We start from the raw sequence: 72,089 nt of genomic DNA, 5'->3' as shown, positions 1-72,089 counted from the left end.
AGTTAGGAGATGATGTAGTGAAATTCCTGAAAATATGGTGTAAGAACTGGTTTTAGACAGAAGGAGGAACATGTATTTCCACTGGGTAGTGGGATGGAGGTAAACCTTGACCCATAGTCAGGTGAGGTTGTTGGGGCGAGTGGTAGTGTAGGAAAGGAAGAGAGTTGAGGTGGCATCCGTCTGATAAATTTTATTTTATCTGTGAAGTATAAAGCTAGCTTATTCTTTAAATTTTTTTTCAGGTCTATTGATGTATAATTGGCAAATTAAAAAATTAAATTGTATATATTTAAAGTGTATAATGTGACTTTTTGATATACATATACATTGTAAAATGATCACCACAATCAAGCTAACATATTTATCATCTCATACAGTCACTGCTGTGTGTACGTGTGTGTGTGTGTGTGCCTGTGTGTGATGAGAATACTTAAGGTCTACTCTCTTACCAGATTTTGAGTACACAACACACTATTATTACCTATAGTCATCATTTTTAAACTGAAAGTTTGTACCCTTTGACTAATATCTCTCTCCATTACCCCCAACCTTCCTATCCCCCAGTAACCACCCTCCTATTCTCTGTTACTGTGAGTTTAATTTTTTTAGATTCCTCATATAAATGAGATCATTCAGTATCCGTCTTTCTTCATTTAGCTTATTGAACTTAACATAATGTTCTCCAAGTTCATCTATGTTGTTATTGTCACAAATGGCAGGATTTCCTTCTTTTTTAAGGTTGAATAATATTACATTGTGTGTGTGTATGTGTGTGTGTGATATGTATATATATATCACATTTTCTTTACCCATTCATCTATGAATGAACACTTAAAATGTTTCCATATTTTGACTATTTGAATAACGCTGCAGTAGTGAACATGGGAGTGCAGATATCTTTTTGGTATAGTGACTTCATTTCCTTTGGATATATACCCAGAAGTGGGATTGTTGGATCACATCGCAGTTCTATTTTTAATTTTTTGAGGAACCTCCATACTATTTTCCATAATGGCTATACCAATTTACATTGCCACCAATAGTGTAATAGGGTTCCTTTTTCTTCACATTCTTAACAACTGATAATGAAGATAAATGAAGTAATAAAAGGACTTAAGAATAGTGGAAAAGATTTTAAACAGACTAAAAATAGGTTGGGACACGATTTTCAAGTGTTATGAGTAACAGTATAAAGACTTTGAATTTCTATAACTGAAAATGAGTCATTTCCTTTGGGGTCTGAATATTAACTGTGGGATTTGCAATTAATAAATCACTGATGATCTTGACAACGATTTCAGTTTGGATAAAAGTCAAATTGTAATAGATTGAGGTAAAAATGAGGTGAATTCAGGAAGTGAGCCTAAAACTATGCAAACTGCTTGATCCAGAATTTCTACTCCTGGGATGTATCCTGAAGTCTTTGAGAATTTGGTGTGCCTCTCATTCAATCTCCCCTTCAAGTCCGGAGTATACTCACGAAGATCATTAGCCAAATGGAAGAAGAAAACTAATTTTATGATTATCTGTGCAAGCACAATATGATGGACAACGTGGAGCTGTCTGGTAAAGGCCCAGCAGGAGAATGTGACTTGACCTCAGGCCAAAAGTGAGGCCTCCTATCCTTACACTGAATGTGTGTTTTAGGACCTGTGTGCTTAGCAGTGCATTGGGGGTTGGGAGAAGGGATGGGGGGGAGGGTTAATAAGAGTAAGTGAGCATATGATGAAGTGAGAACCAGCCAGACACCTGAAGACCGAGAGACAGCACCTGGATCTCCAAAGCAGCCTCTTACCAGATAGGCTGACAGAAAGACTTAAAGAACAGTCAGGCTGGCTCCTAGAAGGCAGGGAGTCATGGTAGCTTTGCTAGAGGACTGTAAGCTCCAGGGAGACAAGAATTACACATGGCTTTGTTTACCATTGTAACCCTAGCACAATATCTGACACAATGAATATTCATGGAATGAATGAATTAAAAATACAATAATGTCGAAATATTTCAAGATGCCCTACTTTGAGGAGATAGGAAATAATCGGGGCTGGTAATCAACAAAGATGTATGGGTACAGTTGAAGCAATTATTTTCAGTTGCCTTTCATTATGGGTATGACAGCATCTGTTCTGATTGGCCAGTGCCTATAGTCTGGAGGTTAGTAAATATTTTAAATTTTTCCCCTGGGTAAGGGTTTAAGTGGGAAGTTAAACTTAGAGAGGAAAAAATGTCACATTTTCATCATCAATACCTCGATTTTTTTATTAATATGAATTGTCAAGTTTGCTATACATTGATTTCTATGGTGATGTTTAATGTTTTTGAACACTATTGTAACTTGCTCATTTCCAGTCTTCTGAAAACATTACTTTTTTATAATTTTGAATTATAAAATTTAAATAAAACATTATATATACATAAATCGGAGAGGCATTTACATTTGGAAATATTCAAGATACACGTTATTCAAGATGTATATTATCATAGACAATTCATCCCTTTTACTACATTTTCAGTTAAATTCTTCAAAGAATGCCTTGATACAGTCTCCATAAATCCTAGAGGAGGAGACCTAAATTCATATAATACTGTCATTTATTCAACATATTTACTGAGCACTTACTCTGTCCTACATTGCTAGGTATTGAGGAGACAAGGGTGGCAAATGCCAACATGTTCTCATGAGTCCAATACGAAAGAATGATGCTAAAGATGATTACATTACCAGTTCCATAATTTTGTACTGGAGGAGAGGAACCTGTCCTAAACTTATGCCTTAAGGAAGGTTGACATCAGAAAATGACAAGTGAACTGGGATCTTTGGGGTGAGCAGGAGTAGAGGGGACAACAATATATGCAAAGGAAACAATCTTTGCAAAGGTTTTTTGATAGAAGGAATCATGGTGCTTACCTTGACTGATGCACCCCACTCCTTTAGACTGTATGAATGGTGCTCCTGGAGTTCCTCACTGGCTGCCTTTCATGGCTGAAAGCAATGGTCCTGCAAGTATGACCGAAAAGAACGACAGTAGTGCAAGGAAGGGGTGGAATGATAGACAAGAGTTAAACTATATTGGGTTTAAAAATCATTTTAAGTATTACTGTCCATTTCAGAACTTTAACTTGTAAAGTCACACAGATTTAGAAAGACGGTTCTAACTGCAGTGGGGGAGAATAGAGCGGAGGTAGAGCAGAGTGAAATCAGAGACAGCACGGAAGCAGTGAATGCAGTTGTCCGGTTGAAAGAATACGGTGAGATGAAGGTAGAGACAGACTCGTGGAATTACAAGGAGAGAATCATCCTTACACTTTGTTAAATCCCACTTCCAATCTAATGTTTAATCTCTTTTATGCAATCACTACCTGGTTGCTATGGACTTCTCCTCTTGAACACCCTCCAATGTTGATCTAAAATAAAATTATATGTAGGCTAGTATAACTGAGCAATAAAGTACACAGACTGGATTCAGACTATTTGGTTTCAAATCCACGACTACTTTGCTTGACCATGGGAAAGTTTTCATCATCGGTCTCAGTTTCCTTGTTGGTAACATAGGGATGACGGTACCTCCTTCAGAGAATTGTGATGATTAAGTAAAATAATATATTTTAGGATCCAGCACGGTTCTTTGTAGTAAAAGCTCAAGAATTAGATTCTTATATCAATAGATGATGAAGTTTGATTTATAAAGCTATAAAACAAACATCTGAATCATCTTAGTATCATTGTCTTTCATGATCATTTCAAGACAAAGTGAATATTTCACAGTGTACTATATTGGAACATTTCTTCTCAGACATTAAAACCAAGGTACTTTCTTTCATTAAAAATTCCTATTGTTCATGTTTTTATTCTAGTGTCCTTGGCATAAACCGTTGATACTGGAATATATATTTGAATGCCAAAGAATCTGTCTTAACTCTGGATAATTCAAACATTGACATATCCTTAAAAGTTAATTGTATTAATTATATTTAAAATTCTGACTTACACCTCTAAAGTAGAATGTGAAATGAATATAAATTTAGCTACGATAGAGAAAAAAAGTTATATTAACTTGATGATAGATTCATGGAGCTTATTAATTCTCTAAAATACTTGAGTGTTTCTGGTCTATAATGTGGGAGCCCTAGACAGATGTTGCCCAATTCAACTGTTGTGGTATAAAATATATTCACTTTTTAATGAAGTATAATGCTTATTATTATGTTATAGTTTTTGCTAAGGGCTTAAGAACTTGTGTGTCATCCTAGGAACAGACATTCCTTCATCCTTTCTCTTTAACTTATATAGATTTTAAGGGCATTGGCATGACAAAAATGGTGATAATCATTATTGACAAAGCGAACTCAATTATCCTCATCATTGAAAATGGACGAATAGGTGTTTCAGGGTGTCACATTTAGAAAGTATAGAATGTAGTATCAATATATATGTGTTTTTTAATTTTATGAAACTATAAATTTAAGCATAATATAGTATACTATGTGTAGTGTTGGTTACTCATTTTACTTTCTATTACTAAAGGAAATTAAAATTCTGGTTATATTATTATTGATTCATGTTATAATTTTTATCCATGGCTAGCCCTTTGCAATGAACACAGATTATGCCTAATGCTCCTTTTACACCCAAAAAAAGATGATTTGACAATTACTGACAATGCAATATATAAATTAAAATTTAAGAAATATGGAGGTTCCCTTTTCCATAATTTATGTTTATTTACCAATTTTTTTCACAAGAATTTATCATGTGTGAGATGACTGTGTGAATGACTGTGTGAAATATGTTCCACTAGATTCTTAAGGTACATGTTTAAAAAATTAAATCTGTGTCTCCAAGGAGTCTAATGGCAAAGTAGACGAACACGACATGACTGCTTTAATGGAATAGGCACAACACATATAATGTAAACACAGAGGAAGGAATAGCTAAGATTGCTGAAGGAATTCAGGAAAGGTTTCACAAAGAAGCTTAAAGCTGCAGGTTATATAGGCGTTTTTCTGGTGAACTGAAGATGTGAGAAGGAAGTGTTCTACATGGAATGCTTCCAAAGGTCTGGAAGTGTAAAGAGCACAAGTAATTTAGAATGTACCAAGTGCGTATGGGGAAAAAAGCTAAGAAGTAATTAGGAATACTAGGGAGGTGCCATATCATGAAGAGCTGTACAGAGGAGCTCAGCTCTTACATAATTTAAAGGCAACCAATGGGGAAGAAAAAAATTTTAACAAAAGCACCTGATGATCAGATTTTTTGTATTCAAGAGATTACTTTTTCAGTAGTTTTAGAAGATGGATTGATGAAGTTTGAGACTAGAAGTAGGAAGACCAGAAGAGAGAGAAAAAATCTGAACTAATGAGTAATAACAAAGAGAAATAAGGACAGATATAAAAGATAAGTAGGAGAAAAAATGGAATTTAACGTGAAGAGTAAAAAAAAATGAAGATGGGTGGGGTGATTCCTGTTTCTGACTTGGGCGACGAAGTGGATCATGTAGCCAAACAGTAAGAGGAAATCCAGGAGGAGGAACAGATTTGTGTGGGATGGGAAGATATGTTCATTTGAATTAAGATGAAAATATCATGTTGTGGGTATACTAAATGAGGTTGTTTTTTGTAAAAGTAGCTCCATGGCTCTCTGTATTAGTCATAGTACATTTATTTATTCAACATCCTTGCAGAGGAATAACAATGTCAAGACAGGGTGATGGGTAGGGGTGGACAGTGCAATAATAAATATGCATGGTCCCCGCCCTTCAGAAGCTTACACTTGAGCTGGAGAGTGGCAATAAATTACACAAATGATCAGTTTGTATCTTCAGAGATATTCAAAAGGATTACTATGAGAATTCGGGTAAGAAAGAGATAATATTTAGTGGCAAGTTCCAGTAAGTATCCTTGAAAAAATGGGATTTAAATTATATCTAAAAAAAGAAAAGGATTTTGATAGAAAATTTGGGGAGGGCATTCCAAGTAGAGAAAAGAGAATGGGCAGGGAAGGCAAACCACGTAGAAACATCTTGTGGTTAGCCAGTTTGATTGATGTGGGAATTATATTTAAAGTAGTAATGAGCAGTAGTTTTGGAAAACTACAATTTGCTCTTGAAAGAGGCCGGGGAATCAGGACTTAACTTAGTAACAGTGGGAATCCACTGAGAGTTTCTGAGAAAGGGAATGAATGACCTACCAGAGCTGCTTTTACTGAGATTAATTTTGAAGCTGGTTTAGTAGGGAGGCTTTTAAATGGTTATCAGGGCTTAACTAAAAAATGATTAGCTATTACAAACAAAAGAAGACAAAGGGTCTGATTTGTTGGAGTTGGCAGAACTGAAATAAATGATGACACTAAGGTATCAAACCAACATTACTGGATGTATCATAGTGACATTAACTAACATTGAGAAAGACTTTTGTTTTAGGAGAAAACAGTGAAAGGCCAAGGATGAATGCCCTGAAGCATTCAAATGATGTTGTCTAGCAGCCTTTTGCAAACAAAAAAAAGTCAAGAAAGAGTTTAAGCCTGGATTTACAGACTTGCAGGGTGATAAAAATCAGTAATATATGATCTCCATTGTAAAAATAATGATTCTTTCTTTCTGAAATATTTTGAATCACCTATTTATGTTCGTCCTACTTCAGGTGACTGAATCCTGTATGTGCAGAGGTATCTTTACATTTCAAGAGCCTAGAACACAGTAGGTGTCATTGCTGAATGTTCAGTCAGACTCTTTCGGTTGCAATGAACAAAGTCATTTAAACATGCTCCAGGAATAGAGGTCTAATATAAGGCTCAGTAAGAGAGATGAGGCTTACACTGAAATATATGAGAAGGACCCAGAATAGAATTAGGACATGTGGGGATTGGAACTAGATTCAAGGTAGCAATAGGGACCTCAGAAGCAAGAACTTATGGCTCTTCCCTTTAGAGATAGGAGATGAATATGAGACCCCTACCTTCCTTCCCATTCCTCCTTTTTGAGTCGGTTTTGTTTCTACTACAAACTAATGTTATAGTTCTCTTTACTTTATGCTTACTGATAATTTCTGCATTCTTATACATCTGCGCTAACATCATGCCTTACGGTCCTTATTTGAATTCCCAGGCTCCCTGCATTCTTTCATTTCTAGTTCCTGTTGTTACCTGCCTGATGTTCTCTGTAGATCTTACTATCTGATCTAGAATATACAGTGTTATTGGCCCACATCATCCCAGTTTTTGCAGAGCTTTTCAGGCTTATTTGCCTTTTAGGCTTCCTGGCTAATCTCTAAATTTCCTGACTTGGGTTAGCTGCTCATTCTTGGCCCCATCAACTAAGACCATGCGGGAGATGGGTGTCTCATGATGGAAAATGTGGCCACCTCGTGCTCTCTGCTCATTACAAGTTCTGAGTGTCATTGAGGTGTCTAGTACAAACACAATTTTTTTCCCATTAGACGTCAATTGTTAGCAGTGCATATATTTAATTCAAAATGCCTTGACTTATGTAAATATTATGTCTGTAAAAGCAATATAGAAACATCAAACCATAATTATATTAAATACTATGGAAGATAAATGAATTTATTTAAGTAAAAACATTCCCCATTGTATACATTGAAACTTTTAGGAAATTAACATAATCAACTGTTTATTGTTAATAAACTGCTATGATCATATTGAACTTATAAAGTTAAATCGTATGCAACCGGTGGTAAAGCATTTTGTTTGATTTCAACTTGTAAATCATAGAGTCTTAAATGTGGAGGTGACTTTATTTCATGTTATATTTTAGAGATTTTCTTTTGTTATTTTATTAGTATGTTTTCTTTTCCCATTTACCAGATAAACTACTTCAAGTCAAGCAGTGTTTTCAATTAATATTGTATTCTCCCAAAAAGCTTAACAGAATTGTGAGTAGACAGTTAAAGTTGTCGGATGGTTGATTGATTTCAGGTTTTATGAATTCACAGTTTTAAATTTAAAGTTTAAGAGGTGTGATATTTATGTGCATATGTATATGGGCATGTACGTGCACGCACACACACACGTTATTAAATGCCTATACATTATAACTAATTAATGTCTCTTACCCCCAATCCCACATAAATGATAAAGAAATTGCTGTAGGGAAATCTCATAAGCAAGTGCATGTATGTGATCACTCTTCCCTGTCTTGTACTATTTGGCATTTGACTTTTTTTATACTTATTAAAAATGTGAAGCTATATAAATAATACAAGTGAGAGCAAGCTCCTTTAGGCTTTTCTGCTCACTCACTCTTATAGCATGAAGGGATCTAACTATATTTATCATTATCTTTTTTCCTTTTTCATTATGTGGAATTAATTTATGTACCTATTAATTAACTCTCAAAGGCTAGTAGCACCCTCAAAAAAAAGGAGCCAGGGAGTCACTCTCTACTTTCAATATGTATATATGAATACTGAAGACTAGAATCAAATTTTTTTATCATTAAAACACAACTGTGGGAATTCCCTGGTGGTCCAGTGGTTAGGACTCTGCACTTTCACTGTCTTAAGGACCAGGTTCGATCCCTGGTAGGGAAACTAAGATCCTACATGCTGCACAATGCAGTTAAAAAAACCCAAAAAGCAAAACATAACTGCTTCGTCTTGTTCTTTCACTTTCCTTTTCTTCATGTTAACAGTACAGTCAAAAAGGGAGAGAAATGAATGAATAAAGGAGATAAACATTATATTTTTAAAACATTACGGTGACCACTCCGAAATAGCTCCTTTTATTCATGAAAGAATCAAAGATTAAAGATCTTGTATTAAGTCCACACACATTTAAGAACCATTGTGGGCAAGTATTGTGCAGGTACTGGTAATAAATAAATAAAACTGATTTCCTGCCTTTCAAATGTTTATATTATAGGTGGGGAAGACAGACTTGCAAACAAATAAATGGAATAAAGTGTTATAAAACCTATATTAGAAGTTCAGCATGGAAAAAAATCTTACTCTTCAAATTCAAGGCGCATGAAATGTGATTTTGTTTTTTTCTGGAATTCAACCTATTTCTATTTTGACTCCCGTTCTGCTGGATAACAGAAGTTTAATCTCAGAATCTCAGTGAATTTAAGATAGCCTCAGGAAACCTTTTGAGTTCCCTCAGTCATTTCAGAATTTTCTTGGTCAAATTCAGAGTCTACCCTCCCACTAATCCTTAGAATTATATCTATGTTCTAAGGGATTTCTCAGGGCCCAGACACAGTGCAGGAATAGAAAAGGGACACTCCGATGAATAGTTGTAATCCTCTATTCATACTTGTCTCCGCTAACATGTTCATATTCTCATTGGCTGCCTAGTTATCAGTCCATGCACGTTTCTGCTTCTCCTTCTTTAATCTTACTTAAACCCTAATCCAGAAGAACAGATCTCTTAGGTATTTATGAGCCCTTACGGAGCATATAACAAACAACTGGTTTTTCCTTACACCACCCTGGGTACAAGCAAACTCTGGAGTCTGTCTCAGGCTTTTCTGTTCTCACCCCTAAGAACTCCATGCTGGCAGCCAAGCACATGTTCTCTCTGCTCTCATGCTCCATCTTCCCCAAGCCCTCTAGGCTTTCCATTGTATTTTCCTATGAAATGAGGCCAGAAAGATAGGGCTCAGGGTCCACTCTCAGGATGCACCCAGCAACTCATTCTTCCCACCTCCATTCTGACTCTCCCATTTCTCCCCAGCCCATGGAATATTTCTTTCCTCTAGAATGGGAAACTTTTGCTTTTAGATGATCATACAGTTTTCAGAGTCTATGATTTATCAGCATAAAATTTATGATCTGTATCTTACAAGGGTTAGTTTTGGAAGCTCGGATACCTAAGATATTATATACATCAAAAGCTTTTGCTTCAGAAATGAAAACAACTTTTTTTCTCATTTTTGGTGGAATCATTTCTCCTTTGAGGCAATGGACACTCACTGTCTACTTTGAATGGAAAATAGGCTATATGGATAAAAGAAATTACTAGAACAAAAGACACATCTGTTGATAATCTGTCTGGACTCCACCCTTGCCCTCTGGTTTCATACTGAGTTAGGCAAGTAGGAGGGAGGGAAAGGAGATGGGAGAAGGGAGGAATGGGAGGTCAGGATATCCTTCCAGCTCATTTCCTCTGGGTTCACCATAGGCTGGCTCTGCCCTCTAACTAAAAGCCAGCTTGAGGCATCCATCTTCCTACGCTGCTCCCTCCAGGTTTCAGTAACTACTCTCTCTACCTGTCCCTTCCGGCCCAGGGAGATGACACTTTCCGCCATTGTTAACCTCAGGGTACTGCACTGTCCTTTCTTTGTTTCCGTAAATCTTGCCTACACCTTTCTGGTTAGCCTCTTTATTATGATCTTTAGATCACCCAGTTTGATATGTCATCCTTTTTCCTGCCAGGACCTTAATTGATCAATGGTACCACGAAATAAGACAGGGATTATGGGCAGAGGAGCCAGTTTAGAGAAAAATATAATGAATACAATCTCTATACCTATCTTCTAGTATCATCCAATCTCTGAGGACACAAGAGTGGTATAGTTCAGCCATTCTCAAATATGGTCTTTGGACTGCTAAGGGTCCCTAAGACCCTTGCACGGGATTGTCTTGGTCAAAATTACTTTCATAGAAATACTAAGACTCTCTTGACTTTTTCACTTTGTTGACATTTGCACTGGCAGGTCCAAAAGTAATGGTGAGTAAACTGCTGGCACCTTAATGGGATTCAAAGGCAATGGCACCAAATGGTTCTAGTAATCATTGCATTTTCACGGCCACAACTCATAGTTTAAAAAAAAGAAGAAAAGAAAAGAAAAAACAGCCGGTTTCACCTAAGAATATTTGTGATTGAGCAGTAAAAAGTATTATTTTTCATTAAATCTCATGGGTGAGTACACATTCTACCGCATACCACATTATGACGGTGAACTCAATGGAAAACACTTGTGTGTGGTAAGAGTTGCAAATTGAACTGGCCACTCTTTTTCATGGAATACCATTTTTAATTGAAAGAACAACTGACAGACAAACTAGGGTGATTTAGATTTGGATATCTGGCCGATATTTTTTCAAAAATGAATGAAGTGAGCCTGTTGCTTTAAGGAAACTAGGTGACCGTATTTATTGCCAAGGACAAAATTTAAGCTTTCAAACCAAAATTAGAATTTTGGACTACTAGTCTCCACCTCTGTGAACTTGACCAACTTTTCTGATGTGACTTGTGGTGACATTAACAAATGTGGGTTTTTTGATGTTGTATAATGAAATGTGTTTGCATAACTGAGTTACTATTTTCAAAATGATCAGTGCATGATGTTATAATATCACGTATGAATAAAAGATCAATTCAAAGTTCAAGATAGACCAATTGCTATAGACTGAATGTTTGTGTCCCCCAAATTGACATGTTGAAACCTAATCCCCAGTGTGACAATAGCAGAAGTTGAAGGTTTGAATGGGAATATGTAAAGAGAGAAGAGAACAATGAATAGAGCCCTGGGGAATGTCCCTGTTTAAAGGAAACACAAATGAAAATATACAAGCAAAAGAAGACTGGAAGAGACAGCCAAAGGTTTATGAGAAAAAACAACAGAGCCTTGACTTAGAAATAAGGGAATGTTCAACTGTGTTGTCCTGACACAGTAAGATTGATTAAATGAAGAGTGGGGAGTGGCTCAGTAGAAGGTCATTAATGACATAGCCAGAAACAGTTTGGGCAGGGTTGTGAAAGTCAAAGCTAGATGACTAGAAGTTTCAGAGAAAATGGAAGGCTAGAAACTGGAAACATGGAATCTGTCCTAACATTTCCCGAAGTTTGAAATTAAGGACACAAGTCAAACATTCCACCTAGTTGTGCTTACAAGTGGGTATTGTTGCTGTTGTTTAGTTTTGGTTTTGCTACTGGGAAAAAAAACTGATAAGCTATGCACAGGAAGCTACACAGTCTGTATCAGTCTGCTAGGGCTACTGTAACGGACTACCGCAGAATAGGGCTTAAACAACATTAATATATTTGCTCACCGTTGTGGAGGCTGGAAGTCCAAGATCAAGGTGCTGGCAGGCGGGGTTGGTTCCTGGTGACATCTCCCTCCTTGCCTCGCTGACAGATGGCTGCCTTCTTGCTGTGTTCTCACATGGCCTTTCTTCTGTTCTTAGACATCCCTGGTGTCTCCTCCTCTTATAAGGACACTAGTCTTACCAGATTAAGGCTTCACCCGTATGACCTCATTTAACCTTAATTACCTCCTTAAAGGCCCTATTTTCAAATAAAGCCACATTGGGGATGAAAACTCCAGCATATGAATTTGGGGAGGGGAGGAGACACAGTTAGCCTATAAAAAGCACAGAGAAGGGCACCTAATATTAAGTGAAGTGTCAGAGATTTAGTGATCTGATATCCAAAGGCTGAAAAGTGCAGATGAAAAAAAGATGATATTGTAGGTTAGGGCAGAGTAAAAAGGTCAGGAGGCATGAGAGCAAACGGCCTGTTGAGGGAATTTCAGGTAGTGTATATTCAGTACATAACAGGTGAGACAGAGAATACCAGTGGGGTCATCATGAAAGAGATCTTTTAAAAATGTGGAAACGACTTTTATATCAAAAAAGGCTACAGTGGCAGTGTTACAGAAATAATAATTAGTAATAATACATTGCTTTGCCTTTATTTAGTAATAATTTTTTCTAAGGCTTTTACTATGAAAAAAGAATCCTACGATGAAAAATGAATCCAATAACTAATTTGATTTGCCCAAGATTAGAAGTAGAAACCTGCTCTCTGGGTTTCTAGTTGACTCTTCTGATAGGTCTTGCTCTCTCAGAGAATCCAACAGTTGTATCTGAGTGGCCAATAAAAGAGACTACAACTTAACTCTGCCATTTTATTTCATCAATTCTCTTCAAATTACATTCAGTAAAGTAAAGAAGGTGTGTCTGTGGGAAAGGACACACAAAATCAAAGGGTGGTTCCTGCAGAGATATTGGCTTGTGCTCCGGACTTCAACTGAGGGGGCAGACTTTACATGTATCATTGAGGTATTGAGAGCTTCTGATTGTCTACAATTAAAATGGGCTCATACACTCAAATAACAGGACAAAATTTGCAATCAAGAAGAGGCAGGCACAGAGATTCAAAGCACAAGGAGGACTTGATGTGTCTTTGCTGGCTCTGAAGCAAGAGCGGGTCATATACAAAGGAATGTGGGTGGTCTTTGGGAGATAAGACAAGGCCCCAGCTGACAGCTAGCAAGGAAATGAGGGCCTGCAAGGAACTGAAGTCAGCCCACCATCTGAAGGAGCTTGAAAGTAGATTCTTCCTCAGAGCTCTACATGAGCAAGCCTGGCTGACGTCTTGATTTTGTCTTTGTGAGACTCTAAGAAGACCAGAATAGCCATACCAAACTTCTGACCTAGAGAATTGGGAGACAATAGATTTGAGTTTTTAAGGTTACTACATTAGAGGTAATTTGTTACATGGCTATAGAAAACGAATACAGTTATAAAGATTCTGCCCCCCAATTAGGGAAAACGGAATCAGTCTTGCTTGGAAGTCTTGCTTGGAAGGCTCCATTAGGTTTCAAGGCCCGGGAATATCCTCAGTGGCTTTCCTCCCTGCCTTCTGAGATCTTAGCTGTGAGTCATCCTTCCTTTATCATGAAAGATAGATCCTATTTGTAGCTGAGTAGTAACCCTGCTTCGTGCCAGGAGAATTTGGGGATGCTGAGAGTCTCCTTTTATTTCACGCTCTTTCTGTCCCTTACAGTCTCAGTTGGCAGCATCCCTGCTGATAAAATATTCCCAAGTACCTTATGGCTTTCTGTGGCTTTCTGGGGGATCACTCCGTTAGACAAAAGGCTCATCCACAGATTTCTTTCCTGAGATAATTCTTTTCTATTTTTGGCTTCAGCTGAATTGCTAAAGCACACTGCCCATAAAGCTTCTTAGAGGTCTTCTGGTTTGATTGAGATCTATGAAGCACACCTTTAACCTCGGGTGATTGAACACCCTGAACTTTTGATCTTTTCAGGGTTGCAGCGAAATATAGCCACACCTACAGTTTTTACTCTGTACACACTTTCAGGAGTAACCTCTTAATTTTAGCATCTTTTGCCATCTCTATAGGCTTAGAATGTCCTAAATCAGCATGTCCTGGTTCCTTTTTGCTTAACAATCTCAATTCAATATCCAAGTTTATTATTTATGAGTTCTGCTTTCTATATAACTGCAGGAAACAATTTTCCTAAACTTCCCACTACTACATAACGAGGATCTCTTTTCCTCCAGTTTCCAGTAACGCGTTCCTCATTCTCTGCTGAGCGCTCACCAGCTGCGTTTTTAGTGTCCATATTTCTATGAACAGTCTTTTCAAGCAGTCTAGGCTTTTTCTATCATGCCCCTCGCAATTCTAACAGCCTCAGTTCACTGCCTGCTTTCAAAATCCCTTCCACACTTTTGGGCATTTGTTATGGTGGCACCCTTGGTACCAAAATCTGTATTAGTTTTCTATTGCTCCAAAATAAATGATCACAAACTTAGGAGCTTAAAACAACATACGCTTATTACCTCACAATTTCTGTACATGAGAAGTCCAGGCAGGCTCAAGTTGGTTCCAAGAATTCAAGGCTAAACTCAAGATGTCGAGTGGCTGTGTTTTCATCTGGAATTCAAAGTTCTCCTCCAGCCTCATTGTTATTGGCAGAATGCAGTTCCTTGCACTTATAGGACTAAGTTTCTTTGTTGGCAGTTGGCCAGGAGTCACTCTCAGCTTCTTGCAGCCACTCTCTAAATCCTTGAGCATGGCCCTGTCCATCTCCAAAGGCAACAATGGTGTATTAAACCCTTTTCTACTTCAATCTTTTTGTATCAAAGAAAAAAAAAGATTCTACCTTAAAATAATCACCTATGGTTGGGTTTAGTTCTACTGTGAGGCTTCAACTGTGATGTTTCATTTTTATTTAGTGTATAATTTGTGGACTTTAGTTCTAATGTAACCTCGCCACGTGAACTTTTCAATAATCATTTCTGCCTTGGCCTGAGCACATACCTTGATTAAAATATGTTCTTCTCTCCAACCTCTTACTCTTGTTATCAAATAGCCAGCACCTTGTTCCTCTTGAATTTCAGGAACTGTGTGAGAATTTCCTTTATGTAACCTGTGTACCTATCTGAAAGTCTTGCTTTTATCTTATCAATTACAGATTATAGACTGAAAGCCAGGTACTTACTTATGTAACATTTCTAAATTATTCTGGAAGCAAATAATGAATGTATACAAACAAATACAAGTAAAAAATAAAATATTCTTTATTCACTTTAATTGGAAGTTAGCCAAATTAAACTACCATGTATTATAATACTTAACATTACAAAGGTTATGTTAAATAAGAAATATTTCTCAATATCTTGAGAAGATATGGCTGATGTCAGTTATTTAGTGTGAAGTTATTTTTGAAAAATGTTCACATTGATGTATCTTTTAACACACACCAGTTAATTTTTTAATAATTAACTAAAACGAAGCAAAGACTGATACTAAGCAAAAATTCTACTTCACTTTCCTGTTTGAGGGAACTTCAACCACCAATGACTAAAGAAGATAAAATTAAGTTGCTTTTAACATTTTTAGAGTAAAATAATTTAGAGATAGAATGACAAATTGATTAAAATAAGAACATCTTTATAGAACTAGAAAAGAGCATATTGTCTTTTGTTATGTATTAATTTATATAAGTGACATTCCATTTGAAATCAAACAAATTATCAGTCTCTGTTCAACTATGATATTCACGTTTTCTGCGCCTTAACTCCCCAAAGTCCTATTGAGTAAAAACATAAATTTTTATAAATACAAACCCTAACACTGAGAAAAATGTCAGTGCAGATGGACATACTTTAAAAAATTGTTTTGACTGTATTCCTGTTTATTCCTGTTAGGTGGCACACTGAATTTAGGGGAAGCTCTTTAAATCAGAATTTCTTAGTTTCTTAATCTGGAGTCCTAGGACATACAAGGGTATCATTCCTTTAAAATTAACACAGACTTTGTGTATGTGTACATTTTTTTTTCTTCTGGTGGAGAGTTTATGTCATTTGTCAAATTCTTAAAGATTTCTATTTGTCATACTTAAAGAAACAGGACCATCCCAGCAACAGGTAGAGTCTTTCCCCCCTCTTGAATCAGTCCTTGTGAATTTCTTTGACCTATAAAATTTGGCACAAGGGTTGCTGGGTGAGTTCCAGAGCAAGGCCTCAGAGGCTTTCCAGATTCTGCCTTAGCTCTCACTGTACTCCAAGGCCACCTTGCTATGAAGAAGCCTGGCGAGAAAGCCACCTCATTCTTTGCAGCCAAAGAATGATGACCGAAACATGGGAGTGAAATCAGCTGAATGTACCTAAATGAGGGAGCCCAGGGGACACCAGCAGAGGAACCACTCAGCTGATCCAGAGAATTGTGAGAAATAATAAATTAGTGTGGTTTTAAGCCACTTTTTAGGTTAGGGTATGTGATGTAGCAACAGATAACTGTTAGGTCAAAATCTAACACTCCACAAAAAACTGGTTTGGAGACAAAAAGCGAGTTCACGTTGAAATACTTTTCCCTTTACTACAGAGCCTTTTGGACAAATGTATTAAAAAAGGAGACTATTTATCAACATTTGATGATATCTCTCTTCTGCTCTCGAGGTCAAAAGGACTTAACATTGAGTTTCAGAAAAATGTATTATTTTACAATATTTTGTAATAAAAATATATTTAATGGGAAATGGAAACCACCCTACTGCCCATATTGGAAACAAATAATGGAGTAGATTATGGTCAGAAATCACTTGTTCTCAGCAATGGCCCTCTTTTTTCCTTCTTTCCTTCCTTCCTTCCTTTGCAAAATATACATAGATATATTTTAAAAATAAATTTTATTAAGTAAAAATTATATATAGATTTTGTTTCCTTTGAAGAAGTCAAAGTTTCCAGGATTATTTTATCAATACAAGAGTTCACAGGCCTAAACTCATATTCAGCTTCTCAGGGTTAGGTAGCTACTTTTGCAGGTAACATTTGCTCTGCCCTATTATTCCCTGATTTCTCTTTTTTCTTGATTTTTCCTCCTTGGCACAGAGAAGTAAGAAGTCCTGTGGGGGTAAAATTGATCTATGCCAATGTAGGAAATAGAGCCCAAATCTAGGAAATCTTGTTCTCTAGATTGAGAAGCAAAAGGGTTACCTGCCTCAGCAGACTGCAAACCAGGATTACACGTATTACATTGACGGGCAATTGCTTTCTTTAAGGGGCCTAGTAAGCTTACCTTGTTATTTTTCTTCAGCCCAAACTCTTACAACACTGTCAGTGGAATTTCTTGACCTTCTTTATGCAAACATATAGAATCTCCAATTTGAACTTTTAAAAGCTCTCTTAGGGGAGAATTCTCCCTCTGAGAAATTGATCACTTTACATTCACTGTGTCTTGACTCAAAAATAATTATATATTTAGATCATTTATTCTATATCTCCTTTGACCTGTTTATTCCCTGTCTGAATGAGTGCATAGAATATGAATTTAAATGTGGTCTAACTTAAATAGAAGGTGATCTCAATTCACTTGTCACTGATGGTTTACAGATAAATGGTGCTGCTCTTCAATCCATGATTTATTCAGTTGTCACGTGACATTTAAATGCTTAGCTGGGGCTTCCCTGGTGGCGCAGTGGTTGAGAGTCCGCCTGCCGATGCAGGGGACACGGGTTCGTGCCCCGGTCCGGGAGGATCCCACGTGCCGCGGAGCGGCTGGGCCCCTGAGGCATGGCCGCTGAGCCTGCGCATCCGGAGCCTGTGCTCCGCAACGGGAGAGGCCACGACAGTGAGAGGCCCGCGTACCGCAAAAAAAAAAAAAAAAAAATGCTTAGCTTTCCTCACGCATTTTCATTAAAATAAAATTTTAAAAAATCTTTCAGTTATCAACTCACCACCTGTTTTTATATTAGATTTTCATTGTTAATGTCTTTATTGATTTATTATCAGTGTAACAGAAATATCATAATTTTAAGACAAATTCAAGTAAAATTTCCTCCCTAAGGTTCAGAATGTTAAAATAAATAAAATAGAACTACTCGGTGAATATTAAGTTGAAGGGAAATAATCTGATGCCAATAAAATGAAAGAAATTATTGACTTTCTCATGTCAATTTTTTTCCGAGGATTTAAAAAGATCTTGATATTTTATTATAAACTTCTAGTCTTCTATCATTTTTCTTAATAGGTGACGTCCCTCCTAGCTTTATTGAACTTCTTCCCCAGTATGCACTGCACAATGGGCCATTTCAATAATGACATGCATTTACCAGAATAATGCGTTTCCTTAGCCTTCTGCTATTTTTCTTTGACAATCCCCAGCCCTGGTTTGCCCCTTCTTGTCTACTTTCTTCATTCTTGCTCCAAGGATGCTGAGCAGTCCTAGAGAAAGTCACAAAGCTATTCAGATATTGCTAAGTGTCTTCACAATGAACTGTCTCTACTTCTTACAATAGAAACCTGATTTTTTTTCAGGGCAGCAATGTGTCTAGCTAATACAATCTATTTCCCAGCCTACTTTCTGTAGTTCTGGTAAATTAGATGTGTGCTGAGAATTACTGGGAAAGTTTTACTTTCCTGATAAAGGTGCCACCCATTTCTTATTCCCTAATTCTTCCCTCATCTTCTTCCTGGCCCCAATGGATATGAGAAGCTGGAGGTAAAATGTCATCTTGAGACTATGTAGGGTCACCAACTGTCCTGGTTTACCAGGGACTAAGGAGGTTTCTCAGTGTGTTACTTTCAGTTTTAAAACTAGGACAGGTTGGTCATCCTACCATGAGCTGACAAGGAAGTGAAAGATACTTAGGATGGCAGAGAGAAAGATGAAGGGGGCTTCCCGAGTTCTGTTGAGCTACTACGTAAGCCATGCCATCAGGCTTTTTATTACACAAGAGAAACAAGCCCTTATGTATTAAGCCATTGGGTGTGGGTTCTGTTACACTTGCTCAGACACAATCTCTAACCGCACTCACTACCTTGATACAATCTGGTCTCTTTGAAGTGGATCATAGTCCATTTGAATGGTGTAACCTGCAGTTGTGCAGTGAACAGCCTATGCAGCTGTATCTGGTGACCCTTACCCAAACTATACTTCCCTAAAGCCATGAACCTCCTAATGTTTCAACCACGATTTGACCTTACAGACAATCCTCTTTTTCAGATACACTCCTTCTCAAAATATCTCCAAACCATTTCCCTTTCTTTCTTCCATGTGAACTCTTAGAAAAAAGGATTACTTCTCCTTCTCAAAGTGTACCTCTCTCAGGATAAAGTTGGTCATTTCTCTTCCCACCTCCTCTGGGCTCTCAGTTCACCTGATTTGATTGAAAAATATTCAGTTTTATTATCCTTTTTTGATTATAACAACCAATTTGATGAGATTCTCACATAAAGGTATGATCCTTGGGTAAACCAGTTTGTCCCCATGTTAGATATTCTAATATTAAAAGTAAAATTTTGATTTTTAATGAGTTTGTTCACCCAAAATTTAGATCTATCTTTTATCTGCATAAGTTTCTTAATTATGTGTTCTTAGCAAAATATAGAATCCCCTAAGAAAAAAGAAACAGAAATGAAACAAAACCTTTTTATTACTTAAGGCTAATGCTAAACCAAAATGTTTTATTCTTTTTAAATTTTGAAGTAGTCAATCTCTAGGCATTCAGAAATTAAATCAACATTATTGAGATTATGTGCTTCTGATTTAGATTACCCCCGACACACCATCCCAGTTATATATAAAACTATGTTGGCAAATTGAGAGGGCAGCTTCTGATTCTCATTTATTTTAAGGCACTTTGCTAGAACCAGATGTTTTTTGTTTGAAAATATCATATGGCTGTCTGACAGGCTAGAATCAGAGATGTTCTTGTTGAGTAAAGGTTTCTAATATGATAAGAAATATGCAGTGGGGAGAAAAGAAACTTGGAAATAAATATAAATTCTCATTCAGTCTATAAAATTTTAAAAAGTTCACTTCTGTCTCATTTCTCTAGTTCTCAAATGGATAGAAAACTAGGATGGTATAAATAATGTTTCAGTTCTTCAGAACTACTTCAATTGCCCAAAAGACTAGATGAAGAGAGAGACAGAGAAATAACGTAATAATTGCAGAACACTAGGATATTTCTTATTTCCATCAGGTAGTGTTTTAGTTATTTATTACTGTATAACAAATGACTCCACAACTTAGAGGCTTAAAATAGCAATCATTTTGATATTTCTTATGGTTCTGTGGTTCGACTGGACTCAGCTGGACAATGCTGCCAGTGGGCTCACCTGGGGTTCTTCGTGAGGTTGCACTTAATGGTAGCTGGGGCTGGAGTCATCAGGAGGCCCAACTAAGATGTTGGGCTGGCTGGACCTCTCCACATCTCCATCTGACCTCAAGTCCTCTCCATGTGGCCTTCTTGTGTGGTCTCTCCACATGGTCTCTTCAGCAGGGTAGCCAGACTTCTTCAACAGTGATTCCCAAAGTTGAGCATTCCAAGACGGGACACAGAAGCTGCCCGTCCTCTTCAGATCTAGGTCTGGAGTGAATATAACATCACTTCTGCCACATTCCATTGGTTAATGCAAGTCACAGGTCAGACCAGGTACAGTGGTGAGACAACTGCTTAAGCGTGTAAATTTCATCAGGTATGGTTCCTTGGGGGTGTCTCTGTCCTACCTACTCTGGACTGGTAGCATTAACAGTTGGAAGAAAGGCATAAAAACATTGCTTCCTTTTTCAGGAGCATGGGGATCTATACATGTGCCTTTCGGAAAATAATTTGGGATGGTATTTTCAGTATGGTTCTAGAATAGCGATCATCTCTGATAGGGTGCTTGCTGTGTTTCATGGTTAAAAGACTTGGCAGATGGCAGACCTCAAACAATTCAGTTCCAGACTTGGGATTTTAGTCACATTTTTCAGTCAGAAGAATTTTTAAAAACAGAGAGGGCTTACTCAAAATTAAATGAACACGTAAGGGATGAGCTAAAGGAATGATCACATTTTAGGGTAACTGAAGAGTGCTAATAAGAAATATAGGCACCCAGATAAAACTGACTATTAAGGAAATTATCAATTACCTTTCGGGGGTCATTTGACATCTAGCCTAATAAAACAAATGAGCTTTCTGAGAAGTTAACTGCCTGCCATGGGCCTCTTGGCGCTGCACTTCTATATTGTACAACTGTCTCTGCCTGCACCATCACCATTAATATAAACGAGTTCCGTGGTAACGTGTGTGGGATAGGAAGCGTGGGATTCCCAGGAGCCTCTGTGACCTTAGAAAAATGCCTTCCAAGATGAGTTACTCCCACAGACACTTCGTTCAGCTTATTTTTATGCTTTCTAGTATATAATACTTATCTTCCAAATTAATACAAACCTATCTCTCAGAGGTTGCTAATACCAAGGTATGTTGGCCTAGTGAGTAACAGACCTGGAAAAAGGCAAAATAAGGAATGATTCTAGAAGAGCAGAGGACAATAATATCTCTCATTTATCTGGGAACCTATCAAGTTAATAACTATGTACAGTAAATTGAGATTAATTATATTAATATTTCACTGTAATTCGGTCAAAGAATGCATAGTGGACGTAATAAAGTTATGCAAGTCTACTTTGATCAATGACATTTAGCATTAGTTTCAAGTTACTATAATTATTGCTATTTTTACATATAACCACGTGACATAGGAGTCAGGAAGGTAATATTGCTAAATCAGTTTCGATTGTCCTCATATGTTTAAAATGAGGTTCAGAGACTACTTCATGAATGACTTTTTTTAGGATGAAAGATTTGATAAAAGAATGATGGCGAGTCTGTGGTTGGGTATGGGCTTATAGAATAAAACGTAGGAAAATGCAATTATAAGAATCCATTGGAGGGACACATTTTAGAGGATCCTAATTTGCTTCTTTAAATTCCTTGCTGTATTTGAGAGGTAGACCAGAAGATGAATTCCGGATTCATTCTGTCATGTGTACCGTAGGTGTAATTTTGGAGTCTATTGAGAGTTTTTGTTCTAAAAGATTGTAGATAAGGTGGAGCCTTGTAAGCAGCTACTCAGTAACCACAGCTAGTGTGTCTGAATTCCCCTTGGCTGGTAATTCTGCAAAATAGATCTTATTTTGGAGTTTGTTTAATTCTTTGAAAGAAAGGCCTATACCTTACACATTTTGTAAGTAAAAAACTCTTTTTAGGCTTGTCTTCAAGAAAAGGAACAAATACAGCTGGCAACAGTAATTTTAACATGTAAGGCTTAAATAAGCATTCTTTTAAAAAGGGTATTTAAGAGGGCAGCCACAGCTGGATGTTCCTATCATTATGCTTACTTTGTCAATCAAAGGCTTTCTATAGTCTAGGACCACATCAAGTCCAATTAACATAACTAACATAACTTGTGCATGTTTGTGTAAACCAAGCACTGTTACTATTAGTAGTATTAAAATAATCTGGAATAGGTTTAGTAGACCTTCCTTCATATTTATTTCCAGCTTCTACCATGGTCGTGTTTCATAGTGTGTGAGATACATTAGCAATGAACAGAGTTCTTTAAATTTGCAGGGAAATCTGAAAGACTGCCAGCAATAACTCTTTTCCGGACTCTTTCCAGATGCAAAGTAACTAACCCCTTCCTCTCAAGGATAGTGTGCAGGATACTAGCTGAAGAAACAAAATTCAGCTTGATATGAGAGGCTAGGTATAGCCAACTCCTGGTCTTGGTAGTAGTCAGTGAAACTTTCAAGCTTGCTGATCCTACCAGGTCCTTGGTGTGCTAGTCAGGTGTGACCTGGCCTGCTGCTGCTGCCTTTGACATGCATGAACTCACCAGGCTGCCACTTCTGAGAATCAGTGGCAAACGTGGAAAGTTAAAGGTAAAGTATATCTGAAATACATGAAACAGAGGCTGAGTCACCCTGTAATAGAGCATATATCAAGTAGGCTGAATGATTTTACAATGAACAGCGTTCTGTAAATTTGTGACATAATCTGAAAGACTGCCAGTGATAACTACTTAAAGAATTACTTTGTCACAAACTACCATGGAAAAAATAGATAAGTAACAAGGATATACTGTACAGCACAGGGAAATATAGCCATTGTTCTGTAATAACTTTAAATGAAGTATAATCTATAAAAATATTGAATGTTGTACACTTAAACTAATATAATATTGTAAATCAACTCTACTTCAATTAAAAGAGATGAATTACTCTGTAAATAAACCTGAGTGACCTACACTAGTTAAACTAGAGGACTAAAATGAGTCCTCTAAATTTTCACAGCATTTCATTGAGAATCACTGAAACTCCAAAATCAAAGTGTTCGTCTTCTGCAGATTTTTTAAAGTATCGTAATTACTGAAAACAAAGGCTTCAAAGAGAAGACACTGAAATTTATCTCAATCAAAGAAGGAATTAAATGTATTACTTGATGAGAGTACAAATGTTATAAAAGACCCCGTTTTCAAATTTATAATTGGGCTTTGGATTATCTCAACTTGTGGGGAGAATCTTGATGGAGCTGCTGTTTTTAATTGGATAAAATTATATTTTGTATCCAAATGGGTTAAAAATCAGAAGACATATAATTTTGCAGTATCTAAATTTAATTGAAACCATCAACATAAACATACATAAAGAAAATTTATATGAGGAGCTTTGTTTTATAAAAATTTTTGTTGAAAGATGTTACTCTGTTTTAAAAAACACACACCTCAAAAAAGATTTCAGCTGAAAAAATTGTACATTTGAGCTGAAAAACAGAAATTAGAATGTATTTTACAAGAATATATTTTCTTTATCAGAGTTTGCTTTGAACTTACTACGTACCCTAGTACTTACAGGAAAATTTTTCAATTAGAATTATTATGGTCCACCGAGAAGCATTAGTTGAAGGCATCAATAATTTCAAATTTATGCAACCGTGAAGAAGATTTCAGGCAATTTTATGAACAAATTAAAAATAAGGAAAATCATATTTAAGAAAATGCATTCTTTAGAAAAATACCAGTACTTGATGGTGGAGAAAATATGCTAAGAAATTGATTAAAGTATGTGAAAATACACTGAGAGTAAATATGTAAATACTCTGCCTATGTCATTTTTAGCATTCAGGTAATTGGTAAAAAGATGTTTTGTAAAATTTGGTATGTAAATATATATTTATGTTTTAATATATATTTTGTTATTTTTTGAAAAATAATGTTTAAATAGAATACCTCTGTCAAATACAATAGAACCAAGTTTTCAGTCAATAAATATCTAAGAATTATACAATTTTAATTGTTTTTATTGTCTCCTTTTTGTTCTCAAAAATGCCCTGGTTTGGTCAATAAATAGGCCCACTAAGCCAGACTTTTTTTGTTTTTTAAACAGTGGAGATTTCAGACTTTTGGTGAGAGAGACAGTAATTTGGCTGAGAGGAGTTGAAAAGAGCTTAAAAAATATCATTGCTTCATATCAAAAACTGGTGAGATAAATGGATATTCTGAAAAGGAAGAATGGCTATAGCAGTCCCAAGTTTCCTTTGCCATCTGTGTCCATCCATCTTTATAACCTAGCACTATGCCCAGCATAATACCATACCTATAGTAAGTCTCTATAGGTAAGTAAGTGAGTGAGTGTGACAAAAAGGAACAGACATGCTTTACATGCAAGGAAACTTGCTACATATCTACAGGGGTGTGAAGGGCACAGTCCCTGCTTTTCAGAAGTTTTTCTGTTAGGGAAAGCAAAAAGCCATAAAAATGAAACGTGAAATAAACTTTAAAGTAAAAAAAATTCTAAATGGGTCTGAAGATTAATTACAGCTTAGTTATTGCTGAAGTTATTTAGAACAGCTTTCCATGATGGTTAGTTACCTTTAAAAAAATAGGCTCACTAAATCAAAAGTTTCTGTAACTTCTCTCCCTATTGGGCAGAAATTATTTTAATTATTGTATTAGCAAATAGTTTAATGGAAATGATTAAACGATGTACATATCTCTTATTTAAAATTTTCTCTAAGCATATAATTTTACAACCATGAAACTGAAGGAGTCAACTTTTCCAATGACAATAATGTATGGCAAACAAGTTAAGTGGTAATTAAAATTGCTTAAGCAAACTAATATCAAAATTGTATCTTTTTAAAAATCAATTTTCATCACTCTAATTCTTGAGGATTTATATTCTTCTGCCTTTTTTGCTTGTGTTTTGGAAAAGAACCTCAGAATTTGCAACAAATGTGTTAAAGTTAAAGATTAAGATCAACAAACCTCAAATGCCATGGATAGCCAGGGAATAAACAGAATGGAAGAGTAAGCACAAGCACAATCCATTTTTCTAGTTAAGAGTGAGAGCTAAACTTTGGAATTCCTAAAAACAGATGGGAGACTGGCTCAACATTTGAGAAATAAGCACATTTAAATTAATGGAGAATGGGAGGAACGCTCATGGTTTTAGCATAAATAATAAAATAATAAAGATACATTTCCTCCTCCATCAGTTGACAGTACTTTCCCAGCAGAAATTTGGAATCTAATCCAGGTCCACGTGAATGCAAACAACTGGCTTGTCTAGTTCAAAAGTAACTGCCCCGTGGTCAGGTCCTCTAGGGCAGTTCATGTTATTCTGCATTCTGACCTCGACCATGGTCTTTTTCTCATATAGTGGCCTCGTGTGGGTAATCAATCGGTCCAGAAGGGCAGGGGCCTGAGACCCAATCGTGATTGCTTTCAACCTCCATCTGGCCATGTCCTTCACATGAGGCAGGTGGGAACATCGCCCCACACCCCTACGATTTTTAGTTTTACAACCTTCTACCCGGTCTTTACTTGCTTCTCTTAGCCCCAGACTGAGAAAGTTAAAGCATCACCGGAATTTAATAGATTGAAAGGGGACCCGGATGACAGGAATACAACGGGCCTGTTGTGGCCTTTGGGGACAAGAGGGTTAAGGGAGTGGCAAGGGGCAACTCTCCCAGCTCAACTGCCCCTCCTAGCATCGGACACGGCCCCCAAAGCCAGCGGAGTCCCTCAGCCTGGAAGACAAAGGAAGGCTCGGGGCCGAGTGGTGAAGAGGGGGGGCAGCGACTCGCGTGAGCTCGGGGACGCGAGAACGCAGCCCCCGCCCCCTTCTCCGCCCTGTCCCCGAGAAAGGCGGAGCCCCGAGGCGGCCCCCAGAAAGGTCTCCCCGCGGCGCAGGCAGCGGGTCCCAGGCGGCTGCACACGCCCAGGCACGGGCGGCGACTGGACGGCGCGGTGGGGGGAGGGGCGAGGCAAGGGGGCGGAGCCGGCGGCCGAAGAAAGGCCTGGCGGCCGGGAGGGGCGGGGCTTGTGCCGAAGGGGCGGGGCTGATGGGCGGGGCGGAGCCGGCCGGTCCGGGGCTGCCTGAGACAGTCACTGCCCTGACGACGACGGCGGCGGCGGCGGCGGCGGTTGGCCATTGGGGGCTGGGAGGAGCACAGCCAAGGCTGCTGGGGCAGCTGGAACTGGCAGTTCCCGGGGGCCAAGAGGAGGATCTGGATCCCGGAGCGTGCTCCGGGCCGGGCGGAGGAAGCGGCTGCAGCTGGAGTCTGGGGAGCGCTGGCGGCGGCGGCGGCTTCTCAGCGAAGCAAGTGTCTGAAGCTGAGAGTCCTCTGCGGCTGCGGCGGCGGCGGTGGCGGCGGCCGGGACCGAGGTAACCGAGGGGCGGCGGCGGCGGCGGCGGCGGCGGCGGTGGAAGCGAGGCCCCACGCTCAGGTCGGATTCTTGGGGGCATGTGCCTGGGGCTACGACCTGACCCACCCACCGAGCCACCCTGTCCAGCCTCCGGCCCCAGACCCGACTTCTCCAGTCGTTCCGCCGCGGGCCGGGCGGGGGCGGGAGCGGCGCCCGGGGTAGGGGCGAGGAGCTGGACGCCGACCGGAGGCGACCCCTCCTCAAGGATTGGCAAGGACGTCGGGCACCCCCTCCCCCTTCAAAAGACACACCCCGATCTCGGGGCGGGGCGGGGTGTCGAGGCGTTCCCAGCCTTCTGGAAGGAAGACCTCGGTGTGGAGGCTGCACCTCCGTCCGTGGCCTCTCCAAGGTGGCCCCCCTGTGGCTCCTTGGGGCTGTTGAAACCAAAGGTGGTTCCCGTCGCTGGGAATCCCGGAGTTCCTTTTGTCTATCAGCTGAAACTAGAGGCCGGAACTGTAGGCGAACACCCACCAGTCCTGAAGCCCTCTGCTTCTTATCCCTTTCCTGCCTGGAGGGCATGCAGCCTTTTCTCCTGCCACAGTAGTAGATTTCATTCCTAACCCCCCTCCGAAACGTTCCCCCCTTCGGCTCAGAGGAAGGAAGGATTCCCATAGTATACGTGTGTTTGGATTTATCTTTCATGTAAGCTCACCCGCCTTTTTTTCTTTCCAATCCATTCCCATCTAGCCACAACCCTGATAATCATCCCCTAGGTTTTTTGCAAACTATCAACAAAGAAGTGTGGCTAGTCGCGTAAACAGAGTCCTTGACTGGCTGGGCTGTGCAAGTTAATGGAGCTTCCTGAACTGGCGCTGTTCTACCAAGCTGGTTGGAAAGACCTTGTTGGCTAGAGTTAAGGATGTTACTGCATGTGCCTAAAGTCTTTTTTTTTTTTCTCCTTTCTACAGTGAGGTTTTAAAAATCCAGGGTAACTTGATTAAAATGTAGCAGTTTGGGAAGCCTAACTATAGAGGCAGAAAAATACAGAAAGGAAAATGTAGTTATGATTTTGGGGTAGTTGTCCAACTTTTTGAAACTGCCAAAGATGAGGTGAATGGATTTTTGAGATTACTGTAACTGGTAAATTGTATTTTTTGATAAGTAAGCTTTTAGCATGTGATATTTTGCACTGAGATATTTTTGTTTTATTTTAGTTACTGGTGGGAATTATTGATTACCTGGACATCTTAAACCGAGAAGCCTGTGAACAGGTTCATTAAGAATCTATCTCGAAAAATGCATTTTATGAATGCTTTGAATTAAGGAGGTGTTAACAGTGGTTTGCCATTTTTGCCACATAAGAGACAGTAATCTGAAACAGTTCCCTCCCTGGCAGTTGCCCATATACTTAAAACTGGCAGGGTCTAGTACTTTGAGTGACTACCTTTCAACAAGGAGAGCACTAACAATCTACTGTATAAATGTAATCTCTTTGGTAGCATTTACTATAATGGACACCTTTTCTGCATCTAATTTTCAGATACAGACTTAACGCTTGCGATCTGGAAAAGCATTTTGTACAAATTGAAAGATTGGGCTTTCTCTTCAGTTTTCCAGATGTATTGTCTCATCTGCATACTTGAAACATCCACAATCACATAAACTCCAGATGTAACCATGGAGTTTTGCGACCCATCAAGATATAGGAAAAGTGTTGGCCAAGGTTCGGAACCAGGCAGTTTTCCATCAGTTCAACAATTCATATAAACTAATATATTCTCTGCTGATGATCAGGAATAAAGAGCCAGATAAAGTCATGCACATTCTGTTGGCAGATGGACTATGTGGCTGTTGAATTTTACTGTAACTGGTTACTCTGTCATTCAAAGTCAACTTAATATGCAAGTTACGTCCTAATGGATGTAAAGACCTGTGTTGATGTACCCAAATTCTAGCAAATGTTGACGCTAAGAAACCTATTATGACTAATCCTTGGGAAGAAAAAGTCTGCAAAATGGCTCAAACGAGTTTACTGCAGGGGAAGCAGTTTTACTGTAGGGAGTGGGTTTTCCACAAGCTTCAGCATTGCCTCCAGGAGAAAACTAACTGCTGCAACAGTGCTGTCAACACGCCACCCCTTGTAGTGAATTCTGGGAATAATGCTAGTGTTGTCTCTGGAAAAGGAGCTGCCTGGGGTGTGTTATTGGTAGGAGGGCCTGGCAGTGGCAAGACAGCCTTATGCACTGAGCTCTTGTGGCCAAGTTCACCTACAAGCTTGCAGAGAGGTTTACATCGCCAGGCTTTGGCCTTTCATTTCTGCAAAGCCCAGGACTCTGATACTTTGTGTGTTGGAGGGTTTATTAGAGGTCTGGTTGCCCAGATCTGCCGCAGTGGACTTCTCCAAGGATATGAGGACAAGCTAAGGGATCCAGCAGTTCAAAGCCTCCTACAGCCCGGGGAATGTGAGAGAAACCCAGCTGAAGCATTTAAAAGGTAACAATAAGTATGTCATGGTGTTCTGGTTTCTGTGCAAAAATTAAAGTTTTTTTTTAGTTTTTTTGTGTTTGTTTCTTAACTTTGCCAGTGCTTTTACTACCGCTGTATATTTGGGGATAATCTGTGGTTATGAATACACCTGTTTACTTTGTTGAAGGAAATAAAATTTAAACTTTGTATTGTAAGGATATGGATTAAAAGTATATCTTTTACTTGTTTAATAACAGAATGTGAAGCACTGAAGAAACTTAATTTGAGAGGTGTGGTATTCTTGCAGACTTTTTAATGTGTAAGTGCCGTCCAGTAAAACTCAGGGCAAATCTGTTATCTTTTGCTGTGAGTCATCAAAATCAGCGTTAGAATTGTTATGTCATTCTTAAATTAATGAGGAAATAGGTTAGGCAATACCTGTATCACAAGTATGAGATGCCAGGTTTGATGGACAGTGTTCAATATGGAATCACTGTGTATGGAATCAATAATGCAGTCTTTAATATTAAACTTAACTTTTAAGAGACTTAAGTCTCTGTACATAAACAGCTCTTTTCCTCTTACTGCTTTTTCTGGAGATACTATCACTAGTTGAAGAGCTGAGTTTTCATTTCTTATAAGTACTTTCATAAACTGCATTTATTGACACCTTAGAAAATGTTTCAAAGAGCTTATAGTCTAAGTTGAACTTAGTCTAACTAAATTATGTAATTATGCAATTTGTCTTATTGGAATTAGCTATGTAAATTTCTAATACCTTTAAATATTTAAAATCAAGTCTGATAACTATATTTTTGATATATTCTGATTCTAAGCAAATCTTTCTCTATAGTATCAGATTTTCTTGAAAAAGATCCTTCTACTCAGATGGATTTTCTGTAATTTTTTTTCCTGTGTGAATTTTAGTTACTCATTGAAGGGGAATAAGAAGCAAATAGAGCTGTGTGTAAATTGATTTTTATTAATTTTGATTTTCTGATTGACAGAAGGAGCTAATCACTTTGTATTCCCAGTCTGTACTTGGTTAGGGAAAGCCTAGTCTTTCCACTTGGACCATTTTGGTACTCTTATTAATCTTCCACTGGATCTTTCAAAAACTTGGGTCACTTTCTTTTTCATTAAAGTAATGAATCATTAAATAAATTAGGTAACTTTGATATTGGAAAAGCTGTTTCTGATAATTCACAGAGCTACATTTCCTTCAAGACTGCGAAGCAGTAAGATAACCATAGTCGAATGCGGTCATGAGATCACAATTAAAAGTTAAAAAGAAATATTTTTACATAGTCTATGGCATTAGATGATCTAGGCCTCTGCTTTTGGACAAATAGTTAATATTTCATTGTGGGTTTTATTAGTGACTGATTGACTTGTTAGATAAGTCCTTTAGAGAGTTTTATAGGAATGTATTATTATTTTTTTTTTTTTATAAATTTATTTATTTATTTTTGGCTGTGTTGGGTCTTCGTTTCTGTGCGAGGGCTTTCTCCAATTGCGGCGAGTGGGGGCCACTCTTCATTGCGGTGCGCGGGCCTCTCACTGTCGCGGCCTCTCTTGTTGAGGAGCACAGGCTCCAGATGCGCAGGCTCAGTAGTTGTGGCTCACGGGCCTAGTTGCTCCGCGGCATGTGGGATCTTCCCAGACCAGGGCTCGAACCCGTGTCCCCTGCATCAGCAGGCAGATTCTCAACCACTGTGCCACCAGGGAAGCCCAGGAATGTATTTTTGATAGGAATTTTATTTAGGCAGGGTTAGATGTAATTCAACAAGTAGACAATGGAGCAAAAGATAATTATTTTCAAAGAGTTGCAATATTTTGAGGGAGACAGAGCTGGAGGTAATTATAACATGATGGGAGATGAAATATAAACAAAGAAGAGTATTTTTTTTTCATTTTTGACAAAAACAACCGCCCAAACCAGTTTGTGTATTGTTACTTTCTTAACATCTAACACTTGATAATATTGATGGCTTCATATATTCATGTGTGAAACAATTTAATAAAAATAGAAAATTGATAAAGGTAAATCTTAGTTCTTCACAGATCCACAAAGTTGGGGAAATTTCAGAGTGATTCAGTAATTAATGCTTTTTATCTGCTTTTCTTCAGTTTTACTTCCTAATTTTTTATCCCTATTTTTTTTACCCTTAATGATACTAGATACAGTATGTAGTGCTGCAAGCTAACTTCTTACATGAAGTCACATAGCTAAGTGGTAACTTGTTAATTACCAGTTTTTTGAAATCATATTTTCTTCACGATAATTAAAGGCTGAAAGGAACTTTATGTTAATCTTAAACTTCATGTTAAATATTGCTACTTCTTTTTCTTCTGACATGGTAGAGTATAGTCTGTTGATTCTGAGATTTAGTTGTCAAGAAATTTCTTCTGACATCTATCCATTCATTCTTACAGCAAATGTTTATTGAGAGCCTTTTGTGTTTTAAGCACAGTTCAGCTGGAGATATTTATTGAGAACTGTCTGTGTGTTACGTGGAATTCAAATGTGGATAAATCAGTGAACCGAACAGACAAAATATCCTGTCTTCATGGAGCTTTAAGTTCTTACGCTAATATTTATCTTATTTCTATAAAAAGAAATAATATTGATACTTCGGGTATCAGTATATAGATACTTGCTGTAGATGCAGCACATGAACATTTTAACACGAATGGAATTAGATCATCTGTTGAAGAGAATGATGAATGAAGACACATTAATTTCTTATTTTTGTTCTTTTCCATTTTTCTTCGCTGGTTAAAGTGAAAAGCCATTGTTACTACATTTAGAATATATATATTTTCTCTGTTTCTGTTGGTGGAACTAAGTTGATGACAATTACATTTTTACTTGTTTTGAGAACCAAATGCTGATTTCTTTCATTCTGCCTCCCACTTCAGGCTTTTATTGCAAAACTTTGCCTTTTGTGTTGAATTGTCTTTTCTAGAGTTAATGTTAGAGGTAGAGTTTCCTAGTAGGCCTCTAACTGTAAAACAAATTCCAGTTGTTTTTGACAGAAGGATCAAGGCACCTAAGTTATGGAATGAGGGAGGGGCTAGTGGTTTTAGATCCTGTGATTGGTTTAGAAGCACAACTGAAGATGGTTATTTTTTCAACCAGAAACTTCTTTCTGAACTTTACTATCATGGTCCTTGAACCCCCAAGGGTCTTTTTTGGAGAGTTAGATGGATGTGGAATGGAAGTACAAAGCTTTGTTCCTAGTGGATATCATTCTCTTTTATTTCTGGTTCACAATCTGCAAGGCCAGGTGTGAGTCAGTTCTGTGTGTGATGTCAATTTTTCTGAGTCGAGTAAAAAGATTTTGTTCTGTGTAATGTTGATAGGAATTAATTAAACATCTTCAGTGGTACCACAAATTAAGTGTAAATGGAATAAAATCATGATGAAGAATTAAGGATGAATGACTCTAAACTTTGAGAGTTTAGTAGAAAAGTCGTGTGAGAAGTGGTGAAAGACAACAATGGCTTGTTAGAAAAGGATTGGGAGTTGGAAGACTGGACTGTGACCTTTGTTTTTATGTTGAATAAGAATCCTTGGGCTTCCCTGGTGGCGCAGTGGTTGAGAGTCCGCCTACCGATGCAGGGGACACGGGTTCATTACCCGGTCCGGGAAGATCCCACATGTCGAGGAGCGGCTGGGCCCGTGAGCCATGGCCGCTGAGCCTGCGCGTCCGGAGCCTGTGCTCCGCAACGGGAGAGAGGCCACAACAGTGAGAGGCCCGCGTACTGCAAAAAAAAAAGAAAAAGAATCCTTGAATGGCGAAATTTTCTTTCTAATCTTTTTATCTCCCTCTTGAACATTTTATAGTTCTTCACTGGTATCTCTTTAGATTTTTAACTTCTTTTGTAATTATTTATGCGTACATGTTCTGTAATCTCCTCTATTAGGCATATGTTTCTTCGTGACATTATTCATGACTGATTAATATTTTATGCTTACCATAGTGCTTTGAACAGCACTTTGCATGTCGTAAGTGCTAAATGATTATCATTTGAAGGAGTGAATAATACTACTTACCTATCTAGAATGTGCTTGAACCTGATTGAAAGACAGCTGAAGTGCTTGCATAAGAAAGGAAATTGAAATGTTATATCATTTAGGTCAGTTTTAAATGCAGACCAGACTGGTACAGTGATTATTAATTTATTAACCTGCTGTCTGCTCTTCAGCATGTATGAATGTGGATTGGTCCAGATAGTTTTACGTGGCCAGATGTCTGTCTTCTGTCTTAACTGTAGTATTAAGAGTATACTCCAAGTATTTTTGGCAAACTCAACAAAGGGGCAAAGAACAGAATGGGACTGGAACATGTGCTTCCTTCTTACCCTCAGTTGTGGGGTATTTTCAAGGCAAAATATTTCCTTTCCATTATCTGTCTTGAATATCTAAGACTATTTAAGATAACCATCATTATCTATTCTTAAACATTGTCGGATTAAAAGGTCTTGTAAAGGTGTCTTTACAGTTCACATTTTGAATAAAATAAATGAAAATATAATTTTCATAATCAAAATTCTACATTTCTTTTAGTGTAATAGTGTCAGTTTCCACTGAGTTGTCTGTTGCTTCCAGCTCTTATGTTATTTTGACTTTGATATGGACTTCCATGCATTCAAACCCTTGCACTTTCCCTTCCTAAAATCTTTTCCTTTTACCCTAGCCTTTCTCTCTCTTTTATACTTCATGTCTAAGTGCCGCTTCCTTTGGTTCCTGGTACCTTTATCATTTGCTGAACTAGTCCTCAACATTTAATCAGTTCTGTAGTGGCATAACATATTGCTCCGTATTTATACTGTTTAACATCAGCCACGTTCTTAATTCTGCTTGGCCATTTTTTTATTTACTTCTTGATAACTCAGACTTTATTTTGGATCAGAAAGAGTAAAGTAGTGCCCTATAGGTTGAATATATTTTTTATCCACTTCAGGAAATTTCACACATCTATCCAGATTTGGGGGTTTTCTTGAAAAAAAATTGGAAATTTTGACGGTATTAGATTTTCATTTTTTTTGAAGCAATAATCTGGTGGCACTGTGTCAGCTGCTGTCTTTATGTGGGGCCTACACATTCTAATTTGATTCCGTCTCCTCCACTCTCTATTATTCTATCCCAAGACTACTTCGTTTGTTTATATATGCCAGCCTGGCTCCTGTGGGCATTTGCAAACGTGAACATGTTTTCTATTTCTCTGAGTAGAGAAACACTATAATTTTTATCTCCCCCCAAATTTGCTATTATATTATCTTGAATTTGTACATGCAAGTACTACTACTTCTTCCCTATCACCTCGTTTTATCTTAGCGTACTAAAATCTGACTTCTACGTCTACATGTTCACAGAAAGATGTTTAAGCATAATAGCTTCTGAATCCACTACTCAGTTGATCTTTAGCCTTAGATGATATATGTTAGGACTTTCTTCATTATTTGTGCTTTCTTGCATTCAGAATCTCCTGTCTGACTGTATTCTTTGGTGGCCCTTCCTCTAGGTTCTCTCTGGCCGTTTGTCCAACAAAGCTTCCTTAGATCTTCTCTCTTTGTATATACACTCCTTCAGTAATTTTATTTACTTACAAATTTACTTACAAATTATTTACTTACAAATAAATGTAAGTAAATTTTATTTACTTACATTTATTTACTTACAATGCTCATGTCTAATGTGATAGCAATCAGATCTACATCAACAGCCTTTGTCTTCATTCTGATCAACATATATCTTTTCACTGGAGTGTCTGTCACCTTCCTCTGTTCAATCCAGCGTCTCTTTTAGCATTTCTCTTTGTTGACTCATTCATTCATTTCTTTTTTTATATATAAATTCATTTATTATTTTATTTATTTATTTTCGGCTACTTTGGTTCCTTGTTGCTGTGCGCGGCTTTCTCTAGTTGCAGTGAGCGGGGGGTACTCTTCGTTGCGGTGCGCGGGCTTCTCGTTGCTGTGGCTTCTCTTATTACGGAGCACGGGCTCTAGGCATGTGGGCTTCAGGAGCTGTGGCACGCGGGCTCAGTAGTTGTGCCTCGCAGGCTCTAGAGCACAGGCTCAGTAGTTGTAGCACACGGGCTTAGTTGCCCTGCAGCATGTGGGATCTTCCTGGATCAGGGCTCGAACCCGTGTCCTCTGCATTGGCAGGCAGATTCTTAACCACTGCGCCACCAGGGAAGCCACATTCATTTCTTAAACAAATAATCAGCACCTGCTATGCGCCAGATGTGTGCTAATGTCCAGATAACAGGACTAAAGTGGTGAGCCAAACAGGACACTGAGCTCAGTGGGGGGAAATACATTGAACAAACAATCACAAAAATAAATGTAAAAATGGAGCTTTGGTAAGTGCTAAGAAGGAGGGACACAGGCTGATAAGAAAGCATGTAATATGAGGCTTGATCGTTGTCTTGGGGTCTGGGAAAACTGACTCTCTTATCTAAGTTGTTCCATAATTACTCTTATTTCCTAGACCCTTTCTACTTAAAAGTATGATCTTAAGATCAACAATAGTGGCACCACCTGGGAGGTTATTATAAATGCAGAATCTTGAATCCACTGAACTGAATCTGCCTTTTAACAAGATTCCTAAGTGAATTCTGTGCACATTGAAGTTTGAGAAGCACTGCCCAGGCTAGATTCTAGAGTTTTCTTTGATTATTTTCTATTATATTTCTCTATTCTATGGTATTTAATCTTTTTCTTGGAATGGTTCTTGAATTCTTTTCCCCTAATCTAGAATTTTTGTTCAACACCTCCTGGGTGCTTTACTTAACCTTAGCCTCTCTATATGTAATTCATTTTGGTAACAGTTGGCCAATTAACCGTAGTAAAACAGTGCTTTCTTTAGGTAATTCCTCTGAGCCTGTGATAACCTCTACAACAAATTTAAATTTCTCTGCTTGGCTTTAAAAGCTCTTCATAATTTGGTTCTCTTCCATCTAAAGTATGTATCATGTTTCCAAACTTCACCAGAACACATTAAGCTCATTTATTCTTTCAAGAAATATTTTTAAGCATATGAGACAATGTTAAAGTCGACAAGAGATATGGATAAGAATAGTCTTATTTTTCTTAGTGTTTAGTAAGAACTTGATATACATAGTAAGGATATGGACCTTTTGTTTGTTATATATTTTGTAGATTTTTTTTTAGTTTGTTTTTTAGCCCTTAACTTTGTTTTTAGCAATTTTGCTTTTAGCAGTTTTGCTTTTTAGGAAATATCTATAAAGTATAATGGCTTCTATACAATGAAATGGTTTGATTTTATAAAGTAAAATAAGTAAATACTTATTTTTCTCCCCTTAAAAAAAATCTTTGAAGTGTATTCTGATTGGTTGCCTGTCTTTACTGTCTAGTTGTTCTAGTGATGTCTTTGACCATACTATACAATTGTTTTAAATTTCAAAACAGTTTCTTTCTTTCATGTTATCTTAATCTCAGAAATATGCCTAATGTCATTTTTTTTTCTATAACACATGTAGTGTAGCTAAATATAGTCTTTGGTAATAAAGTAGAATTTGAAAATGTTCATGTAATTACTTAATAAAAATAGGTATTAATTAAGAGAACTAATTATATCTTACTTGTGGTTATCTTGAGAAATGATTTGGAACATTCCAAAAACTGGTGACCTTTTACAGTTGTGACTCATGATTTGAATATATAGACACTGGTGTGGATTGAATTATTTGCTTTTGTTCTTCTTCTCTCCATGTATCCTTGGTCTTTGCCATGTGACATTGCAGTCCTTCTGCTAGAGGAGAAGCGTACTTCTCTGCCTTTTGATTTCGGCTCAGCCATGTGATTTGCTTTGGCCAGTGGGATGTTAGTAGACATTACCCAAACAGAGGCTTTTAACATGTGCGTGAGTGATTGGGCTTGTCCTTTTTGTGTCTCATTACCTTCAGAAGAACATGTTCTGGCGAGCTTGTTGGTCCAAAGAGGATGAGGGAGATGTGGAGTAAACCAGACCCAACCGGAAGCTTGACTCCACGCCTGGAGTACAACGAACTCATAGACACAGAAGTATAAATGATTGTTATTTCAAGCCACTGCGTTTTGGGGTGGTTGTGGTATATCACTGTTGTGGAAATAGCTAACAATACAAAAATTAAGGAAATAACATTTCAAATAGGAAATTGTTAATTTTCATCAAAAATCTAGGAGTCCTCATTGATTCTTCAATTTCACTCACCCCCTACACTCAATCCATCAGGTACTTTTGTTCTGTTTCCAAGATAAAACAAATACCTCAACTTTTCTTCATCTCCATTGCTACAACTCCCATTATCCCTTTCAGTGGTGTCCTAACTGGTCGTCTTCTTGCTATTGTTGTCCCTCTTATCTTCACAAAGCAGTTAAGGATAATCAGATCTTGTTAACTCTCTGCTTAAAACCTGCAGATAGCTTCTCACTACCTTCAGAATAAAATCTAAGCTTTACATGGTCTAGCCCTTACCTAGCCTTTGACTTCAGCCTGTACTGTTTTCAGCCTTGTTCATTGGTTCTTCATCCACATTGTTCTTATTATTGTTCTGAAATAGGTCACATTCTGGCCAACAGATTTTTGTATGGCTACTTGCTCTGGTATCACTTAGTGTACCAGCTTTAATGTTACCTCCTCTGAGATCTTCCCTTCTCCACTGAATCTTTACAAGTCTCCCCACCCGGTCATTTTCTTAAATCACAACATCCCACTTTGTTTTCTTTATTTCTTAATTTTCAGTGTCTATCATGATTGGAAATTATTTTGTGCATTTTTTCACTTTGACTTTCTGTCTACCTTCTGGAATGAGCAGAGTACTTGTCTATCTTGTGACTTCATATCTCCAGGGCTTAGAATATAGCAGAGACTAAGTATTTCCTGAATTAATGAGTAACTGTATTTTACTTTAAAACGTTATAATTTTGTCACATTGATAATTTGTATTGCTCAACCATATTCAGCTTTGAAATATTCTATTTTCCTGTGGAATAATACTATACATATAGATTATATAGTTATAGATGAAAAGTATCATCAGTATTTTTGATGATTTCATTAGTGTCAACAATTCATATTGAAATTTTTTTATCAGTGGAAAATCTTTTTAATAGCATCAGATTTATGTTATGTGACGTGAATCATATGAGGTCATAAATCCATAGTTTCATCTGTAGAATTCTTATCATTCTTTCAGCCATTGTCATTTAAATTTCATATTCACTTAGAAAGGAGAAAAAACTTTTGTAGCTTAAATCTCAGCTAATATGTTTGTTAAATTGCTACTTTAGGGAGAGAAGCAACTTGCAAACAGAGACCTTCACAGGAATTTAAAGGGAAAAAATAATGGTACTAAAGGGGAAGAAATTGTAGAAAATAAATTTACAGAGGAAATGATAGATTGCTCCTACCGCCAAAGGTTCAGTTATACAGGAAAGTTAATAAAATTGAAAAACAAAGATGCATGTACTTCCTCATTTTGCCATATTTGCTCTAAATCTGGGTTTCCTGTTTCTGTTTTAAAGAAAAAATAATCCTCATTTGAAGCCACCCAGGTATCCCGTTAAGTCTGATCTACTCATACTCCATAGGTGACCCCTCCTGTGAGTTTACTTTTTATGCCTATGTAGTTTGACCAGTTTATATACATAGGGAGATATATATGTATATACACATATATATGTGTATATATATCTAGGGAGATATATATATATATATATATATATATAGGGAGATATATATGTATATACACATACTTGTTACATGCTCTAGTTCTGTACATTTTTGATTCCACATCAGCAATTCTCAAACTTTTTTATTCTAGGTCCCCTTTATACTCTTGAAGATTATTGCACACACCAAAGAATTTGTTTATGTGGGTTGTATTTATAAATATTTGCTTATTTAAAATTTAAACTGATATTTAAATATGTATTAATATATTTAATAATAAATCTTTATCTATTAACATAAATAACATTTTAATGAAAGAATAACTATACTGTCCAAGACCAAAAAAAACCACTTAGAGAGTGGTGTTGTTTTACATTGTTTTGCAAATCTTTTTAATATTAGGCTTAATAAAAGACAGCTGGATTATCGTGGTTCTGTTTCTGCATGCAGTCTCTAGAAAACTCCACTTTATCCTTGAGAGAGAACAAGAATGAAAAAGGCAAATGACATCTTAGTTTTATTATGACACTGAATAGGGGACTCCAAGAGATCCCCAGACTACAATGTGGAAACCATTGTTCTGTATAAACAGTACTGTGTTGCTGGCACTATTCTGCAACATTTTCTGTGTAACATTTTTTTTTATGTTTAGCCAAGTTTTTATATGTGGATCTACGTGATTCACTTTACCATATGGTATATAATTTCATTCTTTATACTATAATTCATTTGTTGTCATGTTGATACTCATTTAAGATGTATTCAACTTTTTCAACTTTACAAAACAGTTACGAACATTCTTGGGTACTCTGGTGTGCATATACTAGGAATAAAATAGTGAAGGGTGATTCGAGGTTGAATACTTAGAAGTGAAATTTTGGATCATAAGGTGTGTATATCCATCTTCAACTCTGAGGAGATAGTACCAACTACCCTTTAAAATTACATCAGTGTATCCTCTTGTAGTACTGTGTAATTTGAGTTTCCATTACTCTACTAGGTCACGAATACTTGCCATAATGTCAGAGTTCTTTATGTCCTGGAAAGTGCATGTGAAATGGTACCTTATTTTAAATATCCTTGATCCTGTGGCTCATCATTTTGCTTGTGAAATTTTTGTTTTGAAATGTACAAAAAAGAATAGAGTCAAATATATCAATCTTTTCTTTTTTAAAATTGTTTTAGTTCTCATAACTTTAATAATTTATTCATTTATAAATTTATTTATTTTGGCTGCGTTGGGTCTTCACTGCTGCCTGTGGGCTTTCTCTAGTTGCAGCGAGAGAGGGCTACTCTTTGTTGTGGTGCATGGGCTTCTCATTGTGGTGGCTTCTCTTGTTGCAGAGCACGGGCTCTAGGCGCGCCGGCTTCAGTAGTTGTGGCACGTGGCTCAGTAGTTGTGGCCCGTGGGCTCTCGAGCGCAGGCTCAGTAGTTGTGGCGCACGGGCTTGGTTGCTCCGTGGCGTGTGGGATCTTCCTGGACCAGGGATCGAACCCGTGTCCCCTGCATTGGCAGGTGGATTCTTAACCACTTCGCCACCAGGGAAGTCCCTCAATCTTTTCTTTTTATGATTTCCTTTACACTTTGGCCTTTTTGGGTCTTAATATTTAAAAACTTTTTTCTACTTGATTATTCTAGCAGCATTTGTTGAATGGCTCATCTTTCACTATTGATTTGTAATACTACTGCGGTGAGATACACACACACACACACAGACACACGTGCATGTATTTCCGAGTTCTCTATTTTACTTTGGTTTATTCGTTCATTCATTGATTTATCAAATATGTATTAGATACCAGGAATGCGCCAGATGCCATTCTTAATACTGAGATGTATTAGTAAAAAAGAAGTGGCAAATATCCTCTGTGTTTATGGAGCTTACATTTTGAGGGTTGGGGTGGGTGGTTAGTAGAAAAGTAAAAAGTTAAGAAGATAGTATATAATACATAGCATATCACTGCGCAATAAGTGCTACGTGGAAGATCAAAGCAGAGTTAGGATGGTAGGAGTGATGCGCTGAGTAGGTTGGGGGAGGAGTGTTGCTATTTATGTAGGGGAGGTTAGGGCATCCTGAAGGAAGTATCCAGACTGAGGATATATCAAGTGCAAAGTCTTGAGGTGGGAGTTGGCTTAATATTATCCAAGAGAAGCAAGGGGGAGCCTGTGTGGCTGGAACAGAGTGAGCAAGTACTTGAGTATATGAGACAAGTCGAGATGTAGTTAGGAGCCACATAATGTATGGACTTGGAGGCCATTGTAAGGACATTCATTTTTACTTTGAGGAGATTAGAAGCCATTAAGTCTTTTAAACAGAGTAGTGAAACATCATATGACATGATTTTAAAGGATCACACTAGCTACTGTGTTGAGAACTGGGGTGGTAAATGTGGAAGCAGGGAAACCAGTAAGTGGCCAGTGCAGCAGTCAAGGTGAGAGACAGTGTACTTGGACTAAGGTGAAGCGGTAGAGGTGGTGAGAAGTGTTGTATTCTGATTATTTTTAAGATTGACCTGATAGCACATTGAAAGGTGGAATATGAGAAAAACAGGAGTAAAGGATGGTTCTAAGATACTTGGCTTGAGAAATTGTAAAGATGGAGTTGTCTTTTACTGAAAAGAAGAAGACTGACAGGAGCAAGGTGGAGTTTGAGGTCAGAAGTTTCGTTTTGCATATGTTCAGCATTAGATGTCTGAAGGTTGGTAAGCAATTAGATTTACAAGGCTAGATTCAAAGGAGAGGTGCTGTCTCTATATATCAATTCGGTTTCAATGGAATATAGGTGGTATTTAAGAGCATTAAGTAGCTTATGTAAGGAATGAATGTAAATAGAGAAGAGAGAAGATCCAAGATCTGAACCTTAGTGTACCTCCAACTTCAAAGGTTGAGAATGTATGAAGAAAAAGTAGCTAGTATGAAAGGAGCAGAAAGCCAGGTGACAAAGTGAAGACAGTGTCATTAGAAGGAGGAAGTGATAAGCTAAGTCAGGTATTTGCTGAGTTGAGGATTGATTTTAGTAACATGGAGGTCTTGGGGTATAGGTGGAGTGGAAAATAAACCTTGATTATAATAAGATCATGAATAAGTGAGAGGAGTAAATAGGCAGTAAATATCGGCAGAATTTTTGAGGCATTTTGCTGTAAAGAAGGGGAGCAGCAAAGTTGAATAATAGCTGGAGAAGGATATGTGTTTGAGGGTGATAAAGAAGAGATGAGATTGATGATTTGAGAGAGAAAGGGTAAAGTGCTGGAAATAAATCATTGAGAAGGTAAGATAAGGAAGGATCTGTTATTAGAGTGGATGGGATAGGAGCACAGATGGTTCATCCATAGAGGAGGGAAGGCAGTGTATGTAGATAAAAGTGCAGGTGGGTTGGGAGAGTAGATGTTCCAGTGAGTTTGTGGAAGTTCTCTTCTAATTATATGCCTAGAAGGGTGTGTGTGTGTGTGTGTGTGTGTGTGTGTGTGCGCGTGCACACATTTTTATATTAAATGTTACTTATACGTATTTAAATAATTTTTTATTATCTAGGAAACCAGGTCAATAGTTGTAAGTGAATGTGGGGAGTAAGGAAATCATGGAGGTTTGAGAAGAACGAAGTGTAAAATATCATCTAGGCAAGTGGGGCATAGATGGTTTAGTGTTTCTCCAAGTGCGGTGTAGACCCCTGCAAGGTCAAAGTTATTTTTAAAATAATACTAACACATAACACACTATTTGTTTTTTCACTCTTGTTCTCTTTTGAGGGTATAGTGGAGGCCACATGAGAGACTGAGTGCACAAATATTCTGGCTGAGATTTTGATTAGGGTTGCATTGAGTCTTTAGATGAATTTGTGGGAATTGACCTGTTTGCAGTGTTGAATCTCCTAACCCATGAATATATCTCCTAATTCAGTGTTGAATCTCCTAATCCATGAATATCATGCTAACAATATTATCTAGATTATTTGTCTGTATTTGTCTCTTTCCTCTAGATTACCAATCATGTATTTCTGCCCTTTTTCTGTCTGATAATTTTTGATTGTATGTCAGACAGTGTGTTAAATGACTAGAGCTCCAGATAATATCTTCCATCAGAGAAGGTTTTCGTTTTTCTCATTTGGGCAGAGAGAGTGAGAGGCTGATATAATCAGGGATGGAGGTGGGCTGGGGCTCCTTTGTAGTCTTAGTAAGACTGCTAGTTTATTCCTATTATTTTGGTGTGGACCTTCTAAGCTTTTGATTGAGAGTTCCAAAAGGACTTGATAATTCAGTTCTTCCCCAAGAAATATTTATTTAGTCCTTTGACTTCCTGCCTTTTATACCTTCAAATTCTAACAAGTGTCTTGAAGGGGATGGGTTTTGTGTTTAAAGCAAGTACCCTCCCATTAGCAGAATTTTGTCTTCAACATGCAGACTATGGGAGATTTCATGCTGGCTTTTAGACACACTCATCCTAGTTCCCTAGCGTTTTAAATACAACCCAGAATTTAGCAAATGTACCTTGGAGAAAATCAGCCTCTTGTTAGGGACACCTCAGGTTTGCACTTTCTCTGAAAAAGACATAGCTGACCTCTGAAAGTTGTGCTGATTTTATTCCTCTGGTAGAGTCCCTCAGGGTGGCCCAAGCCTGATTCTCAGTCCATACTTAAAATCACTGTATGCCTCAAATCAGCAAATGACCCCTGAGGAGAAAGCAGCAGGTGGTTTGGTTTTTTGTTTTTGTTTTGCTCATTTTGGATCAACTCCCATCCTCTGGAGTTCTAATTCATTTTGTTCTCTTGCTTCAACAGCTTTCTCGTATCTTTAAAAATGTAAATTTTGTAACGGATAACATTTTTTTTCTAGCTATTGCAGCGGGAGTTTTGGGCTGCTGCCACCTACTGCATTTTATCTGGCAGTGGAAGTCCCTATGAGGAAGATTTCTCTGGTTCTCTCCTGTTTTATTTGATTTGTGGCTTTGCTTGTTAAATAATTCCTTTTTTAAAAATTGGATTTTATTCCCTCCTTTATTTATCTGAATATCACAACTACATTTTCTTTACGTTCTTTGGCAGTTTTATAAGTTGCTTTCATTTGGACATGAACACGTATTCTGATTGTTGAGTTTGCTGCTTTCTCTCTGAGCACTATAAATTTTGTAATTTTTTTTTTCACTCTCCTGTTTGGTTCACCACTTCTACCTCTGCTCTCCTTGCTCTGATTGCCGATTGCCTCCACCACTCCCCACCCTCAGTGCAGTCTAGGATGAGGGCCAATAATTGAGATACGAAGCTCGCACTCCAAGCCGATACAAGTGATTTTGTAGATTTAGTCACTGACCCATGATCATTTTAGGTTCAGTTCCTGTCTCCAAAGAGGCTGATTTTTTGCCTTGCCTGCTGCTTCTTAAAAGCCATAGCCCTAGGCAGTAGTCTGTGCTTTTTGTTTCCTTCTTTCATTAGTAATAAGGAAAGCTCCTGTTCCAGCCCCTGGTTTCATACAGTGAGCCTGAGTCCTATTAGTAGAGGCAGGACTACTACCTCGCCCCTTTTACTTCCACCATCTAATCCCCAGGCTGCCATTGCAGACAAGTTTGACAAGCTGAAGTTTTCGGTTCACTCACAGCATTATGCTTCTTTTCTGTTTCTGATACTTTGAAATGTTTATTTTATTTTTGACTCTGGTTATGTTTTTCTTATTTCATTTTGTTTTTATATTCCATCATTCCCTGCTATATTTTAGCAAAGGGGAAACAGTGCATAAAAGCATGAAGTTACAACAATATCTTGGTCAAAGTTTAGAGGGAAATTTTACCCTACATTTTGGCCAAGCTCCTGACCTGACTTTAATTATCAATTGTACTTATTAGATTTTTTTTATTGAGTATATAAATTTGATCCCTAACTGGTTTGAGGTATCTTATACCCTGTTCCACATTTTCACATGCTTTAATTTACTGGAGGGTATTTTCATTCCTAAGGAAAGAAAATAGGGAAACAACCTAAGTGTCCACTGACTTAGATAAATTGATAAAGAAATTTTGATATGCATATATACACATAATTCAGCCATAGTAAAAGAAGGAAATTCTGCCATTTCTGGCAGCATGGATGGATCTTGAGGGCATAATGCTGAGTGAAATAAGTCAGACATAGAGACAAATGCTGTATGATTTCACTTGTGTTTGGAATCTAAAAAACCCAACTCATTGAAATGGAGATCAGCTTTGCAGTTCCCAGAGGCAGGGGTTAGGAGGTGGGGGCATTAGGTGAAGGTGGTCAAAAGGTACAAACAGTTATAAGAGGTGTAATGTACAGCATGGCAACTATAGTTAGCGGTACTGTATTGTATATTTGAAAGGTGCTAGGTGACTAGATCTTAAAAGTTGGAAAAAAAAATTATTAACTGTGAGATGATGGATATTAACTAAGCTTATTGTGGTGACATTTTACAATATGTACATATATGTGTTGTATACCTTAAACTTATACAATGTAATATGTCAATATATATCTTAATGAAATGGGAGAAAAAGAGAAAAGTAAAACCTGTGTTTGTTTTCCTAAGATATATTAAGTAAGAATTATTAGTGATTTAGTTTTTCTACTTCTCGTCTTTTTAAAAAACATTTATTTTAAAGCATAGCCTTTTGAAAGAATTTAATCATTTCATTAATAAAATGACGGGCCAGTATGTCAGCATTGTACTTCCAGATGGTTTTGGAAAGTGCTAGGTATTTAGGATTACCCTTCTAGGTAAACTTCAAATGTATAATATTTTGATGCTAAATTTCACCAGATAGTAGTGAGATTTTAGACGGCAGAATTCAAAGTGGGTAATCTGATAATATTATGTATAATTTTTTTTTTGGTAGAAAAAACTTTCCTTTCTCAATTGAATTCCCTTTGCAACTTTGTGAAAATTCAGCTTCCTGTATTTATACTGGTCTGTTTCTAGACTTTGATGTGTCTGTCTTTTGCAAATACCATACTATTTTTTTAAATTTACAGACTTTATTTTTTTAGGTTCACTGCTTTTAAGGGGAATGTGTAGAGAGTTTCCATTTATTCCCATCCCTGCACACACACAGCCTCCTCCACTATCGACATCCTGCATCGCAGTGGTGCATTTGTTATAACTGATGAACCTGCATTGACATATCATTAACACCCAAAGTCCATAGTTGACATTAGCGTTCTCTCTTGGTGTTGTACATCCTATGGGTTTTAAGAAATATATAATAAATGTATCCACCATTATTGTATCATACACAGTAGTTTTACTGCCCTAAAAATCCTCTATGCTCTGCCTATTCATCACTCCCTCCTCGTAGCCTTGGGCAACCACTGATCTTGTCACCATTTCCATAGTTTTGCCTTAAGAATGTTTGACAGTCAGAATCATACAGTAGGTAGCCTTTTCATATTGGCTTTTTTCACTGGGTAATATACATTTGATTCCTCCATGTCTTTTCATGGCCTGATAGATGTACCATAGTTTATTAACATTCACCTACTGAAGGACATCTTGGTTGCTTCCGAAGTTTGGCAGTTATGAATAAAGCTGTTATGTACACCATGTGTGCAGGTGTTTGCATGGACATACTTTTTCAGTTCATTTAGGTACATACCAGGGACACAATTGCTGTTTTGTATGGGAAGAGTATGTTTAGTTTTCTATGAAACTGCCAAACTGTCTTCCAAACTTGCTATGCACCATTTTGCATTCCCACCAGCAACGAATGAGAGTTCCTGTTGCTCCACATCCTTGCCAGTTTTTGGTGTTGTCAGCGCTTGGATTTTGGCCATTCTAACTTATATGTCTCAGCTTGTCTTAATTTGCAATTCCCTAATGACATATGATGTTGAACTTCTTTTCATCCGCTTACCTGCTATCTGTAGCTTCTTTGGTGAGGTGTCTGTTCAGGTCTTTTGCCTATTTTTTATTCAGTTTGTTTTCCAGTGTCCAGGAGCATCTGCCCCAGGCAAGTAAGTGCTTGCGTTCTGGGTCTGCCTGCAGATGTCTGTGTCACCTTAGATTTTGGGCTAGTCGGTTGCCCTGTGACCTAAGCAATCTCGTAGGTTCATGAAAAGTCTTGAACTTGCAGTTTGCCTGGCTTATTTTGTTGTAAGACTGAGAGGGAGGCTCTTAACTAGTTCTCTGCTCCTGAGGGAGTGAGCCAGAGAATGAGATGAAACTCAATGTTCAACAGTGAAGACCTTAAGAAACTATTGTACGTATAGTATCTGTCTAATAGTATACTCCTTACAATACTTGTAGGAGCTTTTAAAAGTTAATTAGCCTCTTGAGAAAGAGGCAGTAAGTAAATTCACTGTATTAAAAAAAAATGGATTTCATTTCAGAATTGCCCTAATGGTCTTTTAGCTGCCTTTCTGCCTGAAAATCAGAAGGCCAGCTACAGAAGCACGACGCTGCCGGCGCTTATTTTCAACATAGGATTGAAAATGGGGGGAGAGCTAGCTCAAGGACTTCAAATTACATTCATAAAAGTATTAATGTAATATATATTGCCTGAATTTTAATAATGCACCTAGGAAATGTAAGACATTTAATAACACATATCTACACAGGTAAATCCTGCACACTGCTGGTCTTAAAGATGGTGGTTATCTTTGTATGAATGTGATCATCTAATACTATCCCATTATCTCATTTTGAAGATAATATATACATATATATTCACAAACAGAGGAAAATCTGTTTTAGACTTCTAAAGCACTCTTGCTTTGTGTGTGTCTACTTTGATGGGATTGTCATTTATAAAATGATAAAATGTAATCTGGTAGAGATGTGGATCTGTGTGTCACTTGGTGGTGTAGGCATCCCCATATGGTGCTTTGGATGGAATAAATAAAAGGAAACTGAATATGGGGATTCCGAGTCTAGAAAATTTTTTATCTAGTGTTTCAGAGTAGCAGTTTTCCTATTAATTACCGTTCATTCATGAAGCAGATTTTACTGAGTGTTTGTGATGTGCAAATAATGGTTTTGAGTGCTGGGAATCTAGCAGTGCACAGGACGGGTGCCATCCCGGGGGAGGCAGCACGGAAGTGGAGGAGCTTCACCCCAGCCTTACAGTGAAAGCGGTACACGAGATAACGCAATAAATTACTTTGAGGATGGGATCAACACTACAAAGAAAACAGGATGAGTTGTTAGAGGAACAGTAATACACAATGAAGGCCATTTAAGACACGGTGACCAAGGAAAACCTCTTCAGGGATAAACTTTGTGTTGAAATCTGAAGGAAGAGAAGTTCGGCCTCGGGGAGCTTTCTAGGCAGAGGGAGTACCAAGTACATAGGCCCTGACTGGAGGAAAGCTTGCTGTTAGGACTGAGAGGTGGACAGTGGCTGGAATAAAAGGGAGGACTCAGGAATGAGTCCTAGGATTTTGACTTAAGAAACTAGGGGGGTGATGGGATACCACTAACTGACATGGGGAAAATGGGTGGGGAGGAACTTATTTGGGGGGTAAATTGAGAGAATGCTTCTTTAAACATGTTAAATTTGAGACGCCTGTAGGACATGCACATGGAGATGGTAGCAGACAGTTTCGAGTTTAGAGGTGATGTCAAGACTAGAAAAAATTACTCAACATTTTTAAAGCCATAGTTTGGCTTCTGGTTTTGACATGACTGACTAAGGCCTGGGAAATAGTCTAATAGCAAGAAAGTGAAACTATGAGAGACCTGTAAACCCCAGCCTCAAGATAAATGTGGAAGTTAATACAAACTGAGATGCAGACAAAACTGACACAACATTTACTCTTTGAAATAAATGTATACCCTGAACATCATCAAGAGCATAAAGACCCTCATTTGGAACCACGGAGACAGGTTATAGATTATGCTAGAAGTTTCCCTGGACCCAGTTAAGCAGAAAGGAAGAACAAAGTGCTGGGAAGAATGAGTCTCACAGATGAGCTCTGTGCAGGAGTCAGACATCTGGGGGTAATGGCAAGGGGGCTGTGGTGAGAAAGGCCTTGTGTACATCCCCACAGCTTCTCAGCTTAATTGGTTGGGGAGAAGTAGAAGCGCAAAGAAGTTGTTCATGCCCATGACTCTGAGTCATAAGGAGATTCTTAGAAGCCTGGACACTGGACACACTAACCTGCAATTGCTGATCCAGAAAGAAGTTATCTTACTGAAGAGCTGTCACAAGATATGTAAAAATATATCTCAAAACCAGTAGGGAGAAGGGGTCTAAAAAACAGCACCAGACTAGGACTTCCAAAACTATGTTGAATAAGAGTGGTGAGAGTGGACATCCTTGTCTTGTTTCTGATCTTAGAGGAAATGCTTTTAGTTTTTCACCATTGAGGACGATGTTGGCTGTGGGTTTTTCGTATATGGCCTTTATTATGTTGAGGTAGTTCCCTCTATTGCCCGTTTTCTGGAGAGTTTTTATCATAAATGGGTGTTGAATTGTGTCGAAAGCTTTTTCTGCATCTATTGAGATGATCATATGGTTTTTCTCCTTCAATTTGTTAATATGGTGTATCACATTGATTGATTTGCATATATTGAAGAATCCTTGCATCCCTGGGATAAACCCCACTTTATCATGGTGTATGATCCTTTTAATGTGCTGTTGGCTTCTGTTTGCTGATGTTTTGTTCAGGATTTTTGCATCTATGTTCATCAGTGATATTGGTCTATAATTTTCTTTTTTTGTGACATCTTTTTCTGGTTTTGGTAATGGATAAAGAAGGCACATATATACGATGGAATGTTACTCAGCCATAAAAAGAAATGAAATTGAGTTATTTGTAATGAGGTAGATGGACCTAGAGTCTGTCATACAGAGTGAAGTAAGTCAGAAAGAGAAAAGCAAATACCATATGCTAACACATATATATGGAATTAAAAAAAACATGGTACTGATGAACCTAGTTGCAGGGCAGGAATAAAGAGGTAGACATAGAGAATGGACTTGAGGATGTGGGATGGGAGGGCGAAGCTGGGGTGAAGTGAGAATAGCATCGACATATATACACTACAGAATGTAAAATAGTTGGCTAGTGGAAATTGGCTCGGTGCTTTGCGATGACCTAGAGGGGTGGGATAGGGAGGATGGGAGGGAGGGGATATGGCAACACGTGTATGCACATGGCTGATTTGCTTTGCTGTGCAACAGAAACTAACACAGTATTGTGAAGCAACTATACTCAATAAAGATCTAGTAAAAAAAAAATCTTATATTTTTAACAGTCTATTTTAAGTGAATAACAACTTAAGTTTGAAGGCATAATAAAGCTCTACATTTTACTCTTCCTCCCCCCAAAAACAAAAACAAAACAAAAAAAAGCACCAGAAATGCTCACCGGAAAAATATTGCCACGGAACAAAAAGAAAACCGTAGCCAAATATATTGTCTTAAATGAAAACATAATTAATGAGCAATTGCCTGACTTCAACAGTTGCATGAAGCGGAGATATAAGTGCTTGGAAAAGAGATGGTGAAACAACAGAATGAGATGAAACTTAGCCAAAATATATATGGGGATTTACTCTGTCTGTGAAAAGAGAGATATTTCAAATCAAGTCAATAAGAGAAGGATAATTTAGTAAATAGTTTGGGGATAACTGTGGAGCCACGTGGGGAAAAAAATTGGAAACCTAGTTCACATCTTATGTCAAAACTAATGTGATTAAAAAATAAAATTTTCAAAGCTTTTGAAGAAAACACGAGGAAGTGTTTTTTTTAACCTTTAGAGTAGGGAAGTCCCCTCAGAAATGAAACATATAAAACTCAGAATTCATAAAAGAAAAAAGACTGATGTGTTAACATATAAAACTCAGAATTCATAAAAGAAAAAAGACTGATATATAAAAGTAAAAAAACAGAGAAATTGTACATTTCAAAATAAAAAACCCTTTAAAAGTCAAAAGAAAAGTAACAAATGATGGAAAATATTAGCAACAAAATCATTTTCTTAATACTCTCCAAAAAAGAGAAACATTAATCTTTTGGAAAATGGATAAAGGATATGAAGACACAGTTTAAAGAAAAAGAAATAAAACTCCTAGACATTTGTAAATAAGATTGACCTCATGATAAGGAAATGTCAACTAAAAGCATAATGATGCCATTTTCTGCATATCTGTGGAAAATAATGTTAATTGCTGTAATGGAGGGGCTAGGGAAACAGGCACTCTTACGCAGCTGTTGGGAGGGTATGTTTATATAATTTCTAGAGGGTATTTTGACAATATCTGTGAAGATACACACAGATATGCCCCTTAACCTAGCAACTCTAATCCTAGTATTATGTCCTACAGATATACTTGTATATTTTAAAATGGTATGTATAAGAATATAGTAAATTTAACCTGAATCATATGAAGAATCACATTAAATGTAAATGGTAAATACACTAGTATAAATGGCAGTTTGCCTGATTAGATAAAATGTAAGATCTAATTATATGTTACCTAAGACAAATATACATAAAGAGACATATAGCTTAATTTAAAAAAAATGAAAAAATATATACCTGACTGTTTTAGCTTACTGCCCTTGGGTTCCTTTGTTTTTGAGGCAGAGATAGCAGTATGCTGATTTTTTTTTTGAATTTTATTATATTTATTTTTTTATACAGCAGGTTCTTATTAGTTATCCATTTTATACATATTAGTGTATATATGTCAATCCCAATTGCCCAATTCATCACATCACCACCCCCACTCCCCACCACTTTCCCCCCTTGGTATCCATACGTTTGTTCTCTACATCTGTGTCTCTATTTCTGCCCTGCAAACTGGTTCATCTGTACTATTTTTCTAGGTTCCACATACATTTGTTAATATATGATATTTTTCTCTTTCTGACTTACTTCACTCTGTATGACAGTCTCTAGATCCATCCACATCTCTACAAATGACCCAGTTTCGTTCCTTTTTATGGCTGAGTAATATTCCATTGTATATATGTGTCACATCTTCTTCATCCATTTGTCTGTTGATGGGCATTTAGGTGGCTTCCATGTCCTGGCTATTGTAAATAGTGCTGCAATGAACATTGGGGTGCATGTGTCTTTTTGAATTATGGTTTTCTCTGGGTATATGCCCAGTAGTGGGATTGCTGGATCTTATGGTAATTCTATTTTTAGTTTTTTAAGGAACCTCCGTACTGTTCTCCATAGTGGCTGTATCAGTTTACATTCCCACCAACAGTGCAAGAGGGCTCCCTTTTCTCCACACCCTCTCTAAGCAGTATGCTGGTTTTCAACTGCACAGGGGCTCGGTGCCCCTAACCCCCAAGTTGCTCAAGGGTCAGTTGTATATAGAACAATTGAACAACACTATCACCACTTGACCTAATGGACATTTAAAGAACAGTCCATCCAACAATAGCACACACAGTCTTTTCAAATGCTTACACGTTTACTAAGTTAGACATTCTGGACCATAGAACAATGCTTAATAAATTTAAAGGTGTGCAAGTTATACAAAGTATGTTATCTGATCACAATTGAATTTAAATAATGGTAACACAGGAACATAAAATACCTGGTCCCCAAATATTTAAAAACTATACCACTCACTTCTCAGTAACCTGTTTCAAAGAAGAAATCAAAGGGAAATTATTTTGAATTGGATGATAGTGAAAATACTTGAGGGAAATTCATGACATTAAAGGATTATATTAGAAGTATGAAACAATTATTTCAGTTTGTATTATAAGGAACTAGGAAAAGAAGAACACATAACCTGGAGTAAGCAAAAGATGAGGAATAATCATCAAATCCTATCAATTTCACCGACCAAATTTCCCTCAGATCTGTCTACTTCATTCTGACCTTGCTGCTTACTACCTTATTTATAACATTGGTTTTAGATAGACAGTAGACCGTCGTGGGTAAGAGTGTAGACTAGGGGGTGACTGACCATCCTGGTTTGCCCAGGAGTGGGGCGTGGGGGGCATGGACAGGGAGGAGGAATGGCTGGTTCTCAGCACTTAGAACTGGTGAAGTCCTAGGCAAACCAGGCTGAATGGTCTACCCTTGTGTAGGTTCTAGAGCCAGACCCTGAACTTCAGTCCCTTCCTTGAGCTTTGGATAAGTGACTTCTCCTTGTGTGCCTTGTTTTCCTCATCTGGAAATGGGTATTACAGTAGTACCCATCTTAAAGACTTAATGTGAGAATCAAGTGAGTTGATGCAGATGTGAAGTACTTAAATGCAATAAAGCAGTGAATTAAAGTTAGCAGTGATGGCCTTGGTGACAGTAGTTCAGGATGGAGATTGTTTTTTCTTTTTTTTCCCTTAAATTCTGAGCAGTGGCCTCCTATCGCACTCTTTCCTTCTAGACTTACTCTGTTTCAGGCTTTTCTTCAACTGTAGCCAGTTACCGTTCTAAACACAGATATAAACATATCAGTTCTGTGCTTAAAGTACTTCACTGGCTCCTTAGTACGCTTAGGTCAGAGTTCACATTTCAAAATACTTTGTAAGTCCCAGCATTTACTCTTTCAGTAATTTTCTTCAGTATGTTTTTCACTGGTCCTTCTCTTCCCCCAGCCTGTGCGTGTCCTATTGCCTTAACTAGATTTTTTTTTTTCCTGTGTCTGTTGCCTTACTCTTGAACTTTCTCCTGACTAAGCTCCTCTCCTGACTTTGCTGACCTCTCCCCTTACCCTGTCCTGATCAAAAACAGGTTAGGTGGGGGCTCCCCCCTGGTGGTGCAGTGGTTAAGAATCTGCCTGCCAATGTAGGGGACACGGGTTCGAGCCCTGGTCTGGGAAGATCCCACATGCTGTGGAGCAACTACGCCCGTGCACCACAACTACTGAGCCTGTGCTCTAGAGCCCATGAGCCACAACCACTAAGCCCACATGCCACAACTACTGAAGCCTGCACGCCTAGAGTCCGTGCTCCACAAGAGAAGCCACTGCAATGAGAAACCCGTGCACCGCAACGAAGAGTAGCCCCCGCTTGCCGCAACTAGAGAAAACCCGCGCAGCAACGAAGACCCAGCACAGCCAAAAATAAATAAATTAATAAAATTAATAAATTTTTTTAAAAAAAGTAGTTAAGATTATGGTCTCTCTCAAGTGGCACTGATTATAGGATATTACTATAGTATATTATGATAGTATATTTTATATGTACTATATATACTGTATATGTATATATGTACTGTATACGTAGGTAAATATATAACACTGGTTTTACGTCAGCCTTCTTTGTTCTCATAGTAGAGGAACTATATACATAAGGTACAATAAAGGACATTTTCCTAAATTTATAACATTCCTTCTGCCAGGATGGCCCTGCCTTCCCTTTATTGTAAAATTTATTGCAAATTTATTACTATTCCTGGAGAATTTTAATTGATCCTTCAAAACGTAGTTCATCTTGAGCACCTAATATTTGAATGTTTCTCTGACATTTTCTTCCTTTCTTATCTACTTCCCTTGAGTTGATCATTTCTTATCCACTGTGTTAGTAATTTTACTGCTTCTTTTGGTAGCACTGAGCAGCCTACATTGAAGTTATTTGTTTTCCAGTATAGGCTACAACAGTGTGAAGTCTTTACTTAGGATCTCCTATGGGTACAGCACTGCTAGGTTCTGAGGTTATACTCATGAGCGAGACTGACATAGTCCCCGTTCTTCTGATGCTTAACCTCTAAAGAGAGAAATAAGAATTAATGACATTGAGTAAGTTTAACATTACAAACTTGATAATGCTGTGAAAGAGAAATACTTGATGTTGTGAAAGCATATTATAGGGTCTTGGTTTTGAGAAAGTGACTCTCAAGCTTACCATTGAAGACCAAGGAGGAGTTAATTACATGAAGAGAGAAGGGAAGCACAGACCAGGCAGAGGAGACTGCAAAGCAAAAGGCCCTTCCTTGTGTAATTGTATCTAGTAAAAGTCATGGAAAAAGCTAATATGGCTGGAGGAACATTGTGAAAAGTTTGATATGCTGCAGTAGGAGCTCTGGAGGGAGTGGCTGGAGGCATGTAGATTAGTGTGGTTCCTGGGTGAACAAGATGACGGCAGTTTGGAGTAGGGTGATGATACAGACCAGGGTGGGTTTGAAGACTTTTATAAAGAAGCATTGACAGGACTTAGTGATACATTGGATCTTGGTTGCTATCAGGATTGAAAGATTAAGAAGAGAGTTGTAGAAAGGATTATCTGTACGTTTCTGGTGTTCATGATTAGACGGAGTCTGTCCTCTTCACCGTTGTATCTTTCAGTACCTCATTCAGCATATGGAATGCTCATGTAAATATTTGTTGAAAATGAATGAGTATTGTTTCAGTTATGAAAAATTGTATTCAACTTCAGTATAAATTATCTGAGTAGGAAATGTGTTGGGATTAAACCTAATAATTTATCCTTTACATTGAAATTTGAACATACATCAAATGGAATCTAGACTGTAGTTTATCTTTGAAAAGTCTTTTAAAGTAAAACTTGTGTATGACAAACTAGATGAAGTGCAGTCATTTTGTGAGAGACATGATGATAAAATCGTCTAAATTCTAGAGAACTCTTGATATCTTTTCTATTACTGAAGTGATCCCCAGTTTCTTTTTCCTTTCCAATACATTTTAGCTTTGTGATAAACAATTCAAGCTTTTATTATTGATAAAATTTTCAGGAAAGGAATAGTGAAATCTTGTTTCAGGTTCCTACTGCCCTTCTTAAGAATGCTGAATCAATAATACACACACACACACACACACACACACACACACTTTATTGTGGAAAATGTTGTTGTTATTGGAAATGTGAACTATTTAGGACCAGTATTCTCATTAAAGTAAGGAATTGAAACTTGTACAATAGTTTTCTAAAACATTAATTTTTTTCTTAAAACAATATTTATAACCTGTAATTCTAGTGTTTGGATAATAAACCTTAATATCATAGCCAGTAACATTCAAAATGCTCATATGGATGTGTTTCACAGGTGTGTCCTGCTCCCTCTTTTGGGAATGAAGCCTCCCCAGCAAAGCCTCTATCTGCTTGTGGATTCAGTGGATGAAGGGTGTAATGTTATGGAAGGTGAACAGACGTCTACCAGCTTATCTGGGACTGTGGCAGAGCTTTTAGCTGGTCACCATGAGTTCTTTCCACCATGGCTATTACTTCTCTGTTCTGCCCGAAAACAGAGCAAAGCTGTTACTAAAATGTTTACCGGTAAGCGTAATTCCTGCCATCTTCAAATGTTTTTCATTGATGAACTAAATAATGCATGTGTTTTTTAGAGGAGAGTACTCAGTTGAAAATCTGGTCATTGCTTCTGCTATTCTGTCAGCTGTTCTATCTGTTCTATCAGCTGTTTTCAACTGTACTTTTTAAAAGTTGTATTAAAAACAAGCCATAGAATATTTTAAGATCATTTAATAGAACCTTTTTTTTTTCAAGATTCTTTATCTAGCATCTTTAGTAAAGGTTACGAGTATTTCATGCCATATCAGCTGCTTTATATCTGTAGGGCTGCAATTTTTATGCTGATGTGTCCTGATCAGCTTATGATGTTTCTTCCAACGAGACTGAGAGCAGTGAATATGCGTATTAAAAATCAGTGGCAGTTTCTCTAAGACGTTTTTCCTGGTTTAAGAGGAGAGACAGAGTCAACAGCAATTCAGATACCTCTTGAAGTAGATCCTTTTTTTAACCCTTTTCTGATGTGTGAGAAAACAATCTATACAATGTATAGAAGTACCTGATCAGGTTTTTTTCTTCCTTTACTTTTCTTGTTTCCCGACTCTACTTTTTTACTACCACAATAAAGTTGTGGTTTCTCCTATTAGATTATGTAAAGCCCTTTTTTTCTTTGTGCTATGGGAAGTAAAAGGAGCATAAAACAAGGACCACTCACAGGATTTATAGTGTAATTGGAAAGATAATTAAGTTATTGGTTAATCAGCCATATCACTTGTAAATAGTTCTATACATTTTACAGAATGGTGAAACCCTACTAATTTGTTAAAATGGTTTCCTTTAACCAGATTTATTCCCTCTTTTAGATTCCCTTGCTACTAATAACAGCACTTTTGATTTGATTTCCGTTATACTATTCTGTTCTGTTGTTATTGAAAATCTAGTTGATAAAAGTTGGGGGATTAACAGGATAACAGCTAATACTTAATGTAGCTCTTAGTATGTCAGGTCCAGATAAAGTTAAATCCCCTTTTGGTCTATGGCATTCCATTTCTTTCCCTTCCTCATTTGAGACGACCAGTATTATTAGTTTATTTTCTGTCCTTTCAACTCATATTTGTATTCTGTATATTTTTATAGTTCACATAAATGAAACCCTGCATACACCATCCTAGCTATTCCCATTTACTGGCTATGTGACCTTATGCAGCTTACCAACATGACCTGTGCCTCAGTGCCCTTATCTATAAAATGAGGATTATACATTCCTATTACTTTCCCCACAGAGTGTTTGTGAGTCTAAATGACAAATTACATGTGAAGCACTTAGAACAATGCCTAGTACATAATAAGTGCTTCATAAGTGTATTGCTGCTATTATTATTATTATCACTATATCCTTTTGTTTGATAGCATTGTTTTTGAGCCCTATTCCTATTACTACTTATAAACCCAGTTCATTGGTTTTAACTGCTGTATATTATTCCTTCCCATGAATAAATCTCCAATTTTTCCATTATCCTATTCATGGACATTTAATTATTTCAGTTTTTCATTATTACAAAAAATGCTTCGTGAACGTGCTCAAACACGTCTTGTGCACGTGTGCTAAAGGTTTACATTACAAACCCAGACAGAATTACTAGAGTGTGTACGTTTTGAGCTTTAGTTAATTTTGCCAAATTGCTATCTGGTGTGCTTGAAATAATTTATGCTCCTGCCGGCAACACATGAGATTTCCCCTTTCTCTATATTTCTGTCAGTTCACGTTTGTTATTTTCAGATCTGCATTTTTCTGCCTTAGGGGCTTGCGTTTGACGTTCCCTCTGACGGGAATGACCTTCTCCTGAACTTCTTACTATCTTAACATTTCGATCTCTTCTCAAATACCAGTCTCCTGCAGGCTTCTCCATATTCTTCTATCCGATTTCTATTTTTGCCACCTCAACTACTTAGTCACACATTTTTCTTCCTATGTCTTATTACTGTTTAAAATTGTTTACATTTTACATTTGTTTTCTTACTTGGGTGTCTCTTCCACTAAGATACAGCCTCCATAAGAACAGGAAATTTGCTTGTCTTGTCCACCACTGTATCTCCTCAACATCTAGATCAGAGCTTGGAACAAAGCAAAGAAATGAATTTGTGTTTCTTTGAACTAGGTCTTGGAGAAAGCAGTGAACCAAGAAGGAATAAGGAGGAACTGAATATGGTCTTGTTCTCTTACCATACTCCTTCTTATTAAAAATGCTGAGCTGTAATAAGCATCAGATCACATCTCTGTTGATGATAGGTTTGGAATTTGGTAGTAAACGTTGAAGAATATTACTAAAGTTATGAATACATATTTTCAAGTTGCTTTCCAGAAAGATATATGTCATATATTTCTACCTGAGAGTGTTGGTTTCTCGGAACTTCCACCAGTATTTGAATTACATATTTTCATATTTGCAGATTTAGTGTGTGAAAAATAGTATCTCATTTTTATTTATACTTATTTACTATTGAATTCTTCCCCCTTATGCTTAATTTATCAATTTGTCTCTTTTTTTTCCTTTGAGTTAGTACTTTCTCACCTTTACCTAGGTTTCCTCCAGGAAGTTAGTGATATTCGTATTGATTATTAAGAGGGCTTTTATTTCATATTTTTTTATTCTTTGCAGCTATTTTCTTCAGCTTTTTAAAACTGTAGTAATTCTTTTGAAGTCCCTTATATTCACTCTAATGTATTGTCCTTTACTATTGTATATTCTTATTTTTACATTTAGTGATTTTTATCCTTATAGTATATATTCTACCGAATGGTGTGAAATAAGACTCTTATCTGGATACTTTACCAAATCACAGATCTTCTCAGCACTGTTTATTAACTCCCTGTACCACTAGTTGTCAGTGCTTCTTTTATCTTAAGTGTAAGCATATGTGCATGTATGTGTGTGTGTGTGTGTTATTGATGTATTTCTAAACCATCTGTCTGCTCTTCTAAACTGTCTGTTGGCGTTTTTACGCAACTGTCACATTGGTTTAATATTTAAAATTTTCTTGTACGGTTACTTCCCAGTCGTCCTTGCCATCAATATTATTCTAAAATATGTGTTTTTACTTTTATTCCACTAGATTGACTTGAACAGCTTTTTAAAAATTATAACTACTAATGATGTGAACAAAATTATCACATTTGGTTAAAATTTAGGAAAAGTTTGACATTTAAAATATGCTTTCCTTCTGTCCATGAACATAGCATTTTTTTCACTTATTAAAAAATTTTTTCAGCGTTCCTTATGTCCTGCATGTTTCTACTGTTGTTTTAATGAAATATATGGATTTTTGAATTGAGATGTATGCATTCCAAATTAGAATTGTCAGGTGCAACTTATCTCACAGGCTTGACATAAGAAGAAGTGTTATGTATGATAAGTACTGGAAGTGCTGCTTTAAAAATAATTGACTCTCAATAAATGTTGATCTCTTATATTTCTTTCAGAACCAAACCAAGAACCAAACCTGTTACTGTGGAGGGTTAGCCTAGATTCTGTCTTAATTACCTCAAGTTTCAATCATGATATCTTAGTTATGTAGGTTTAAATTACAGATATTTATTCATAATAGGCAATATGATCTTTCATGCCAATCATTATCTACAAGATCACTTCGGAAACTTTAAAACACTGTACAATGTAAGGTGGTAGTTATCACTTTTAAAAATCCTTTTTATTAGCAACATGCGAGGTGTTTTCCAGCTTAAAATTGTTTTAATGAATTTATAAAGTCAAAAGCAAATGAACACACAAAAAAGGTTTGGAGGCAAGTTATCTCATATCGCTGATAAATGTAGAATGTTATACACTTCTAGGCATGTTTTAAATTCTTCAGATCAGGAGTGTCTTTTTTCGTAATTAAAATTTATCATTTGAAATTAACTCTGTTGAGACTAATCAGTTATATGTTTAATCAATCAATTGAATGTATGTAAATATATATAATTACAGATTCCATTTTATATAGATTTAGAGGTATGCAAATTTGTTATTTCTTCATGTGTCATTCCTGGTAGGTTGTGTTTCTCAATAAATTTGTCCATTTCATCTAAGTAATTCAAGATTAGTGTCACAAAACTGAATTTTTCAACTTTCTCTCCAAACCTGTTATTTGTCCTTTAGTGGTCTCTTTTTCCATGCTTTTGGCCACACCACAAATGAATGCCAACTTTGACTCCTGTTCTCTTTCCTTCTCCACACTTACTAAGCTCTATGCAATCTAGCTCTTATTAGTAATTTCCAGCTCCAACTTTTATTTTTATCTGTTGCTGCTACTGCTTTGGTTGTTGAGGTTTTCAGTGATTCTTTTTTGTTTTTTGAATTTTATTTTATTATTATGTTTTTATACAGCAGGTTCTTATTAGTTATCTGTTTTATACATATTTGTGTATATATTGTCAGTCCCAATCTCCCAATTCATCCCACCACCACCACCCCTTTTTTAAAAAATTAATTAATTATTTTTTTGTCTGCATTGGGTCTTTGTTGCTGCGTGTGGGCTTTCTCTAGTTGTGGTGAGCGGGAGCTACTCTTCGTTGCAGTGCGTGGGCTTCTCATTGCGGTGGCTTCTCTTGTTGTGGAGCACGGGCTCTAGGCGTGCGGGCTTCGGTAGTTGTGGCACATGGGCTCTAGAGCACAGGCTCAGTAGTTGTGGCGCACGGGCTTAGTTGCTCCACGACATGTGGGATCTTCCCGGACCAGGGCTCAAACCCGTGTCCCCTGCATCAGCAGGCGGATTCTTAGCCACTGCACCACTAGTGAAGTCCTAGTGATTCTTATGTAGACTTTATCACAGCCTCTATAAGAGGCTGTGCCTCTAGAGTTGACTCCACCTGTTCGTCTTTAGTGATGTTAGAATAGTCTTTCAGAATGTAGATCTGCCTTGGTCCTCACTGACTTCTCACCACAAAGTGAGAGTCTCATTTCCTCACATAGTACCTGGCATATAGTAGGTGATATATACATTTGTTTTATTCAATTGAGTAAGAGTATTTTACTCAGTATTAATTGACCATCACTAATCTTTGCTGAATTTCTAGATTTATTCCTCTTAAGAGAGTTCATTCACTTAGGAGTTTTTTCTTCTGGAAGATGAATTACACAGTTGTCTAATATATCCATGTCTATAAAACAGGATATCATCTCCCTTCGGAAAATGATATGGTTTTCTTTAAAGAACTTAAAGTGAGTTTTGAATAGCTGTAACTAGTATGGTTTTAGGTTGGTTTGAAGTTTATTAAGTTGATTTATTTTCACAGTGCTGAAATTTTGTTAGCATAATTTGACCAAGTTGCATCTTCAGATTCAAGCTGTTTATTGACAATCTAAGATTTAATTATTTTAATTTGGTAACATGTAAAATAATGTAATTTAAAGGCAGTGACAAGTGATATTCTAACTGTATGCAAATATTCAATTCCATAATTAAGACTAGTGTACCTTCAGTTATGTGGATAGAAATATGTAAATTTTTCACATGGAAAAGATCAGCTTATAAAAATAAACAAACCTTATTTATGTCTCCTGCAACTTTTTTTCCTAATCATTTGGGGGGTCAGAAAATCTTCCCAGTGTGCTTGGCTATGTATGTAAGATGTCTAATGCTCATTTAGTATCTCTTACCATGGAAGTTGAGAAGAGCACTGAGCCACTATACGAATAAGAAATAGTTCCATTTGTGGATAGGAAAATGAAATCGTTTATCTGCCATCAGTGTGTTTCTCCAGAAGGAAAAGAAAACTGACTCATGTACTTCTAGGTATCTATTGACTGGTTTATTAGTATTAATTGACTTACTATTGATTTGTTTGCTTCTCAGTTTGTCACATGTTGAAGACATTCTCTTTGACTATATGGAAACTTTGGTAATCATTTTCAATTGACATCTACTTTTTTGTCCTTAGGTTTTCGAAAAATAAGTTTAGATGACCTTCGGAAGGCATATATCGTTAAGGACATTCAGCAGTACATTCTTCATCGCTTAGATCAAGAAGAAGCTTTGCGGCAACACCTCACAAAAGAAACCGCAGAGATGTTAAATCAACTGCATATTAAGAGCAGCGGATGCTTTCTTTATCTAGAACGAGTTCTCGATGGAGTTGTAGAAAATTTTATTATGTTAAGAGAGATTCGTGACATCCCAGGAACTCTAAATGGTCTGTATCTCTGGCTGTGTCAGAGACTTTTTGTAAGAAAACAGTTTGCAAAGGTTCAGCCTATTTTGAATGTGATTCTTGCAGCCTGCCGACCTCTGACCATAACGGAATTATATCATGCAGTATGGACCAAAAGTATGTCATTAAGCTTGGAAGACTTTCAGCGCAAGTTAGATGTCCTCTCCAAACTTCTGGTTGATGGACTAGGAGATACGAAAATACTGTTTCACTATAGTTTTGCAGAGTGGCTTCTGGATGTGAAACACTGCACTCAGAAGTATTTATGTAATGCAGCAGAAGGACACCGAATGTTGGCTATGAGTTATACCTGTCAAGCCAAGAATTTAACACCATTGGAAGCACAAGAATTTGCATTGCACTTAATTAATTCAAACTTACAGTTAGAGACAGCTGAGTTAGCTCTGTGGATGATATGGAATGGTACACCTGTCAGAGACTCCCTGTCTACACTAATACCCAAGGAGCAAGAAGTGCTACAGCTGTTGGTGAAAGCTGGCGCTCACGTCAACAGTGAAGATGATCGCACATCATGCATAGTCCGACAAGCCTTAGAAAGAGAGGATTCCATCCGGACGTTACTAGATAATGGAGCATCAGTAAATCAGTGTGATTCAAATGGGAGAACATTACTGGCTAATGCTGCTTACAGTGGCAACCTCGATGTGGTGAATTTACTCGTCTCTAGGGGAGCAGATTTAGAGATAGAAGATGCTCATGGGCACACACCACTTACCCTAGCTGCTAGACAGGGACATACCAAGGTGGTTAATTGTTTGATTGGTTGTGGAGCAAATATTAATCATACTGATCAGGATGGCTGGACAGCATTAAGATCCGCTGCTTGGGGTGGCCATACTGAGGTCGTTTCTGCGCTACTGTACGCTGGCGTCAAAGTGGACTGTGCAGATGCTGACAGCCGAACAGCTTTGAGAGCAGCAGCCTGGGGAGGACATGAGGATATTGTACTTAACTTGCTACAACATGGTGCTGAAGTCAACAAAGCTGATAATGAAGGTCGAACTGCCTTGATAGCAGCAGCCTACATGGGACATAGAGAGATCGTGGAACACCTCCTGGACCACGGAGCAGAAGTGAATCACGAGGACGTCGATGGCAGGACTGCACTCTCTGTGGCTGCACTTTGTGTTCCTGCAAGCAAAGGACATGCATCGGTTGTTAGCCTTTTAATCGATCGAGGTGCTGAAGTGGATCATTGTGATAAAGATGGCATGACTCCACTGCTGGTGGCTGCCTATGAAGGACACGTCGATGTGGTTGACTTGCTTCTAGAGGGGGGGGCAGATGTCGACCACACAGATAACAATGGTCGTACACCCTTGTTAGCAGCAGCTTCTATGGGTCATGCTTCGGTTGTAAACACACTTCTGTTTTGGGGTGCAGCTGTGGACAGCATTGACAGTGAAGGGAGGACAGTCCTCAGCATAGCTTCAGCCCAAGGAAATGTTGAAGTTGTACGTACTCTACTGGATAGGGGGTTAGATGAAAATCACAGGGATGATGCTGGATGGACACCTTTGCACATGGCAGCTTTTGAAGGTCACAGATTAATATGTGAAGCACTTATTGAACAAGGTGCTAGAACAAATGAAATCGATAATGATGGGCGGATACCTTTCATATTAGCTTCGCAAGAGGGTCATTATGATTGTGTTCAAGTATTATTGGAAAACAAATCCAACATTGATCACAGAGGTTATGATGGAAGAAATGCACTGCGGGTTGCTGCATTAGAAGGACACAGGGACATTGTTGAATTACTTTTCAGCCACGGAGCTGATGTGAACTACAAAGATGCTGATGGTAGGCCTACTCTTTATATTTTGGCCTTAGAAAACCAACTTACGATGGCTGAATATTTTTTAGAAAATGGTGCAAATGTAGAAGCAAGTGATGCTGAAGGAAGGACAGCACTTCATGTTTCCTGCTGGCAAGGCCATTTGGAAATGGTGCAGGTTCTGATCACCTACCATGCTGACGTCAACGCTGCAGACAATGAAAAGCGCTCTGCTCTGCAGTCTGCAGCCTGGCAGGGCCATGTAAAAGTGGTGCAGCTTCTGATCGAGCATGGCGCCATGGTGGACCATACCTGTAATCAAGGTGCAACTGCGCTCTGCATTGCGGCCCAGGAAGGGCACATTGACGTTGTGCAGGTTTTATTAGAGCACGGTGCTGATCCAAACCATGCTGATCAATTTGGACGCACTGCTATGCGTGTTGCAGCCAAAAATGGACATTCTCAAATAATTAAATTATTAGAAAAATATGGTGCATCCAGTTTGAATGGCTGTTCTCCATCCCCTGTCCACACAATGGAGCAAAAGCCTCTACAGTCAGTGTCTTCAAAAATGCAGTCATTAACAATTAAATCAAATAGCTCTGGCAGTACTGGTGGAGGGGACGCGCAGCCTTCGATGCGCGGGTTACCGAATGGGCCAGCTCACGCATTCAGTTCTCCTTCGGAATCTCCGGACTCGACAGTCGATCGGCAGAAGTCGTCATTGTCAAATAATTCCCTGAAAAGCTCAAAAAATTCATCTTTGAGAACTACTTCATCTACAGCAACGGCTCAAACAGTGCCAATTGACAGCTTTCACAGCTTGTCATTTACAGAACAAATTCAGCAGCATTCGTTGCCGCGTAGCAGAAGTCGACAGTCAGTTGTTTCCCCGTCTTCCACAACACAGTCCTTGGGACAGAGCCATCATTCACCGAGCAGTGAGTTTGAGTGGAGTCAAGTAAAGCCCAGTTTGAAGTCAACTAAAACAAATAAAGGGGGGAAATCAGAAAATGCCAACAAATCTGGGTCGGCTGGGAAAAAAGCTAAACAAAATAATTCTTCACAGCCAAAGGTTCTAGAATATGAAATGACTCAGTTTGATAAAAGAGGACCTACAGCCAAATCTGGGACTAGTGCACCACCTAAACAGATGCCAGCAGAATCGCAGTGCAAAATTATACCTTCAGCTCAGCAAGAAATCGGTCGATCGCAACAGCAGTTTCTTATTCACCAACAAAGTGGGGAACAGAAGAAGAGAAACGGAATAATGACAAATCCCAATTACCATCTTCAGAGCAACCAGGTTTTTCTTGGTAGGGTTTCAGTCCCACGAACAGTACAGGATAGAGGGCATCAGGAAGTGCTGGAAGGATATCCTTCCTCCGAGACGGAATTAAGCCTTAAACAAGCCCTGAAGCTTCAGATTGAGGGTTCTGACCCAAGCTTCAACTATAAAAAGGAAACACCATTATAAAAGGTAACATTTCATCAACATAAAGAATAAATGTCCAAAGTGTAGTTCCCTCTACTTAGAATAATCTTCCCTAATCCACACGGCCACCTCATCACTCTTCCTGTCGTCTTCTCAGCAAGACCCTCCCTCGTCACTCTTTGGAATTTGAATTCTCCCACCTCCAGCACTCCCTTTCCCCCTTTCCTGCTTTACATTAGCCACAGTACTTACTATTTAACATGCTTTATATATTTTATTTATTATGTTTATTATTTGTCTCCTCTCTACTGAAATGTAAGCTTTGTGAGAGTAGGGCTTTTTATCTCTTTGGTTCACCACGGTATTCCAGGTACTTGGAATACTGCTTGGACCTATAGTAGTTTCTCAGTAGAAATGTGTTGAGTAAGTGAATGAATGAGTGGGTGAATGAATATGCGATTTGTGGATCTCAGATTAAGAATTCCCTCCTATACGGTCATTTCCCCTCTTAAAAGTTCTCTGATGGTAACAGAGGCAGGGGCTATTTCAGTAATACTCCCTTTTGGGTTTGAAGAAGGTAGTGTATATAGTGCTTAGTAGGTAGTTAGTGAATGTTAATTTCCTTCCTTTTTCCACCCTGGAAGAAATAAAAGATTTAATCATGAAAGGTAATTTTTATTATGACAGATCCCTTAAGAATCTTCCAAGTAAAATTTACACATATCAGGAATAGGTGTGGAAAGATGATAAATGGATGTATTGGCAAGAGGGTATTTAGGACCCATTATATTTAGACGTAAGAATTAAATGTTTAAACCTCAAAGTTATATTTATTAAATAAAAAACATTTTTTTTTCTCCTTTTCACTACAGTGGATGCTACAGTAATTACATAGGGGAAGTTAATGGGAAAACAGATGCATAATTTTATATTATGGATACTTTTTCTGAAGTACATTTCTCGTATTCAGGATAAATTCAGATTTCACTAGGAATTTTTGCTAACTTATACTACAATTATATTTATCCCACTTTGCTTAATCATTTTTCATCCTCTAACAAAATTGTACTCTTTTCTTTAACAAACTTGAAATCTTTCTTTTGCTTTTTTGTCTTTGGAGATACATTTTTAGGGATGTTTTAGGTAAAACATTATTATAAATACATTTCCTATACCTCCTAATAATAAACACCCTTCACTGTGAATCTACAGACAACTAGTCAAATCTCATTCAACAATCATTTGTCTAAAAGTAGTTGATACATTCTCCAACGGGATTTATTTTTAAAATATTTAGTTCTGATGGTACAGCCCTCCAACTCATTCTATCTTTTGTAAAGGTTAAGTATAGATATATATTATACAGTAAAACATATGAATTAAGGTAAACACTTTGTGGAATCTTTAAAAGTGATTTATACGTTAAATAATGAATCTCTGAAAGGTCTACTTTTGTGCTTTACATAGTAAATATATGTATATATTCTTTTGTAGGGTTTTAAAACTAGATGTAGTTAGATAATAAGTATAATTAGAAATTAATTTTTTTTTTAACTTTTGCATTAGTTTCCTATTCTGTGAAACAGAGGACATTGTGATTGGAGTGATTCTTCAGCTACTGGATGAAAACATAAAATGCCTGTTGATTTGCTGAAAAAAAAAAAAAATGAAGAATGTGATATCTGCAGTACAGTTACCTTAAATACTGTAATGTGCCTAAACAGTAAGGCTGCCTTCTCAGTGTAACCCTCTGTACTTAAAAAATTTCATTTTCTGTGCTTTGTATTAACTATCCAAGAGTAAGCACTTTTTTTTTTTTAAATGCAGATACATACTGCAGTTCCTTGATAAAAGCTGAAAAAGATTTTGAGTAAAGTATTTTAAGTTAAGATTTGATAAATGTGCATGTGCCATGATCAAATATATATGAAAAGGCAGTGTTCTTTGTATTTATTTTTTTCTTTCTGTGGCAGACAAAACTTAAGCATACTGTTTCAGTTGTATTTGCCTTGTTGTAGTGTATGGCTTGTTTCCTGTATCCTTAAAAATGTCACTCAATAAAATAAATCATACAACCATTTTATGTTCACTACACCTTCAGCACTGGTTAAAAATGTGTTTCTATTTAATGCCACATCGAGGTGAAAAAAGTTTCATGAAAGATTTTTAAAATGTCTAGTATTTTAGGGATCTGCTCTAAGTAGTTTATATTTGGATTTCCCAGTAGAATCCTCCTAATCTTCGGCTAAAGGTGTCAAAAAAAAGAAAGAAAAGAAAACTCACACACACACAGACTACAGGCAGAATAAAGTTCTGCTTCATTCACTGGGATGCAGTTTCACCTTCCAGTCACTGGTCATTCCACCTCCAAGAAGACAGATGATCATTCCTGAGGCATGAAAATTCTCAGGGACAGAGCCAGGCCTCAGTGGCATGTGTGTAGAGGGAGATGCACCTGTCTATCTGAGGGTAGATTTTTGATCCCTGAACAATTCATTGACTACCCTTTCTCTCTTCCATCCAGTTAAATAAAATATCTACCACTGTAAATTGTGATGGTAGCTTCTCTCTCAGTTGTTTCTATTTTGTAAATCACTGCATGACCAAAATAGCCCCCACTCAAAATCGATTGGGTCAATTTTAGTGATTAGTTGGATGAATATTCTTGATGAATATAATACGTGTTTTCCTTCACTGATGACACCACTAACCTATCGGCCATAGCACAGGTGTATTTTTTTTTTTTTTTTACTGCTATTTGATAAATGGTAGTGATGGATTTGCACTTTTCTGTCCACATACTCTTTCCTGTTTTTCTCTTTGGACAATCGCTTCCAGAATGATGGATGCCAGGGTTAAGGGTGAAGTCTGTAACCGAGGAAAACAAAGTTGACCGCTCAAATAAGCATGTGACCCAGAGCTTTAGCCTCCTGGGTGGACTCTAAACCAGTTGAGCTAGCTTAGTGGGTTGTGTGCATGTCTGGAAAGATTAAAATTTATTGTTTAGAAACCAAGGTTGTAGGTTTGATCTTTGAAAAAGCCCTGGGATCTTACAAAAAAAAAACCCAGAAATTCTGTTCTTTCTATGTGCGTAAGGAGGAATGAGGGAAGAGAATTTGGAGATTCAGCACAAAACCATTGCTACTACTACTGGAAAAAATCTTTAGAAAATGTCTTAGTAACTGAGGTCAGTAATGTCATCTTCATATATGAAGGACATATACATGATACATTGTTCACAGAAATAGAAATGTATAATTGGTTGTGATAAATGTTTCACTTGATCTTCCTATAAGGCTTTTATTTTTGCTTCTGTTTTTCACAGTCAGCAAAACTTATGTGTTTATGTCATCAGTAAGTCATAATCAAGAATAGGAGATAAGTTGATAAGTTCAATTAATATTAAGGTGACATGGCAATATTGATAACTCGAATGTGAATGTTTCAAGTATTGAATTTTTGTCCCTATGGGACATTTATTAATTAATATGCTTAATAGGACTCTTGCAAAGTAGCCTTAAAAGTGTTAATGATTCTGTTAATAAATATGAACACATCCTATTATTATAACCAACTTTACTCATATCTCAAATACAGTACATTTATGTAATTTTAGAAGATGAAGCTCCAATTTCTTATTAGGTGTATTTTTCTTTAGAAAGAGAACCCTGAAAGCTGCCAGTTTTTCTAGTAAACCTTGAATTATTGGAATTGTATTTATTTAATTTTATTGTTTTTACAAAAATGCACCTTGTGGCCAAAGGGCAAAGTTATGACTCATTACATAAGGGATTTATGTTTTCTGAAGAGCTAAATGTTTTCGTATCCATACTATATACACTTGAAACAGTTGGTAGGAAGAGAACCTGTTGGAAAAATATGATTTTCAAAAGTAAATATTCCTCTGGATGTTTTTATATTAATTAAGCTTTGGAATAGAACAGCAATGGCTTTCAGTTAGAATATGGATGAAAAGGGGGCTGAAGGTGCCCTGCTTTGCTTATTTGTTTCTGTGGGGATTTATTTAATACCATGACCGACAATAGCTTCTGCTTCACTAAGAGAGTAAAAATAGTCCCACAAATGTAAAACTCCTAAAGAGCTATTTTTTAAATAAAAATGTTTAAATTTTGTAAATCACTTGATGCCGCAACACAACCATGATGCCATGTGCTTATAACAGTTTTATACCATTCCGTGTGTGCTTCCCTAACAGTCATGAGTTGATAATAAAGGAAGTGATAAAAAATACAGCAATGAAAAATAAAATCTCCATGTTTGTAGGAAAGGTTTTGGAAGGAAAATTGACCAGAACTCAGTATGTCCTGCAAAGTACAGCCAGTTATATCATGTCCTTCACCCTCATCCCCATGCCTACTGGGATCCTCACCAATAATAGTTCACTGATTAGAAAAACAGGAGTAAGTACTTTTTCCAATGTTGTTTGCCTATGCAAATGTTTGTTTTACTTTAATGTCCTCCACTTACACTTCTCAGCAAATGTAGTTTCAGACAAATGCTTTTACTTTTTTCATTTTTCCCTTGGTTTGGGGTATGTAAATAGCCTAAAATGTACATTGAATTTCACATTGTAAAAGTTTTATTTTATTCCTTGTATTATATTAAGCAAAAATCCCTATGTATATGAAAGTGCATAATAAATATATTTGCTTTACAGAGGATATCTTGTTTTAATTTTATCCTTGAACCAACAGAACGTCCATGTGATTGGAGTGATTCTTACGTGCTTGCAGTAAAAACAACTGCTAGTTGTTTTAAGTTAACTTCTTTTAAGTACATACTGAGCAAATGAAGTTTGGAAACATTTCATAAAGAAATGAGATATAAAACCTTTCAAAGGAACGTAGAAAAACAAAAAGATCTAGCTTTAGTATCTTCCTAAAGTTTCTATAAGGACTTAATATTCTCCTCCCACCCCCAAAAACATACTGTATCTCACCATGTCAGGTTTCCTGCCTCTGAAATTGCAGTAATCCAATAAATTGTGTGCATGTGTGTGTGCTCCTTGATCCTCAGAGTATCATGGGCATCTTAAATTTGATATTTTGGGGTTTTATTGCAAACAATGGTCATTTTCTAAATAATTTTCTATGTCTTCCTCACTCAGTAGACTTAAGTCACTTCTTCAAGACCTTCTGCTTCTTCCACCAGAACACAGCGTTTTGTGTGTGTGTGTGTGTGTGTGTGTGTGTGTGTGTGTGTGTGTGTGTGTGTCTTTTAGAGGTTTCTAAAAGGGCCAACAAGGCATGTTCTGTTAGGTAATTTTACAATAATTACAGGGTTCTATAGTCATTACCTCACATTCTTTATAAAGTTGTTGGAATAATAAAAGTCTTACTCTAAAAATTTCTAATAATTTTTTTTTTAAACACAAGTGGGTGATGTACATAGAGGAATTTTAAAACAGACTGGTTGACTAAATAAACTTACATGGAATTTTCTAGCTGGTGGTCCAAGGAAATACACTGGGAACTTGGCAATGACTAATGTTTTCACTCCTTTGCTCTAACAGTTGGAGGGAATCCAACTAATAGTAGTGAGATACATATCAAAGGCATAGATTCCCGAATTTCTGGGAAAATTTTATTCATCATGCAAATATATGCACTAATCTCATCTTTAAGATAGGGTCTCTGCTTGCTTGTTTTGCTAATATAGTAAAATTAGGATTATCCAATATTAAAATGGAGTCATTTGAAATTTACTGCATATTTAGATTTCTACTTTTAAATACACACTGTCATTACCAAACTGGCAAAATTTAGCTACATTCTAATGACCATATTCTTAGAAGAATATATTTTTAATGTTTAGAAAAAGCCCCTGTGTACATCTAGCTTTCTACTTATTCTTGTTCTAAATTGATACAAAGGTATGTCCCAAAAGAACTGATGCTGCAATTTTAATGAGTGTCTGTTACTCCTATTTTGTTTGTAAACTTAGGTTGAAATATACACAGCAAGAAACACAAATCCTAAGTTCCTGTCCTATACATTTTTATAAAGTGAACAGACCTGTTTAACCATCGCCCTGATCAAGAAGTAGGCTGTAATCATACTCTCAGAAACCTCCCTTGCCGCTTCCTAGACATTACCCCCAACAAAGAAAACCACTATTCTGCCTTTCTTCACAATAGATTAGTATTGACTATTTATTTAAGCTTCATAGAAATGGAATCAAACAATATGTCCTTTTTGTGCTATTTTCTTTCCCTTAATGTTATGTTTCTGAAATTTATCCACACTATGTGAAACAGTGGTGTACCTCTTTTCATTGCTATAGTATTGTTTGTCTTTTAAAACTGTTGTATAATATTGCATTGTGTGAATTTACCATACTTTCAAAAATCCATTTTACTACTAATGGGTATTTGGATTGTTTTGGCTTTGGGCTCTTGGAAATTCTGCAGGCAGTTACATTTTTGTGCATACTTTTGGTGTCCATATGTATACATTTCTTTTTCATGATGAGTGAAATTACTGCATCTTATGGTATGTGTATGATTAGCTTTAATAATGTCAAACAATTTTCCCAAGTGATTGTATCAATTTCTACACACATCAGCCATATACAATAGTCTCTTATTGCTCTACATCCTTGTCAATACTTGGTATTGTTTAATTTTCTTCTTTTTTCTTTTCTCTTTTTTTTGTCATTCTGTTTGATCGTATT

At 37.3% G+C, this 72,089-nt stretch overlaps 1 protein-coding gene across 1 annotated transcript; it reads left to right on the top strand.

The window, feature by feature from the left end:
• Positions 1–28,669: 28,669 nt before the first annotated feature.
• On the top strand, positions 28,670–67,650 carry ANKRD50 (ankyrin repeat domain containing 50). Its single transcript, XM_065877819.1, has 4 exons — positions 28,670–29,181; positions 55,756–55,985; positions 61,894–65,441; positions 66,963–67,650. Exons 1-3 carry the CDS (start codon positions 28,670–28,672, stop codon positions 65,436–65,438), a joined length of 4,287 nt encoding a protein of 1,428 aa, XP_065733891.1. The 3' UTR covers positions 65,439–65,441; positions 66,963–67,650.
• The last annotated feature ends 4,439 nt before the right edge of the window (positions 67,651–72,089 follow it).

This window comes from Phocoena phocoena, chromosome 5 (assembly GCF_963924675.1).
Source record: "Phocoena phocoena chromosome 5, mPhoPho1.1, whole genome shotgun sequence".
NCBI classification, from domain to species: domain Eukaryota; kingdom Metazoa; phylum Chordata; class Mammalia; order Artiodactyla; family Phocoenidae; genus Phocoena; species Phocoena phocoena.
Note: the sequence above shows the minus strand (reverse complement) of the source record. Positions and strands in the feature narration are given on the sequence as shown.

Bases quoted from the DNA above. Each gene is read 5' to 3' on its own strand.
- ANKRD50 (XM_065877819.1), top strand. From the start codon at position 28,670: ATGACTAATCCTTGGGAAGAAAAAGTCTGCAAAATGGCTCAAACGAGT. The intron at 29,182-55,755 runs GTAACAATAAGT...TGTGTTTCACAG, and splicing joins CCAGCTGAAGCATTTAAAAG to GTGTGTCCTGCTCCCTCTTT. The intron at 55,986-61,893 runs GTAAGCGTAATT...TTTTGTCCTTAG, and splicing joins TGTTACTAAAATGTTTACCG to GTTTTCGAAAAATAAGTTTA.